Source organism: Helianthus annuus, chromosome 6 (genome assembly GCF_002127325.2).
Source record: "Helianthus annuus cultivar XRQ/B chromosome 6, HanXRQr2.0-SUNRISE, whole genome shotgun sequence".
NCBI classification, from domain to species: domain Eukaryota; kingdom Viridiplantae; phylum Streptophyta; class Magnoliopsida; order Asterales; family Asteraceae; genus Helianthus; species Helianthus annuus.
Genome location: NC_035438.2, coordinates 115097278 through 115169366, shown reverse-complemented (window position 1 = coordinate 115169366; position 72089 = coordinate 115097278). Strand labels below are relative to the sequence as shown.

At 38.6% G+C, this 72089-nt stretch overlaps 2 protein-coding genes across 2 annotated transcripts; both read left to right on the top strand.

Annotated features, from left to right (window-relative positions):
* Positions 1–11824: 11824 nt before the first annotated feature.
* LOC110865815 lies at positions 11825–14616 on the top strand. Its single transcript, XM_022115135.2, has 4 exons — positions 11825–12128; positions 12910–13138; positions 13318–13467; positions 13943–14616. Exons 1-4 carry the CDS (start codon positions 11919–11921, stop codon positions 14593–14595), a joined length of 1242 nt encoding a protein of 413 aa, XP_021970827.1. The 5' UTR covers positions 11825–11918; the 3' UTR covers positions 14596–14616.
* Positions 14617–20900: 6284 nt separating this feature from the next.
* LOC110944967 lies at positions 20901–23485 on the top strand. Its single transcript, XM_035974237.1, has 5 exons — positions 20901–20924; positions 21075–21791; positions 22410–22607; positions 23022–23159; positions 23381–23485. The coding sequence occupies exons 1-5, from the start codon at positions 20901–20903 to the stop codon at positions 23483–23485; spliced, it is 1182 nt and encodes a 393-aa protein (XP_035830130.1).
* The last annotated feature ends 48604 nt before the right edge of the window (positions 23486–72089 follow it).

The window sequence follows — 72089 nt, the reverse complement described above, 5'->3', positions numbered from 1 at the left end:
GATCCACTCATCATCCTCTTTCTTAATGTTCAATCTATCCATTTCCAATACCAGGTGACAATATCTATCAATTGTCTGCATTGTTGTTTCATCTTCAAAAGCCACAAACGTATCAAATGATTTCTTCAATAACGCAGCTGAAACTGTATCAACCGGTGTAGCAAGAGCATTGTAAAAGTTCTCTTCCATGTTTCAAAAATCAGATGATACTTCGGGAAATACTCGAACTGATGATTTTTCTGTACGGACAGAACGTTGACCAATTGTGTGGACTGAATGACTTTTTCAAGGACCGGCAGAACCACACAACCTTGTGAAACACCTCAAATTTAACGAAATCGAATTCAAACACCTTTTTAATTGACAAACATCATGTGATTTCCTTTAATGGTGGCAAAGTTGGACGGCACGGCAAAAGTCAACAACAACTTTTATTGGGCGGCAACATTGTGACTTGGGCCTTTGATAAGCAGAATGTAATTGGACCGCCAATTTACAACAATAAGGCTGTGACCTTTTTATTAAAAATTCTAAATGGGTTGTTAAAAAAGGTAGTGGGGCGGCAGTAGTGGGTTTCACATGGTACGGTGGAATGATGCTACTCGATGATTTGGCCTTTAAAATGGTTGTGAGCTAATGAGATTTGATTGGCCTTTCAGAATGATTGGATATCAATGACGGTTTGGGCTTAATAAACTTTGGTCCGTTTATAAAGTTTGGGCGGTGGGTGAACAAGTCTAATTGGGTGGTTCACTTTAGTGGGGCGGTGTTGTATATTAATGGGTGGTGTTTACTGATTCGATGTAGAACAACCCTCAGTTCAATAGACCTGCAATTTTACTGATTGATTGTAGAAGATGACAAAAAAACGATTCCACTTTGTCTTATCAGCGAGCCATATTTGTCCACAAGAGCGGTTCACGTGGTTCAATGTTCAATGTTCAGAAAAGCGAGTCATGTGGTCCTATGAGCGATTCAAGACTTGAAATATTACGAGCGGTTCCACATCAAATAATTTCGAGCGGTTCCAAACTGAAATTACGAGCGGTTCCACATCAAATAATTTCGAGCGGTTCCAGACCTGAAATACGAGCGGTTCCAGATGTTCACAAAGGCGGTTCCAAGCTGAAAGATGACGCAAATTCGGACCAAAAATTCGCGATTACTCCTAAACGGCTCGGAATTTCGAGCTGAAACTTGGTAGGGTTGTAGATCGGGTCTATACGCACAACATATCCAAAAATCAGACGAAACGGACCGTATTTACCTGTTCAATTTGACGTTTTTCAGAAAAGAACGAGTAGAATATGAAAAAAATCGACGAAATTGGATCTGAATCGGCTCTGAATCAGTACGAAAACAACGTGTTTGATCAAGCAATCGAGCTCCTAGCTCTGATACCACTTGTAGGACCGGTTTTGACACCGTTCGATTGCGTAACGAACGTTTCACGTGCGGAATCCGTGAACGAACGTGACCGAACACACGATAACGTACTACTAATGTGATTCCATTGCTAAATTTGACAAGAATGATACAAGAATCACGTATATACAACTTTCTCTCTCTACTTTCTCTCTCTAGAAAGTCTCCTCCAAGTCTTCTCCAACTATCTCTCTAAAACTCTTCCAAAAGTCTCTAAAAGTCTAACTAAAAATATGACATAACTCCTATATATATGGTCAAGGCAACTTAGTGAAAGTTCTCACTAATTACAAGTTTGCCACCTTGCCATTTCTAACTAGATATGACATAATACGCTTGATTCCTTCCGGCTTTTCACTACGACTCGGATTGACGAAGGCGATAGACAAAATATGCATCAACACTCAATAAACCATCGATAATAGCCCGCTAAGCCCAAAAATTGCCGAACTTCAGTTGGGGTTTTTCGGACTTCCCAATTCTTTATTGCTTCAATCTTGGATGGGTCTACATGAATGCCCTTCTCGTTCACAACGTGACCCATATATTGTACTTCGCGAATCCATAATTCGCACTTTGAGAACTTTGCGTATAGTTTTTCTTTCTTCAGTAGCTCTAGAATGGTTCTGAGGTGTTGCTCGTGCTCTTCTTTCATTCGCGAGTAAATCAGAATATCGTCGATAAATACAATCACGAATTTATCAAGATACGGTTTGCAGACGCGGTTCATCAAGTCCATAAAGACTGCTGGTGCGTTCATCAGTCCAAATGGCATCACAAGAAACTCGTAATGCCCATAGCGTGTTCTGAATGCAGTCTTTGGTACGCTTTCCTCTTGTATCCTTAACTGATGGTATCCAGATCGAGGATCGATCTTGGAATAGTAGCTTGATCCTTGCAACTGATCAAATAAGTCATCAATCCTCGGTAATGGATACCGATTCTTGATAGTGAGCTTATTCAATTCTCTGTAATTGATACACATCCGCAGAGTTCCATCATTTTTCTTCACGAACAATACTGGAGCTCCCCAAGGTGAGAAGCTTGGCCTTATGAATCCTTTATCTAATAACTCCTAGAGTTGTGTAGATAATTCTTGCATCTCAGATGGTGCAAGCCGATAGGGTGCCTTGGCTACAGGAGCGGCTCCTGGAACCAAGTCTATACGGAATTCGACTTGTCGTTGCAGAGGTAGTCCTGGCAGATCTTCGGGAAAGACATCAGGGAATTCTTCACCACAGGAATGTATTCGAGTTTCGGCTCCACCGCCTTCTTATCTACAATGTGCGCTAGGAAAGCAACACATCCTTTCCTTAAGCACTTCTGTGCCTTCATGCAACTGATGATTCGTAGAGGCGCGTCTCGTTTTTCTCCATGCATGATGAGGGTTTCGTCATTCGCCAGAGGGATGCGAATGATTTTCTCATGACAAACAACTTCAGCTTTGTTCTTGGACAACCAGTCCATTCCGACCACTACATCGAAGCTACCCAATTGAATAGGTAAGAGGTCGATGCTAAATCTTCGTTCACCAAGCTCTAATGTGCAGCCTCTAACAACTTCGCCCGATTCAACGAGTTTACCATTGGCTAGTTCTATAGAATAAGGAATATCTAATCTACTCGATTCTATTCGAAGCATACGTTTAAATTCCAGAGACATGAAGCTATAGTCGGCACCAGTGTCAAATAATATGGATGCAAAGTGATTGTTAATGAGAAACGTACCGGTGACCACGTTAGGTCCTCGCGTGCGTTCCTTGCTCCAATCACAAATGCTTGTGCTTGAGCATTGTTTCCTTTCGGGCAGTCCTTCATGAAATGTTCATTGCTTCCACAACTGAAGCATCCTTGGTTTCGCCCAGCTTCATTCCCAACCCGGTTACCATTGCCATTTCCATGTCCACCATTGTTTCTGTTACCAGCCCCGTTGCGATTTCCATTTCCGTTCTTTCCTATACCCCAACAGTCTTCAGTGCGGTGACCCAACTTACCACACTTGTCGCACTTTGGAATGCGACAAACACCTTCGTGATGACGCTTGCACTGATTGCATTTAGGCAGAGTGCCCAGGTATCCCTTAACTGGAGCGTCATTCATGGCTGCAAGAGATTTCGCACGAGAGCAATACTTCTCTCTCATACGTTCTTTTAGCTCATCCCACGTCATACTGTATGCAGCATCATCACCCATAGTTTGAACTTGCAAGTTCCACCAAGTCAGAGCTTCATCAACAAACAACCCAGTAGCAAAAGTGACTTGCTGATCCGCAGTACACTTGCTCATACGGATAGTGGCCTCTGTCTTCTCCGTCCAGCGTACAAACGCCACTGCACCTCCAGTGTCGTCGTAGTTCAGCGGTTTGCAATCGAGGAATTGCTTGAAAGTTCAACCTTGAGCTGCGTTTCCTCCAGATGAGTCTCCATTGCCATTTTGCCTAGCATTGCTTGGTCCTCCACTATGTTCAGTACGGTTCGCCTCGTACTAGGCGATAGCTGCGGAGATCCTTTCTTCCAGTAGAGCGTTCAGCTCTTCAGCAGTTCTTGGAAGTGGGGGAGGAGGAAGTTGATCACGAGCGTTCACAGCTTTTCTTGGTGCCATGTTCTGACAGAACATAACATAATAGGGTTAGACGTTTGTTTGATATCGTCTTACGAGACAGTAGTAGTATATATATACAAGCATATACCACATAAGTGACATCAAACAATTATTACTCCAGCAGAGTATTTACTTGGAAGGTATTTACGTTTGACCTTCTCTTGCACTGAGGGAATCCATACGTGACAAGACTTGCTGTGGTTTCTGTGCACTGAATTCCATAATTATGAATGCATCCATAATTACGTAACTCCTTGCACAGTCCGCACAGTTCGTTCCATCCTCGTATTTCTTCCTTCAGATAGGCCATTGCTTTCAGATAAAGTCACGTATACTTGTGACATTCTACTTCTAGTAAATGTATATATCAATTATCACACATAATTGCAAGTAATTCTCAATCACAGACAAGTGCTACCCCAGTGCACCCTAAGTCTCGTAGTGTCTTTTCTAGACTCTTCGTAAACAGTTTCAGGTAGTGGATGTCGCGGAGAGTTTTATGCAATGAAAACTTTTTGAAAAATTGTTTTCGTAATAGAATCCTAGAGATTGTAGACTAGACTCGAGAAGGAATCCTGGTTCACTACAATCGCAGATCTGATACCAAACTGTCACACCCCCTTCTTAGGCGGAAGCACGAGGTGTGATCATGAAAGGTTTTCATTGCATACGATTGGTAAACATACTACATGCTCAAAAATAACTTCAAACACCATTACCATTACATAACGAAAAACATAGTTTGAAGTGTTTACATCACGAAACAACATATTGTCTGAAAGTTTACAACTTATTTAAGACAAACATAGGCGACATCCAGAAGCATGAGTAAGGCCGCGCGCACATCCACTTTTAGTTACCTGAAATACATGTGAGTTTTGAAAAAAAAAAAACGTCAACATAATGTTGGTGTGAATTCATGCAGTTCTTGTATTGAACGTTTGTATACTTTGTATGAAAACATGGTATGTATCTTGTATAAATCACGTATTCTTGTATAAATCATGTATTCTCGTATAAATCAAGTATTTCTATATGTATCAAGTGTTAATGGGTTGCAAGGCCATTAACATGTGACACGACATAGGAAGCATCCAAACCATAGGCATTTTTCTAGTTGTCGATTCACGACGGAGACACAAAAACACTACTCGGTATTAGTTGTCACCAAGAGTGGGGCTGCCCTGAAACCCATTAGATCTAACCTTTTGTTCTGCGGTCTAAGTATGTACACGATTAATGGTGCTTATGGTACCCTATTCGTGACACGATTTCTCGTATTATTTCACGTATCATTTCTCAAAATGCATCATACTTGGTACTAGTTATCACCAAGAATGCTTCTTGTTTTTGTAACATACCATTTATTAACATTGTAATATTTGTAACATGTATTTCACCCCCGAAGTTATAAAACTGAAAATAGTTAAAAGAAAAGGGGGAGCATGAACTCACAACTTTGCGTTCCTTGCGTCGTAAACTTCACCGGGTTTCGCTTATAATGCGTCGTGACCTAAACGTGTTTTATTATCGTTAGTCACTAGACTTGTATCGCACAAGCACAAGTCACTATTTTTGTATATGTATTCTTGTGTTAAAAATAATTTTTATATATTTAACTAAGTGTCTTACTTATATTATTTTAACAACAATAAATATAACTATCTTGTATTTTGCACCCGAATTACGTATTTTGTCTAAATCTTTACTTCATGTTCATAACTTGTCCAAGTTATTTATTCTATCAAGTTAATATATTTTCACAAATATATTTTCACAAATATATTTTCTTGTATTTGTCTAAGTATATTGTATGTGTATTTTGTATCCTTACTTCTTAGAAGCACTTAGTGTATTTTCAAGCCCTAATACACTATCACGTATAATATATACTACATACACTTAGCACAAAATTTGGTGATCAATAAATATATATATTTTTCTCAAAAATATACATACTTAATATCACTTTTAACCTTGAAGAAATCATCGTTTCTTAACACAAAAATTAGGGAAACCTTGGTAAATGCCTTGATATACATTTTTAGGGATTAAGTTTCTTAGAAACTTATATTTTTCTAAGTGTCAAAATTTATAAAAATTTTGACAGAGTTTCCCCTAAAAATGGAGGTTTCCCATGTTTTCAAAACATGTGTTTATTTTCTTTTTAAAATCATCATCAACATCAACAACACAATCAAGTCTTACTACAAGCCAAAATCATGTAAATCACACTATATCATGAACTTGAAGTTTTTGTAAAAACTTGTAGTAACTTATCATGTTATTTAATAGGTTTAGTTACCCTTAAAAACATGGTTATTTGTTTGTAAATCACTTTATTAAGAAATCCAGTCATTTACAACTTATGACCATATTTTCTAAAAATGTTTCTTCATTGATTTTTCTTGTTACTTACATACTTCTATACTTTATTAACCACCAAAAATAAGGTTTATTTGTTTAAGAACCATGATTAAGTAAAACTTGTATTTTAACTTGGTTTCTTGAGAAATTATCCATAAATCTTTAGATCTACAAATGTTACTACTCACTTTGATCATTATTTTTCAAGAAATCCATGTATTCTTTCAAGTTCATGCTTCTCATGAGGATGATCCATTAACTTTCATCAAGTTCATCCTCTTATCTTGCTAGATTATGTTTTTAGTCATGATCTAGCAAGATCATATGATGATCAACATCATTTTCATAAACAATCAACAATCATTAATCATAACAACACATAACAACATAATTTCTTCATGGTTTAAGCTTATGTTCAAGTTTCATTCTTGTGATTCTTAGTGTTCTTCAAGATTAACATACCACATAACCTTTTACCCACTAAAATTAGATGAAATATGAAGTGTATGATGTTCTTACCACTAGCTCAAGGCTAGGGATGATCAAGAGGATGAATGAAGTGGGTAAAAGCAAATAAGAGAGGTCGTTGAACTTCCGAAAGCTCCTAGCTTCACTATGCACCTTCTAGCACCTTAATACAAGCTTGGAATGGATGATTGAATGTTGAATGATGGTGGTGTGTGGGAAGAAGGTCACGGCCGAGAATGGTGAAGAAGGAGGAGAAGAGTTGAAGTGGTTTGATGTTAGGATGTGAGAGAATGAAGGCCCTTTGTGTTTATATAACTATTCTTCCAACATGTGAAGAACTAGTGTGTAATGTGTCCCATATCAACACAACATATCAAATAAAATATTAAAAGAAATCAAGGGGTGTGGGGCCTCTTGATGAACCGTGTTTTAAGGGGGGGGGGTGTATGGTTGGTTTCCAATTGGAAGTTACAAGTTCTAGTTACCTTCCAAGTGTTAAATTTAGTGTTAAGTGTGTTTAGGTATTTTAGAAGGTAATATGATGTTTAGGGACCACAACTAGCTTGGTAATGTTAAAATAATGCCTCTAATAATATTTTGATGTTCCGGGTAATGTCCGGTTGTTCGGTTAAGTACCGGTTCGTTTAAGTGCTAAATCCCACCATTTAGTGTCCTTCATGTATTCTTTTGTGACCTTTTCAATTCCTGACACTTAGGAGGGTATCCTGGATAATAAAACATGAATTCTGCATAATATTTTGGGGTTAAAAAGCTGATTATAGCTGAATTTGGTAAAAATTTGCACTTGCACTTAAAGTGCGTTTCGGGTGCTTTTTAGTGCGTATTTTAGCTTTCGGAAAGTCTATATGTTAACCCTTGTATGCATTCTAGGGTTTTAATGTATTCTTGTCATTGGACCTACACCTAGGGCTGCAAACGAACCAAACGTTCGGCAAACAGTTCGTGAACCGTTCTGCGGGAAGTTCGTTTCTGTTCGTGCGTTTATTAAACAAACGAACACGAACAAGAAATTCCGTTCGTTTAGTTAAATGAACAAACATGAACAAAGACCGTGTTTGTCCGTTTATGTTCGTGAACGTTCGTTATCGTATTCGTTTGTGTTCAATAGTTCATTAGTGTTTTTAGTTTTTATATTTATTTAAATACTTCCAAATTCCGACAAATTTAATATCTAATAAGTGTTAGTGTATTATATATTTTTTTCATGAACGATTGTTTGTGTTCATTTGTTTCCATTTGTGTTCATGAACATTAATTTGTGCTCGTCTGTGTTCGTCAACGTTCATTTTTGTTCGTTGCCTAAAATTAACAAACAAACACAAACGAACACGAACAAGTTCATTTCCTTAACAAACGAACACGAACATAAAATCTCGTTTGATACGTGTTCGTGAACGGTTCGCGAACACAAATATTTCTTAACAAACGAACACGAACACGAACACGAAAACGGTCTTGTTCGTGTTCGTTCGGTTCGTTTGCAGCCCTACCTACACCTAGGCTCCAATTCTTTTGTCTGACTGCTTTCTGCAGAATTGTTGACACAATGTGTCTTACCGGTGAGTTTACTAGTATTTCTGACGCAACGCTTTTCATTAATGCATAAAGCAATATTTTGTAGTATAAAACGTGCATGAATTCACTTGTATTGTATGTAATCAGATAATGTTGACATTAAAGCACATAACTGTGATCATCAAGTAATAATTAAAGTGTACGGAAATTACCGGTTTGGTGCCAGCTGTCACACGCGGTGCGGTGTTCCGTGAGCGTTGTGCTGATGTGGTTGAGCCCCTCTTATGCACACACACTCATTACACATGGAATGTTTAACGATTAAGATGGGCTTATAGGAAATTAATAGTCAGTTAAATCGTTTAAATGGACATGGCCTGAACCAAAACCGTTTAAAAGTAAACTGAATTAAATATTTGCCTTTTGTCTCCAAAAAATCTAAATACGGTTCAAACTGAATAATAAATAATGGTAAGTTAAGCCCTAATTAATTACAATTGTAGCAAAGTCTTATTTTGTCCAACCCAACCCAATAACAATTAATGGTTATTCGTTTCTTTTGTCGAAACCGAGAAGCAATCTAATTAAATCAAACCAATGAACACCCCTACCCATATCATTAAACAAGATAGAAATTTGCAAGAACCAGTCAAGGACATGGGTGCACCCAATTACAAACTAAGGCAAAAATCAATATCAACACTCAAAAAAGTTTGGTTAAACTCCCTAATTACCCCCGTTAAAAAGTCATGGGTCTACAGCACTAGTCATGGAAGACCACAATAGTAGCCATAAACAGAATACATGGCGAGCTTTCTAAATACGGGAAGTTCTAAGAAGCGAGGCGTTACACTTGACTAAGACAGGAACCACAAGAACATGTCCAAGAACTAGACTATGGTAGGATAAATGTAATAAGGTAGTGCCAATATGTTAAATAGGAAGAGATATTTATTCCAAAGATAACTTTCTCAGAACCATTATGTGAAACTGAGTCGAAAACAAGAGAAGAAGTAGTGGTCATGTGTGCGGTGGTGCCAGAGTCGGGAATCCATGAATCAATACGCTCACAAGTACTAGAAAAATCTGCGAACAATCCAAAATATTTGGCCGTTTAGACCAAACGAGTCAAATGGTAATGTTAATACCATTTGACACATAACGACTAACAAGTACTTGTCGAGTCTAATGCTCACAGGGTAAGATGGCTTATGGAAATTGCATTGCTATGGATTAGCAACTTAATTGATGCGGTAATAAAACGGGTTTTAGCTTTGACCCGAGCCAGGTACGCCTAAATGAATTTATAGATATGCACATTTGTGGGTCTAATGCATAAAAATGGTCATTTGCATGAAATGACCGATCGAAGGGTAAATTTGGGTTAATAGGTTAGATATGCTAAATCCACCATAAAATTTTGTTGTGGTGGAATATAAGCAAACAGTTTGGATATGGAAATTATGAAAAGAAAAGAGCTAGTTTTAGACTAAAAATTTCTTAAATCGACTAAACGAGTCAAAACAGATTATGCGTATAGTTTGCGTACTAGTCGCATAATTCAATAAAAAAATTATTACGAACCCGAGCTAAGGATTTTGAGTTAAATACTTTAATGTATGTATTTTGATTGTTTAAGAAACAAGTTGGTGGTTTTAAATTCAAACGGGTCAAAAGTTGAATTTGAATAATAAGCCGAATGCTTGAGAAATTTAGAATTTTATTAGTTCGGACGCTGAATTTTAACTCCACACGATGGAGAATCAAACGGTCGCGCGTAGGAAAAAGAATCACGCGAATTGGATAAGTAGAATAAAAGTTATGGCTTTTGGAAGTTGAGTTTTGGTTAAAAACTCATAGCTGGGCATCTGCAGCATCAAGAAACGAAACGTGCTGTGAAAAATGGGCTGTCGCGCTGCGCGACAGCGAAAGGGAATTACTGTCGCGTCACGCGACCTCAGTCGCGGCCCGCGAGAGCTTCAAATGCTGGCGAATTATTTTTATTTTCTTTGTTTGACCCATATGACTTGTTTAAACTCATTATTTAACTATCAAAACTAACCTTTCAGTTGGTTTTGATCATAGGTGAAGGTCAAGAGTACCCGGATGGAGATCAAGCGACGAAAAGGACCGAACACTCGTCATTTGAAGCTTCCGCTAAGAGATCAATATGTTTTATTTTAAAATGATCTATGTAAACAATTGTTACTTTAATTTGGTATGAACGTTAACTTGTCAAAGTTTTTAAAAGGCCGCATTTTTACATAAAATGCGTATTTAATATCTTAATTATATTAAAAAGAGACGGGCGTTACACTAAAGTGTTTGAATCATACCCTCCACTCTTAGCGGTTGTTTAACTCTCGATCAATGAGCCCAACGACTAATTCTCATCACCCACACTCATTGCCTGAATCACAAAGGGTAGGCCCATGACTCTCTCACATAACCGCGGTGCGGTATTCCGTGAGCGTTGTGCTAATGTGGTTGAGCCCCTCTCATGCACACACACTCATTCCACATGGAGTGTTTAACGATTAAGATGGGCTTATAGGAAATTAATAGTCGGTTAAATCGCTTAAATGGACATGACCTGAACCAAAACCGTTTAAAAGTAAACTGAATTAAATATTTGCCTTTTGTCTCCAAAAAATCTAAATACGGTTCAAACCGAATAATAAATAATGGTAACTTAAGCCCAAATTAATTACAATTGTAGCAAAGTCTTATTTTGTCCAACCCAACCCAATAACAATTAATGGTTATTCGTTTCTTTTGTTGAAACCGAGAAGCAATCTAATTAAATCAAACCAATGAACACCCCTACCCATATCATTAAACAAGATAGAAATTTGCAAGAACCAGTCAAGGACATGGGTGCACCCAATTACAAACTAAGGCAAAAATCAATATCAACTCTCAAAAAAGTTTGGTTAAACCCTCTAATTACCCCCCGTTAAAAAGTCATGGGTCTACACCACTAGTCATGGAAGACTACAATAGTAGCCATAAACAGAATACAAGGCGAGCTTTCTAAATACGGGAAGTTTTAAAAAGCGAGGCGTTATCCTTGACTAAGGCAGGAACCACAAGAACATGTCCAAGAACTAGACTATGGTAGGATAAATGTAATAAGGTAGTGCCAATATGTGAAATAGTAAGAGATACTTATTCCAAAGATAACTTTCTCAAAACCAGTATATGGAACTGAGTCAAAAACGAGAGAAGAATTAGCGGTCATGTGTACGGTGGTGCCAGAGTCGAGAATCCATGAATCAATACGCTCACAAGTACTAGAAAAATCTGCCAACAATCCAAAATGTGGAACCCAAATCTAGGTTGCTTAGTACGGCCCAATAACATTGTTTGGGTCAGGCCCCAAAATTGAAGTTTAGGCCGAAGGCAAGACTTTTGTTGAGACCCATCCAAATCATCAAACAAAAGTAACACCTTCATAATGTTTATGAGGGTTTAGGGTTTATCATTTCCCCTGATCTCCACCAATTACCAGATCCATTAATAATGTTGATTTTGAATAGAAGCAGATTGAAACTCTCATCAATCAAACACCTTCGGAGGTTGACCACCTCGAATCCGCGTCGAATTGAAGACGAAGGCGACTGGTTTTACTCATCGGAATGGTGGGACGACAATGGTAACACGGTATTCCGTTCTGTTTCCGACAAGGGAAACGGCGTCGTTTCTGTCGTAGCTTCTCATTCTTCCAGACCGGTATGCTCTCGCTCTCTCTTTCATGTTAACTTATATATTCCTTGTGGTTTATAAAGTTTACCTGTTAAGATCACACTTGTTTGCTAGAAAGGAGTTAGGGTTTCAAATGGTAGAAAGGAGTTAGGGTTTATAAAGTTTACCTGTTAAGATCACACTTGTTTGAAGTTGTTTGAGAATTTCAACCGGTGAAATTTAAACGAACTAGTATTATAAAGGGGGTACCTGGTGCACTAGGCTCCCACGTTTGTGCAGGATCTCCGGAGGGGCCGGACCGCTTGCTTTGCAATCTGATGTATGCATGGCTGCAGCTTTACCCTACACTTTTTGTGCAAGAGGCTGTTTCCACGGCGTGGCCTCTAAGCAGCAACCTTACTAGTTGCTCTAAGGCCCGCCCTCATTATAGAGTTATGATGATGTCTATTTCTTTTTTCTTAAGGTAGCGTTCGTTTCATGGAATGGAATGGAATGGAATTAGGAAGTTTTTCTTTGTAAAATTGATCTTGGTTGGAGGAGGGAGGAATTTGAAATCCCATGAATTTCTTTAATCAATGAAATTTGTGACTATTTCAACATTCCTTAGAAATCCTTCACTCTAATCAAGGAATGGAATGGAATGTTGAAATAGTCACAAATTTCATTGATTAAAGAAATTCATGGGATTTCAAATTCCTCCCTCCCCCAACCAAGATCAATTTTACAAAGAAAAACTTCCTAATTTCATTCCATTCCATTCCATGAAACGAACGCTACCTAAGTGTTTTCTTTGTTCTGTTTGATACAGAATGAAAGTCAGTGGTACAAAACTGAGAATTGGCTTGGGCAACGGTATGCAGAGTTACGTCCAAGGAGCGAACAGAACGTGTCTTTCAGAATTCTCGGGTATCAGTGGCGTACACTTCGATTTAATGATGATACGCGCCAAAGCACAGCTAAAGTCATGACCGCTTATAATGAATCAGATCCTGGATCTATATTCCTAATGCAGCAGGCACATTGTTTGGCTGTTCCATGTAATTTCTTTAAACATTGTCATGTATAATTAATGTTTTTTTTTTATAACGAACTACTCACATACGTGATGTGGGCCCCTGGCGCATTGGCTTTTGTGATCAAAATGCATCGGAGCGCATCACGCCTTTTTTACTTACATTATTTTAAGTTTGCGTTTAATGTTATGCATCTACTGCAGATCTTAAAAGTATGATATCTGCTGGACTGACTTCCCTCTCATGTAATTGTGATATGTTAAGTTCTGTATATGGGAAGACTAGTATGAAAGTTTTGTGCATTGGTCATGGTGGTGGAAGCTTACCGTTGTTTTTGGCTTGCAAAATTCCAGGTTATATATTTAAATACTATATCAATTTTTGGAATGATAATATTTTACGTATTGTTGTATATCTTGCTTTCAGATGTACTTTGACTATTACAAATTTTCTGTGAATTTGTATTACATTTTTTGAAGATAGTAGCAGGCCCTTTTTTGAGTATGATACAACTATATATTTTCTAAGGTTGCAATATTATATATTTTCACACAATAAAGTCAGCTTAATCTTGAAATAATGAAGTTTTATTAGTCACATTTGACAAGCTAATAGTTTATAAAATTATTTACAAATTTGGACAAAAGGTGTTGGGGGGTCAATCTGTAGCGAGTAGCGACCCTTATTGATGGCTGCATTCCAAGAAGTTGATTGACCCGTCATCTAACATGCCGAAATTGCCACCTAGTGCTTTCATGTTTGTAGACATAATTTTATGGTTTTAAAGTTTACTTTGTCAAATCTAACTGGCATTGAACTTTTCTTCAGGTGCTATGATCGACATAGTAGAAATTGACCCGGTAGTTATTTCAGCTTCAACCCAAGCAATGGGTTTTCCTTCTTACTCTATCATGAAAAAACATGGGGAGCGTTCGCACTCGAAACCAAATCTTACAGACAAGGTTATATGGAATGGCATTCACGAGAGGCTATTCCTATATGAAGCTGATGCAGAGCAGTTCATCACAGAAAGCACCAACATTTACGACATGGTTTTTGTGGATGCCTATGACGGTGACGATATTTTTCCACGCAAGTTGTGGGACCCGGATTCTACTTTCCTCAAAGCCTTGGGGGAACGGGTTCATCCCGAACACGGAACCGTAGTGGTGAATCTTCATTCGGATATTGATATTGTGGGTGAATCTTTACTTCCAATGGGTAAGTATGTATCTCAAGTCTGCAAGGCATACAAGAAGGTGTTATTAGATGATTTTGAAAGTATTTCGGGTTTAGCGTTTACGGTTCACGCACCTTGGGTTTGTAACGCGTCTCTCGTGGTGTCTAGGGGTTTTAGGAATGGTACATGTGATACCGTTCTAAACACCCTTATATCAAAATCACTGGAAGTTGAGAACACTCTGAATTTGCCATTCTCTTGTTTACAATATATAAAGAGAGGCTTAATGTTTGTTGATTAGTTTTTATTGGTTCTTCATGCATATTTTGGATTTCATGTTGAAGGTCATAAATGGGGCTGAATCTTGATGGAAGGTCATGTTATGGGCCTTAGACCATGCGTACTAGGCGTGTTTGGCCAATATTTTTTTTGCCCAATCTCGCCCAAACACGCCAGGGAACCACCCCCTGGGCGTGTTTGGCCACTTTTTCTGTTTTGGCGTTGTTTTAATCACGCTTTCAGGGTATTGTGTTGGCCAATCACCCTTCAGCTTTATTGCTTTTGTCCAATAAGATTTTTTAATGTGTTTTTTTAATTTAATTTTATTACAAACATAATGCCCCACAATGTCCATATCCCCACTACACCCATATAGAAAACGCCCCATAATCCCCCATTATTGACTGGGCTGTCACATAGCGTAAAACGTCCAAGGGTGGGGTGTTAACCACTACACATGGTCTTATGGCTTTTTAACATAGGATTACAACCGTTGAGTTAAAGTAAATAACTTTTATAATAGTTTTTAAAATTTTAAGTTCTGTAGTTTAATTATTTCTGGCAACGTAGAATATTTTTAACAAGCAAATGGAATATTGTATAAAAAGCCCAAAGAAAAATATAAACAAACATACCTAGTTCAGGTTCATGTAGTATATTTAGCTTAGAAATTGATGTAAAAAAACCTACTCAAGGCTGTCAAGATTAAGAACACAAGTAAAAAAATAAAAGTAACGAAAAAAACTACCTCCAATCAATGTTTACAGAACTGGATCACACATCAAACCGGACGTCTTACTGGTTCACCGGTTGAACCGGTCGGACTGGATTGAAGAACCGGATGACATTATAAATATTTTTTAAAAATTAATAATATATTAATAAAAGAAATTTTAAGAAATTTATGGGAATAGAAAAATGTTTTAATAATTTAATTTTCTAATATAATTATTTTGGTAGTTATTACATATATATAAAATATGTTTTTTATACATGTAAACGTTAAATGGAATTAGTTTTTCTATTTTTTTTTTTTGAACGGCAAATTTTGGATCACTAACGGACCACTGGAGTGTCATCGTGCCACCAGTAGAACCACCCGATCATATCCATCTCCACTAGGCATAATGCCTATATACCAATTCAGGAGGAAACCCAATAAATATGGGAAAACCCCCTATTATGAGAATCGAACTCAGGACATATCGGTCCAAAGTTTTATCTCACCACCAAGATACCACTAGGCTATAAAGCTATGGGTTTTTCTATTTAATAATTAAATCTAAAAACAAATGCATTAAAGCTGGACTTTTGAAATATCACTTTTAATGTTCGCTTTCTCCAATTTAGGCTGGACCGTATGGGACGTCCTCAGCCCCGACGACGCCACGTCCCCGGCGTCCCTCCACGCCGCCCCCCTCCCGTCCCGTCCTCTTCGTCCTTTCTTCGCCCTTTGCGACGGACCAAACAGGTGGGCCCCCTTTCTTTCTTCTCGGCGCCGGATCCTTCACCCCATCCCGCCCCACCCGTCTTCATCCCCTCCCCGTCTTCATCCGTCACCATACCATACCCAACAACCTTATTTCATCTGCAACTTTGCGTCGACAAACAACCATTTCACTTTTCAAACATTTTAGTTCTTATCTCACCATCCATTACTCTTCTCTATTTCATCATATGTGTTGCGAATTGAAGCAATATTCAGCGAATCAAAAAAATATTCAACAGATGGGTGCATTTTAGGGCATAAAAAGGAAACATAAAAAAAAATCAAAGCAATATTCATCTGATATGTTGTGAATATAAGCAACTTACCGGTTGAACCGGCTGAATCTCCGAATCGTCGAACCGTCCAAAAAGACGAACCGACCGGTTTTTTCTAATTTTCTAAAACTGTCGTGATCGGACTGCCCACAAAGACGAATCCCGGTTGGACCAGTTGAAGTAGCCGGTCCGGTTCCAAAACCTTGCCTCCAATTAGGTCTATCTTGAGATTATGGGGTCTGGACTCTGGAGGGGGCTTGGGTTTGGTGCATTGTTTGACACGTGACAGGTGTGGGCTTCACCAGTCTACATCCAAAAAAAGTAGGGTGTGGAAGGGGCTTGGCCAGGCGGCGTTGGGTTGCCATGTGACACCTAATTTTTTTTTGTTTTTTTATATTAGTCATAAAATTTCGTAAAGTAATTTTAAAAACACATTTTATTTATATTAAATAACTACAATAAAAAAATACATTACATCACAAAAACAATTCAATTATCTTCATCTTCAACAATAGCTTGCATCACCATCGACATTGCTGATAATAATAAATCCGCACTATCGTCGGATGAGGATGATAAAACAAATTTATTATACGAATCGCTTGAACTTGAAGAATCAATTATATATATATATATATATATATATATATATATATATATATATATATATATTTTGGAGTTTGATAGTGGTTTTTCAATTTTTTGATGGTAAAAATGAGTAAGAAATGAAAGGTTTATATAGGAAATAATTAAAAGATATTTTTATAATAGTCATTGGCCAACGGCTAGCCAAACGGTCATTAAATACTAGCCAACATGGCCTGCCATGTCATCCAGCCCCCCACCTCATGCCAGACACAATCCCCACGCTATAGGGGCTACGCCATGTCTAACGCTTAGCCAGTGTGGTGTAGCTAGCGTTATAGGTTTATTGTTAAGTTAAAAAAAATGAACAAATTATGTTTCTTGTTATTTATGTATATTTAATTACACATTTATATCTAATTGGTATAAATAAAAAAACACATGCACAAATTTGTTTCCTGGTATTTAGTTATTTACGTACATAACATATCGATGTATATGTGAAACCATTAATTAAAAAAAAAAAGTTTTTAAAAATTAGTTAGTGTATGAGATGATGCCCTTTTGTGTGTAGCAGATTGTGGAACTGTTTTTTCTCGCAACCTTTTCTTTTAATGTCCTTCAAGTTTGATAAAAGACAAAGTTGTTTTAGATCATGAGATTCTAAACACCATGCAATGGATCTAATTTGTGCTGTTTTGATAAAGAAAAAATCAACCTAGTTACATTATCTTTGATTAAATTGAATATTGTTGTTACTAAAACAAATAGGGATGGTAATCAAACCCGAACCTGCTGGGTAAACCCGAAACCCGACATATTTGGGACGGGTTTGGGGTCGGTTAATCGGGTTTGGGACGGGTTTGGGAATAGTTTTTATTTTTTTCACGGGTTTGGGACGGGTTTGGGATTTAGTGATATACCCGTTTACCCGACCCAATTACCCGATAAAGTGTACCCGTTTACCCGATTGTATACCCAGTATAATTTCTTTTGTATTATTAAATATGTATATATATGATACATTCATTTTTTACACATTTAGGTATTCTATTCCATATACATTGTAGTTATTTGATATATATTTTTATAATGACAATACAAAATGTAACCTGTTAATAGTTACGCGATAGATACCCAATGGGTTTTGAGATGAGTATACCCAACGGGTAATATTTTTAAATTAACGGGTTTACCCGAAACCCGCGGGTATACCCGATACTCGATGGGTATTTACCCGCTAGAAACCCGACGGGTTTTGGGACAGGTTTGAGACAAGCATATCTAACCGGGTTTGGGTTTGGGATTACCTAAACCCGTCCAAAACCCGACTCATTGCCATCCTTAAAAAGAAAAGGATGAAATAGAATATGAAGAGTTTAGGGACAACTCTAGTCAACTTTTTAAACCAAATTTGAGGGAACTTTGAGCCTTGACACTGGAAAATATGATTAGGCTTTTTTTAGAGTTAACTGTTTTTGTCCTTGTAGTTTGTCAAAAATTACTATTACAGTCCATTAGTTTAAAAATTGCAATTTCAGTCCCTGTGGTTTCACTTTCATAACCATTTCAGTCCACGTGGTTTCACTTTCGTAACCATTTCAATCCATGTGGTTTCACTTTCGTAACCATTTCAATCCATTTATTCTGTTAGTACAGGTACTGAAATGGTTACGAGATGGACTGAAATGGTTAAGAAAGTGAAACTACAGGGACTGAAATCGTAATTTTTAAACTAATCGATTGAAATAGTGATTTTTGACAAACCATAAAGACGAAAAGAGTAATTAACCCTTTTTTTAACTGAAATTATGTGTCCAAAAGGCTTAAGGATGACTCTAGTTAATGACTTAAGTACTAATTAAAGAATTTCTCTTTTATCTAAAACTATACATTTTCTTTTATGTCACTCAAGTCATATATACCACAATTTTATGAGTGTAGACATGGTGAGAACGAGTTCGGCATTTAAACCATCTATATGTGTTGTTACGTCATCAAACAAAGCTTTTCAACACAATTTATCAAATTGTAAACCTCCAAGGCCTACAATTTGGAAATTCGAACTATATATCACGAAACATCAAAGCTATTCAACCTCCACTATGCAATGGACAACTCAAGATTCCAAAGCTAAAGACTTTCCAAAACTGCAAAGGGAAGATGTGCTAAAGGTTGATGATTGCTCGAGACGAAACAACCATCTTTGAGAAAAGCATGGACGTACCACTGATTCTTACTAGCTTCTATACGTATAATTGAAAGTGAGTTCAAGCACTTACCTAATGAAGATGGTCTTTTGGTTTGTTACAACTTAACCGATATCATTTTTGTAGGTCTAGCTAGCTATGCACTTGGAATCAAATGATATAGTGGTTATGCTAGTTCTTTTCACACTTTATTCTCCCATATCTTCTCATCATCCAATAAGGTGTGGTTTGGGACCTAAATTTCTATGCTTTATTGGCTACATATACGCCCGTGCCCGCCCATTTTGTCTCGCCCTGAATGGAATCCCTTAGTTACGCTGCGCTCCGACCCGAGTCATTTGGAAATTACTTCCTCACATATATATTTTTTTGATATTTAAAAATATTTTCAAACACATACCTATATTTATGAAGTTGATCCAAAATTTAGCAGAGTCCTATTTAAAGCACTTAAAGCACGTAAACAGTGGAAAACGAGGTAGAAAGGCTCCAATAGTAAGCTGTAGGCAAAAAGATTTTGACGAGCGAGAGGCGCTTTGGCCTATCTATCAGATCAGAATTCCATAAATCTGAGTTCTGAGATTTCATCACTAAGATTTTCTCTCAAATTTAGTTTTTTTTCTAATTGTTCCATTTTTAGTGTAAGAACAGATAAATCATCGACTGCCATAATTTTCACGTTTATTCATGTACTTAATTTTATCAATTAATTTTCTAATTTCATTTTCGAATTTCTGGCGATAACGCCAAATTTAAAATTACGTATGAAAACATTCTCATTTAATGTTTTTCTCATCTATGCTTAATAAATAAGTAACTGGTTGCACTACATATCACAATTTTGTGAGCTCAAGATACTTTTTCCTACTTCTCCTATCTCACCCTTTCATATTATATTTCTTAAATTAAAGAAAAGTCACAAAATATTGTTTTATAATTTCTAAGTTTTCATTACTAATTATTTAATATTTCTTTATTCAACATGTTAGATACACTGGTTTCTAACCTATTTCAGTAATACATCATTTCCTCTAAAAAATCATGCACATATTATGTTTTGTAGGACATGTCTATAGGTACAATCAAAATATTTATACATGGGTCAAACGAAATTCAATTAGGTGGTTGGTTGACTGATTAGGTGCCACATAAGCAAGACGATGCTAGATCGGACAAAACCACACATGACATTGTCAATGTGTGGCTAGGAGAAGTTGTAGGAGAATAAACACATTGTACGGACAATAATATTGTAACATTATATAACCAACCTTCGATTCCTTCACCAATATAATATAGTGCCTTTGTTCCATCTTATTTACTCGTCTGTATCTCTCTCTAGAAACAAATTCATGTTCATCCAATTTTCGTTTTTTGCTTTGTATAATTTGAAAATATTTCTCATGGAGTTTTGGATGGTTTCAGACGTTTACTTGGAGCCTACACGACAAGGTTTTTGGAAGTTGGATGTTTTGATTCTGGATCTTCGTTTCTCCAACAACTCTTTGTGTTTGCATATATCCGACCCGTTTTGATAAACTGGCTGGGAAAACGTGGCACGACGGCCTACATCCGCCTGACCAACCTCATATGGTAAATCATTTTCTATTCTACACGATACATGATATACTTATATTTTTAAGGTTAGCGGTACGTCAACGTCCGCTCGCATGCCTAATTCAATCATTTTACCAAACAAATTAATATTACGTCGTTTTCTATGTTGTAATTCTCTTCTTTTGGTACTCGTATCTTTGTCGCTATCACGATGATGTTAGGTCTATACGTTATGGTATTACAATGGATATATGATAAGTAAGCACACATGTATAAAACATAAAACATGAAGGCCTATGGTACAAAGTTTTAACATATGGTAAAATGTTTAGGCTAGTTGTATGTTAATGTTTCTAATAATGATTTTTGTTTGGTGTTAATATAGGAACAAGTATCTAGCCCTCCGAGTGCTCAAATCTTGGAGTTTTGTGAGTCAGATTTTTTCCAAGGGACCATGCAAAATTCAGATGTTACATCTGTATCAAATTGTTGTTATGAAGAACAATCATCCTATGCCAAAACTCTCACTTTCCCTCTTGATATGATAAAATACCCTATGCTCGCTAGCGCTATCTCCGTCGCAACCATTTCCGACAATGGTAACTGTTGCGGAGGGGACGACAAGTACACCACCATGTTTGATGAAAAAATAGTAGAAAATAACATTTCCACCCCTCTAGATCTCATAAACCTACATCAATATAATTCTTTTAGTCCTCAAGATGATCAATTTGACCTCCCTCTACTCCAAAACCAGATTTCGTTCGCCACGGATGGGCTTGTTCCGCTATATCCTCAACCGACTGATCAGACCGATGTCGTGTCCGTGATGGGACCAATAAACGAGTTCCAATCCATGCCGCCTTCCAAGTGCATGCGCAACAACAACTCTTCATCCCTTAGCCATTGTTTTCTTGATCAACCTTACCTTCCATTGAGAAACTCAAACCCTAGCTTGCCAGTCCAAAGTTGTGGATTTTTTTATGGGAATATGTTGTTGTCGAATGAGATTCGAGTTCATGAACTAGATTTCCAACACGAGAATAATGGCATTTTCTACTCGGATCCCCTCTCACACCCTTATAATTCTAATGAACTCAAGGTATATCACTACTAGGAAACTATGCAGTTTTGACCTAGAAAACCGTTGCAAATGTTGCGACAAAAGTTAAGTTGGCCACAAATTAGCGACTGCACCTATTCAGTCGCAAAACGATTGCAAAATTTGCATTCGCTTAAGTTGGTCACAAACCCGTTGCAAAATTTGTGACCGTTTTATTTTTCTCGCGTAGCAGAAAAATAGAAAAAGAATAAATTAAAGTTTAAATTCAAATATTCGTCTCAACATTGAAATTAATCAAAACTCAGCATTTGCAGCCAAGAAAAAACGTCACAAAATTAGCGACCAAAACTTAAGCGGTCATGAATTAGCGACTGGCATCTATTCAGTAGCTAGATCTACAACCGCTTAAGTTCTATCACATAATTTGTGACTAAATAGACAAGTTAATCAAAGAATTAATTAATATCACATAATTTGTGACTAAATAGACAAGTTAATCAAAGAATTACTTAATAAAAAAGTTTAAAGCATAGTAATGTTATCTATATTTGGTTAGGCCCCTCCTAATCCCAAAGTCCAAATTAAACATATCTTTTTCAATCCCCCCTAAATTTAAATGTTTAACCCTCACCACTATTGATCTGGTTTGAATGAAAGGTACTTAGTGATGAAAGCCAACATCTCGTTAACAATGGAGGTGGATGTTGTAATCCTCCATTAACCCCTCCCGAAATCACAACTTTTGATTCCGAAAGCTTGAGGATGGCCACCAAGCTAACTAGTGAAGAACGAAAAGAAAAGATTCATAGATACATGAAGAAAAGAAATGAGAGAAACTTCAGCAAGAAGATCAAGGTACAAAATCCCAATCATCTTTTACCATTTTAAAATAGGAAAGTGATCAAAAGTTTTATACAAAAAATACCATTTGGCATTTTTCGTGTTATTTAAGAAATTCATTCAGCCAACCAGAAGTTTCCACGCATTTACGGAGCAACAAATTCAATATGCTACGCTAGATTCTCTTGATACAACAGTTTATTTTATTGCAACCCGGTGGTTAGTTTAGAAATATGATAAAAAATCTAGTGCAAAAGAATGCATATGTTGCGCCATGATTGAAATCTTCTATGTCAAGGGACATGTGTCAAGCATTGATTGGTTGAAAATTTCACAAAGCCAATGCTATTTTGTCAAACTAATAGGTGAATATATATGGTCATTTTGATGATTTCCCTTTTAAATATTCTCACCACAATTTTCTTACAGTACGTATGTCGAAAAACACTAGCAGACAGCAGACCTCGAGTAAGAGGAAGGTTTGCCAGGAACGACGAATTCGGAGAGCACAACAGAAACATCAACACCCATGAAGAAGACATTTATGAAGATGTAAACTCTATGCATGTAAGAACAAGAAGACTAATTTATTAACACTAAAAGATTGAATGAGATAAAAAAATCAAAGGAAAAAAACCCATTGATTTGATGTTTTCAAAGGTGTGGTACGTGTTATGAAATTTTTAGGGGGGGGGGGGGGGCAGGAGGATAAGTTTAGCCAACCCAATAGAAATCATGTTTTTAACAATAAAACTTTTGCAACTTTTTGTGGTTTGATGATCATGTAGGTGATGGTGAAAGAAGAGGAGAAGCTAGATTCCTCGGATATATTTGCACACATAAGTGGCTTGAATTCGTTCAGATGCAACTACCCAATACAATCTTGGATATGATCAAATGTAGTACAGTTTTGCAGGAACTTGTACTTGTGTTGAATTATAGGATGTGTGTGTATATATATAGCTTAATATATATACTAATGATGTAAAATTTGTTAAAAAGTCGTAACCATCAGTCTAGATTGAGGAGTGGTAAATAGTTGCTGAAGCAATATATCTATAGGGTTGAGTTCTATACAGAACTTGCATTTTATGCAGAACTCTAAGAACTATTTATAGCCATAGATCTAAATTAATCAAGGATTGTAAATAGATAAGGGTATGAGTGTAATTAATGGGAAATTTGAATGTTAGTTTAATCGGAAAAGGGCATCATGTAAAAACGACCTCCATATATATAGGAAATATCCTATTATTTCTCCTTCTAGCATGTGATGATGATTAATAAATAAATAAAATGTGATGATGATTATTAATAAATAAATAAATAAAGGAGTTGGCTTTTAAAATCGCAAAGAATAAATCGTCCAAGATTTAGAGATTTTGTTCTTGCTGTTTAAACAATATCATATTACCAAAATTTAGAGATTTTGTTAAAATCATCAATTTCAAGTTCAATGTAAATTACACATGTTACATGTGTATATTATGTATTTTTCTAATTACATATATTCATATCAAGTATTGACATGTATTTAAATAGGTAGTTTACACATATAAACAAAATTTACATATATGTAAATATGAGATTTACACATATGTAATCAACAAATAAAATGTAATTATGATAAGTAGTTTACACATATAAAGTATTTTACATGTATGTAAATATGTGAAATACATATCTAAAGCATATTATTTATAACATATAATTTGCAATAGAATGTATATATTCACCAAACATATAAAATATTCACTTTTTACATTTACATATAAAAAAATACATTTCATATATTACATGTATATGCACATCGTATGCTTTACATATATATAAATAAATAATTTACACAAAGTATATTTACATATGTAAATATGTGGACTTACACATGCTTAATTTAAAGAATGTATATACATCTATCTATGAGCAACAAATCTTCAAACATAAAAAGTTCAAAAACATGAAATTACCAATAAACAAGTTATCGAATGTATATACATGAAATATTTGTCGATTTCGAGATAAATGCATGTTTGAAAATGAGAAATCATCTAGTTATTGCAAGTGGATAACTAATCATAATTAATTTGAGGAAACCAATCCAAAATCCTAAAATCAATATCCATTATATTATAAATGGAGATAATTAAAAAGTGGAATTGATTCAAACTTAAAGAATGATAAACTGGGATATATAAATCATAAGATAATTGAAGATGTGTAATGGATAATTCATGTATGTGATTGAATATACGTATTTCATTTTGTTTAGATTTGAATGTGAGAAAATAGTGGAATTCATTCAAAAGAAATATTTTGAAATTGAGATAAACCAGGTTAAATTAAAAATGTGATAATTTTCTAGGTGTAAATTTACTTTAATGCCCCTCATAAATAAAATAATGAAAAAATAACATTAAATAAAATGAGTGACTGTAAAAAGTTCTGCAGGTTCTGTAAATTTTTTTGGTTCTGAAATAATCTTGATCCTATATATATAGGGGAAGGTTCAAATGGAAACCACTATTTATTGTGAAAACTTGAAAACTAACTAAAAAAGCCAAAAAAACATACCAATTTTTTTTTTTTTGCATAATAATTTTCGCAGGTTTTTTAATTTAAAAAAAAATTTCGAATTTTTTTTTTTTTTGTGTAGTGCACATGTATAATACAACACATGTTTGTATGTGTACTACAAATTTTTTTTTTTGAAAAAACTTTTTTTTCATATATAAAAACCAGCGATTTTTATAAAAAAATTTGAAAAATTTTTTTTTTGTGTGTTTTTTAGGCTTTTTAGTTAGTTTTCGAGTTTTCACAATAAAAGTGGTTTTCATTTGAACCATCCGCATATATACATATATATATATATATAGGTAAAGAGTACTGTACAATATTGCTTATCGTACATTACGTACGCTTCAATCTCAGCCGTCAGATCATCTTCCCGCATTTTAAAATCGCATGTTGTTTTTTTTATAACAATTTCGCATGTGATAATTTTTGATGAATTCGCATGTTGTTTTTTTGTACCAATTTAGCATGTGATAATTTTGATGAAATAGCATGTTGTTTTTTTTTATAACAATTTCGCATGTGATAATTTTTGATGAATTCGCATGTTGTTTTTTGTACCAATTTCGCATGTGATAATTTTGATGAAATAGCATGTTGTTTTTTTGTAACAATTTCGCATGTGGTAATTTTGATGAAATCGCATGTTAAAAAACTAACATGCGAAATTGTTACAAAAAAACAACATGCGAATTCAATGCGGGAAGATGATCGGACGGCTGAGATTGTAGCGTACGTAATGTACGATAAGGGCATTTGTACGTTAACCTAGCCCTATATATATATATATATATATATACATATATATACATACATACATATATATATACATACATACATACATATATACATACATACATATATATATACATACATACATACATACATATATATATATATATGTATATATATATATATATATATATATATATATATATATACACGTATATATATATATACACGTATATATATATATACACGTATATATATATATATACGTATCTATATATATATATACGTATCTATATATATATATACGTATATATATATATATATACGTATATATATATACGTGTATATATATATATATATATTGTAGGATCGATTTCGCGACCTAAACGAGTTGTTCGGAAGAGCTCAACTCCGTTTCAGAGGCGGAAACAAGGAAACGGACATGTACACAGCTTGTATCACACTTTAATCCTCTTGTATATTGATTTTACAACGTTTTCGTTTACAAGGAAAACCGGCAATACCTCGGTATCAGATCTGAACCATGTTACAAATGAAATGAACAAACCACCTATATATACTATTCCAGGACCGCTCGTAATGACACAAGCCACAAAAGCGATCCAGACAAAAACCGTAAAAGCGATCCATCATGTTTCCGTATAAGCGATCCATCATAATTTCATAAAAGCGATCCCACATGCTGACCATAAAAGCGATCCTATTCATTGACCATCAAGCCACCTTTTGTCTTCATATGAATTGATCTCATTGGACCTTTGAATGCAAGAACCTCATTGGACCTCCTAATGGTCCAATCAAAACCACACATGAATTTTACTTTTGTGGACATGTAAATTATTATGTAATGCATATCATAAACGGCCAACATTGAATTCTTGTATCATGACATCACTTGTGATGTCACCTAGGTGATGTCACTCGTGATGTCATGCCCGATCGGATCCGCAACGAGACCGAGACTCGAAACTAAGACGAAGCCGACAGATGACTGCACCAACAGACTCCCCCTCAGATGTTGACGAGTCTTAAGTGTCGAGTCTTCAACGACTTTAGTCTTTCTCACATTGCAAGCATCCTCAACTCTTACTCTTCTCTTCTCATCATCATCAACAGACTCTCCACGCACAATCTCTACTCAGATGTCTTTAGACTCCCCCTTTCGATATGCTGGGATCGCAGTCTGGCATGTTGTAATCACAAAGTCTTCAGGTATCGGAACCTGGTTCTTTATCTCTTTGAAACCTGCACATCCTCTACCCAAAAATAAATCTCCCGATGATAATATGAAAATATCTAATGAATCATTCACAGAAATTATACAATCACAGAATGATTTTACAATTTGAAGAACCACTTGGAGATATATATCATTTTTGTTTTCAAAAACCAACACACTCTCCCAAATCATTTGTTCGTCATGTTTGGCACTCGGAATTTTGAACATCAACTTTTCAATATCAGTTGTCGAAAATCTTTTTGACTTTATCAAAAAAATTTATGCTAAAACACACTGAAAATCTTTTTGGATTTTTGACACAAGAGAATTAAAATGCAGTAAAGAAATATTTACAAACATTATTTTTGTGAGTTTGTGTAAGAGGATCATATCAGCTTATGAGACAAATCACCAACACCGTTAAGCTTCATTTCATTTTAAGTTTTAAATAATTTATCTAGATTGTCAGTATACTGGTCCTCTTAAATTTTCACACAACGTTCAACTTGTGACAACCCTCACCAAACCAGGTATCCGTACGAATTAATTAATATTTAATTACCGCTTAATTACTGTGCTTGCTTACAAATGTGATTAAACTGCTTACTGATTTCTGATACATACATGCTCAAGCATCACATTTTATATTGTCACTCTATTATTTATGCACAAACACTAGTGACAACCTTGATGCACAAAAAGCACAGTGAGCACACTACGGGATACCCAGCAAACATGCTGACATAGCCAGCATCAGACAGTTACTGTCTCTGAGGCCATTATGAGCCGGGAATAGATTACTACACTAGCAGTGAGTGTAGGGAGGTGAGGATTGTAGAACTGCGTCACTAGGTGAAGTTTATAGTGACCGGATGTGCCTAAAACGTACTTTAAGTACAACATTCTGCACTTAAATACAAAACTCAGCATTCTTACATTACTAATAAAGTGCAAAAACAGGGCAGAACGGTCCCGTATATTTTCCTAAGTGACGGGAATAATTTATGTTACAAAATATATACATAAAGGACTTCTTCGACATAATTAAACATTTTAACGGAACGGTATTTAACCGTATAACCGGACATTACCCGGGGCACTAAATTTTTGTCAAGTACTTTATTTTATTATTTATGGCTAGTCATGATCCCCGTATGCCATAACACCCGCTAAAAATAAACCAACTAACTTATGTCACCACATTACTTATTTATAACAATCACTTACATTCTAGTCACAACTTTTGCAATTAGAAACCCCCACCCCCCAACGATGTTAGTCTCCATGTGGACCCCCATATGATCTTCACCATACCATTTTTGATTTATTGAATATTAAATTAGATAGTTTACTTGTAAGATCTTCCATATTATGTGAAGTATGATTATAAAGAGCATGACACTTAGATCTTCACCATTCCTTCAAAAATCCACATCTCACCCCACTCTCCTCTCTCTATTTCGGCAGCCCCATAACAGCCACCCCCTTATCACCTTCAACTTCCATTCTTCCATTTTTTTTTAGTGAAATTCAAGACTAGAAGATGATCTCTTGAAGCTTGTGGTAGTGGAGCTACAAAGAAGCATTGTTCTAGCCGTTTACACCATCTTTTCTTCACATTTTCTCATTAGATCCTTCCCTAGCTAGAAGCTAGTAGTAAGTTTCATCTTAACTTGTTTCATCTTGTTCGAAAATTATGGCCTATAACATGTTGTATTGTTGTTTAAACTACAAGATTACAAGAACACTAGAAAAATATGAAGCATGAGTTATGAATACAAAATCTGCATGAAAGTTTACTTATAACCGAATCATGAAGCGGAATCTTGTGGGTTTGAGGGTTGGTTAAATCATACTTGATGTTTAAAAGTTGTTTTCTTGCTAAATCCATTGTTCGGACACTCGTTGATGCGATTTAGTAATGTTTAAACCGTAAATTAACATGCTGATGTACTTTTCCAGCCGTCTTCATCAGGCTGTAAACGGACTTTAAAAACTCGAAAAACAGAATTTCAAAAGCCAAAATCATGTCATTTCGATAAACGAAGAAAATGGCGCTGGAATCGTATTTTTCTGATGTCGGTTACTATTTTAAAAATCTGTTTTCGTGACAGCAGCTAAGGCTGTTTGTTACTGCAGTAAAATGGGTCTTATGTTTTCAGTCACAACTTAAAACCTGAACCAAAACAGCCCCTGAAACTTTTATCAAAGATGATCACGGATGTATTTGTGACCCTCGAACTGGATTTTCGATAAACGGACTTACCAGGAATTTTTGGCGAATAATTCCGTAAACTATGATCAGAATGTAACAAATCTGATCACAGTTCGGTAAACGATTTTTTATAAATTTTTGGTAATGAACTAGACCCCGAAATTTTTACACAATAATTTGTGGGTCGTTTATAACGTTCCACAAAAATTTGGGAATTTTTGGAATAAGTTAAGTAATTTATTTACACATCCGAAAACAGTCCAGTTTTTTTTCACATATTGAAACTAAAGCGACAAGGGTAGTATTTCGCGTGTTAAAACGTAAGGGTTGATTGTTGATGATCATGGGTTGATTTCAAAAAGAAAATGATGTGCGTATTAGCACGGACACTCTCGTTTTAGGGGAAGTTCTGGCGAATTTTTTTTTTCTAAAAATACCGAGACTTAGAAAAATTATTTTTCTAACAAGTATGTTTAACTTTATTTTGGAATTTAACCTCACCTTGAGTTTTGACATAAATCTTTAAAGTGTTGGTTATGAGACTTGTAAATATATTTTGTCAATACTTTAAGTCACCGAATACATAATGCTTGTACGAATACCCCATCCTTGGGAAGGAATCTATTTATACGTTAACCAAGAAATTTAAACACGAAATAGATGTCTAACTATTTCCCCAAGAACATTAAAACTCTAAGCTAAGGCACGACCGTTCGTCTAATAGATATAGCACGTTGTAGGTTGTCGTGCTGCAGACTGAGTTGATTTGCTGTTATCGAGGACGCATTACTGTGAGTTCATGTCCCCCTTTTCTCTTAACTGTTTTCAGTTTTCTAAACTGCGGGGGTGAAATACATGTTACTATGATTACGAGTACTTTTTACATGGTATGGTTAGCGTAAGGAGGGTTACTACTTAGATCATGTGAGTGGGTAGGCGGGAACTGGAGGCCATTAATCCTCATTGTAGGACCGAGGGACGTAAGCGGTAGATCTATCTGGGTGTAGCGAGCCCAACCTCAGGCCCAGCAGAACGGACCTTGGGGTGACTTTGTGCCCAACGCAAAATCCGCTAGGTTTGAGTCTTCCTACTTGCACTTCACACATACCAATGGCCTTGCAAACCATTGGTGATCTCTTTTTCCTTATTTGCTACATACCAGGGTTTTTATACTTATAAGGTTTTTACATACTCACTTACACATGAACTCGCTCAACATTATGTTGATTTTTCCAACTTACATGTATTTCAGGAAACTAAAGATCTGGCACGGTATGCTCCATTTTCACGCTACGTTAAAGTTATGAGGTCATCCAAGTTTAAGGGATGTGACTTTTTCCTGGACGGGTCACAGTTCTTAAACTGCGTCTGTTTCATGTTGGTGTTGGTGTCTTTTGAACAATATTTTATTTTGTAGTACTGTAATTTCCGTTGCTTGTGTCAACACATTTAGACAATGTTGTGGTGGTATTACTTTTCAAACATAAATCAATGGATGATCTGCATGGTTTTATATTCATATAGCTTTGTTATGATTAAGCTATGGTATTAAGAAGTCATACCAAATTAACCACGCTTCCGCAAAGCCAGGGTGTGACAGCTTGGTATCAGAGCTCTGATCATAGCGAACTAAGATTCCTTCTCGAGTCTAGACTATGATCACTAGGGCTCTCACGAAAACATTTTTACACTGCATACCACTTAAGTCCAGATTCAAAATGTTTTTACAAACAAATGTTGAGCACATTTTAATGGTTAGTATAGGCTCAGTCTGGGAGGCTGGGGCTCGGTCTGGGAGGCTGAGGTAGTTGTCTAGTGGGACTAGGAGAGCAGTCTGAGAGGCTGGGAGGCTAGTGGGACTAGGGAGTCAGTCTGGGAGGCTGGGAGGCTAGTGGGACTAGGTAGAGCAGCCTGGGAGGTTGGGAGGCTAGTGGGACTAGGAGAGATATTTAATTGCTTATTGATGACTAATGTGTTTACTTGATTATATGATTGATATATGTGCATGTCTGTGGTTTTATTACAGACACTATGTCTTCATCGAGCGGGGTTTCAGACCCAGTGGCAGTAGACTCAGACGACCCGATGTACACTGATTCAGAGGTTCATACATCAGATACAGACAGCACTGACGAGGATGCATTCCAGCCTTTTGCTATACCCGATTTTGGGGATGATATACCTCATGCTGATGGTGTTCCTACCGGGGATCTACCTCTTGTGGAGATCCCTGCTCCCGTTCCACACGTTGCTTTTGCTGCTGAGGATTTGCCTCACGATTTCGAGTTCGAGGACGACCTCGATCTATTCGCGGGTCCCCCGGAGGGTCACCATGAGGGTGGGGCCCCGATAGCAGACGAGGTAGCTCTCCCATTAGTTGAGATTCCTGATGAGCAGGCCCATTCTGATTCGTCGATTCCTGATTCTCATGAGTCGGTTTCTTCCTCTGTTCCACCACCTATCCATGCTGATATACAGGTTGAGCCTGATGTTGTTGCTCCCCTTCCTGACCCGGTACCTCTAGAGCCCGACCATGCACTCTTCGCGGCTCATGTCGACCCCCAGTATGCTGACACCCAAAATGGGTGGATTGAGGCCGATGATGATATTCCACCTTTTGTAGTACCAGATGCACCAGCTTTAGCTCCCTTTGATGCACCCTTATTCCCCACACACACGGCTGATGCGCATCACGCGGATCTGCCCGTCACGTTTCTTCATGAGATCCCTCCACCGCGTCCTGGAGAGGGCCCATCTCATCAGCCTTTTGGCCATGCACCTTTTCTGACCGGAGGGGATCAGTTTGCACCGCAGGTCCCTCACCATACTGCTGTTCCCCCTGTTCCACCGTTCACTGTACCACCTTTTACTCCGTCCAGCGAGCCTTTTCTCTGGACATCATCATCCGTCATGCCGCCGACAGATCCATATCATCCCTATTTTGTCGGACCGTCTACGGAGGATGTCCTCGTCTCATTCATGCTACAGCATGACGCGCTGACGCGTCGTGTCCAGGTCCTGGAGCAGCAGTTAGAGCAGCTGTCACGCTCTCACCACGCCATGGAGGCGGACTGGCTCCTCATGCGCAGTTTGTTCTACTTTCATTTTCCCCCTCCCCCTCCACCACCAGCAGCATGAGGGCACTTTTGGTTTGATGCAGGTACCACCACTTTTAATGAGAAGATAGCGATTAAGTCGGCTGCACAGCTTTTTTTTGAAGACCACCTGACGATGATGACTTTTGATGTTTGGTATTTGTATATATTTAGACGTTTCGGACAAGGGCGTTGTGACCCTTGGTCCCTTTTTGGATGTATGTTACATTATGAAACTCGTAAACATTGTAATCGTGGTCTTGGTTATATGAAAGCTTAATCGCAATATTCTCATTACATGCATGGCTGATTTATTGATTATTTATATTTATATCATGGGATGTAGTGTAATTGGTTGTTTATGTTCTATAACATGAGATGTTATGTGTTCGGTTTATTTTAACATGAGATGTTATGTATTACTACTATCGTTATATACGCACACATTACTACTATGACCTGACCAACGTTAACACATCTTTTAGAAGATGCCGCCGAGACGTCAGACACGCATGCCTACCAACGACGCAGAACTTCAGCAGGTCATCGCTGCCGCCATCGCGCAATACGCCGCCTCTCAAGGAGGAGCTAGCGGAAATAATTCTGGCAATACCGGCAACAACAATCCGCCTCATGGTAATACTAAGTTATTAAGGCCTACCATGATACATTGGATATCTATAGCAAGTTGCTAATGCCATTCATATGTTGTAACGTATGTGCAGGGTGCACCTACAAGCAGTTCTTAGACTGCAAACCTGTAAACTTTGATGGCACCGGAGGTGCTGTTGCTTTTGTTCGTTGGGCAGAAAAGACAGAATCAGTTCTCCGCATGAGCAAATGCGCTCCAGATCAGCAGGTTACTTACATCTCTGGGCTATTCTTGAACGGAGCCCTGTCATGGTGGAATTTACAAGTCCAAACACTTGGTGAAGCTGCAGCCTACGCATTGACGTGGAACGAGCTGAAAGAGCTCATGCGTAAAAAGTATTGCTCTCGCGCTGAAATTCAAAAGTTGGAAACCGAGTTTTGGCATCTGAAGATGGAAGGACCAAAAATTGCGGAATATGTTCAGAGGTTTCACGACCTGTCACAGGTGGTACCTTATATGGTCACGCCAGAATTCAAGCGGATTGAGCGCTTCATTTGGGGTTTAGCTCCTCAAATCATTAGTATGGTGACCACCTCAAAACCGGCAACAATCACCGAGGCGATCGATCTAAGCGTAGCTCTCACTGAGGAGGCCATCCGCCTAAACAAGTTTTCTGATGTTGAGCAAAAGAAGAAGGAGACTCATGTAGAGTCGTCCGGGAACAACAAAAGAAAATTCTCGAATTTCAAACAAGGCACAAGCAGTGATGGCAGGAAAGGAGAACCAAGCGCACCGGTTCAAGCTATGACTGGTACTGGAAGGAGAGGAAAGGGATATATGGGTACTCATCCCAAGTGTGACTCTTGCCAGCGTCACCATTCTGGCCGATGCGGGCCAAAAGTATGTGAAGCTTGTGGAAGGCTAGGCCACTTGAAGGATTCTTGCTGGGCTAGTACTGGCCGGGGAGGCCAAGGAGGATTTGGAAATAGAAACAATAATCGTGGTGGTATTGGGAATCGCACTCAGGGGAGCAATGGAGGAAACGGGAATCGAGGCAGCAATGCGAATCAAGCTGGTAATGTGAATCGTAACCAAAACAACAATCAAGCTGGGAATGGAGTAGGAAATGGTCAAAGAATGGGTTGTTTTAACTGTGGTGACATGGGGCATTTTAAAAGGAACTGCCCGGAATTGAACCAAGCACGGGGAAGGGTTTTCAATATCGAAGCGAGGGAAGCGCGCCAGGATCCCAATGTTGTTACTGGTACGTTCCCTATAAACCAACGCTTTGCATCCGTTTTATTTGATACTGGTGCCGATTATAGCTTCGTATCGTTAGAGTTTAAGAATATGCTTGGATTAGCCGCTAGTAAATTAGATATTCCTTACTCAATCGAATTAGCAAACGGAAGGTTGGTAGAAGCCAATGAAGTGGTCAGAGGTTGTGTAATCGAGCTGGGAGAGCGTGAGTTTACTTTGGATTTACTACCAGTCCAGCTGGGAAGCTTCGACGTGGTAGTAGGAATGGATTGGTTATCAAGAAACAAGGCTGAAATTGTTTGTCACGAAAAGGTCATCCGTATTCCAACCAAAGATGGTGAGACAATTGTGGTTCATGGAGAGAAGCGTGATACGCCTTTGAGAATTATTAGTTGCCTGAAAGCTCGTAAGTGTTCACAAAAGGGATGTGCTGCCTTCCTGGCACACATCGTGGATAAGAAAGCTGCTGAGCCGAAAATCGAAGACATCCCTGTCGTGAGGGAATATCCTGAAGTCTTTCCAGAGGACTTGCCAGGATTGCCACCTCAAAGGCAAGTGGAATTTCACATTGACTTAGTTCCAGGCGCCGCGCCTGTGGCTAAGGCACCTTATAGACTTGCACCTTCAGAGATGCAAGAATTGTCGACACAACTCCAGGAGTTACTTGACAAAGGTTTTATCCGACCAAGCTTCTCACCTTGGGGAGCTCCGGTCCTGTTTGTCAAGAAGAAGGACGGTAGTTTTCGTATGTGTATCGACTACCGGGAGTTGAATAAGCTGACGATCAAGAATAGATACCCTCTGCCAAGGATAGATGATTTATTCGACCAACTGCAAGGTTCAAGCTTTTACTCTAAGATCGATCTTCGATCTGGATACCATCAGTTAAGGATACAAGAGGAAAGTATCCCAAAGACAGCCTTCAGAACTCGTTATGGACACTACGAGTTCCTAGTTATGCCGTTTGGGTTGACAAACGCGCCTGCTGTTTTTATGGACCTAATGAATCGAGTCTGCAAGCCGTATCTCGATAAGTTCGTGATTGTATTCATCGACGATATTTTGATTTATTCAAAGACAAAGGCTGAGCACGAACAGCATCTAAGAGCAATTCTGGAACTGCTGAAAAAGGAACAGTTGTATGCCAAGTTCTCCAAGTGCGAGTTTTGGCTACGTGAAGTCCAATTCCTTGGACATGTGGTGAATGGGGATGGGATACATGTGGACCCCACCAAGATTGAAGCAATCAAAAATTGGGAAACTCCAAAGACGCCAACCGAGATTCGACAATTCTTAGGCTTGGCTGGTTACTATCGAAGGTTCATTGAGGATTTTTCAAAAATCGCTCAATCACTGACACTCCTCACGCAAAAGGAAAAGAAGTTTGACTGGGGAATCAAACAGGAGGAAGCATTTCGGTTGTTGAAGGATAAGCTCTGCAATGCGCCGATCTTAGCACTACCGGAAGGTACAGATGATTTCGTGGTATACTGTGACGCCTCACGTCAAGGATTGGGTTGCGTGTTGATGCAACGCCAGAAAGTTATAGCTTACGCGTCACGCCAATTGAAAGTACATGAAAGGAACTATACCACGCATGATTTGGAACTAGGCGCAGTGATATTCGCATTAAAGATCTGGAGACACTACCTATATGGTACGAAGTGTACAATCTTCACAGACCACAAGAGCTTACAACACATATTCAACCAGAAAGAGCTGAACATGAGACAAAGACGTTGGGTCGAATTGTTGAACGATTACGACTGCGAGATAAAGTACCATCCAGGGAAGGCAAATGTGGTCGCCGATGCCCTAAGTCGTAAAGAAAGGATCAAGCCCATAAGGGTTAGGGCTTTGGAGATGATCATCCAGACAGATCTTTCCCTGCGCATTCGTGCCGCGCAGAAGGAAGCTCTTAAGGAAAGAAACTTTGAAGAAGAATATCTCCGTGGGATGGAGAAGCAATTAGTACCAAACAAGGAAGGAACGTTATGTTTTATGAAAAGGATTTGGGTTCCTCTGTTTGGTGGGTTGAGAAAAGTTATTTTTGATGAGGCACATAAATCACGGTACTCTATTCATCCCGGTGCGGATAAGATGTACCAGGATCTTAAGGATTATTATTGGTGGCCCAGGATGAAGGGCGACGTTGCTGTTTATGTTAGCAAGTGCTTGACGTGTGCCAAGGTGAAAGCTGAATACCAGAAGCCTTCGGGACTTCTGCAACAACCTGAAATTCCCAAGTGGAAATGGGAACAGATTTCAATGGATTTTATAACGAAACTGCCCAAGACGCCCAGGGGCCATGATACCATTTGGGTGATAGTTGACCGCCTAACAAAGTCCGCACATTTCTTGCCAATCAAGGAGAAAGACAGTACGAGTAAGCTTGCGGAAATTTACATGAGAGAAATAGTTGCACGTCATGGAGTGCTACTCTCAATCATCTCTGATAGAGATGGGAGATTTGTATCAAGGATTTGGAAATCCTTCCAAGAAGCTTTTGGCTCACAATTGAATTTGAGTACTGCATTCCATCCGCAAACTGATGGCCAAAGTGAAAGAACTATTCAGACACTGGAGGATATGCTGAGAGCATGTGTAATGGATCTTGGTGATAGCTGGGATAAGCATTTACCATTGGCCGAATTCTCATACAACAACAGCTACCACACTAGTATTGGAGCCGCGCCATTTGAAGCTCTTTACGGACGCAAGTGTCGATCACCACTATGCTGGGCTGACGCAGGTGATAGACAGCTTGTTGGTCCCGAAATCGTCCAAGAGACGACAGATAAAATTTCGCAAATTCGAAAACGTATCGAAGCGGCTCGCGAAAGACAGAAAGCCTATGCGGATCCAAACCGGAAACACTTGGAATTCCAAGTTAGAGATATGGTTTTATTGAAAGTTTCACCCTGGAAGGGTGTGGCACGCTTCGGAAAGCGTGGGAAGTTGAATCCGCGTTACATTGGCCCTTTCAGAATTCTGCAAAGGATTGGGCTTGTAGCCTACAAGTTGGACCTACCTGCTGAACTCCATGGTGTTCACGATACATTCCATGTATCCAATTTGAGAAAAAGTCCAACACAAGATACAGTGATCATTCCTGCTGATGAAGTTCATATCGACAACACGCTCCACTTTACTGAAGAACCTGTTGAGGATACAGATTGGAAAGTTAATAAAACTCGCAGGAGCAGTGTCAAACTCGTCAAAGTTCGTTGGAATGCTAGGCATGGACCTGAATTCACGTGGGAACGTGAGGATCGAATGAAAGAGAAATACCCCCATTTATTTCCTAAGAACCCTGCATCTAGTAGCAGAACTTAAATTTCGGGACGAAATTTCTTTAACGGGGGGAGAATGTGACAACCCTCACCAAACCAGGTATCCGTACGAATTAATTAATATTTAATTACCGCTTAATTACTGTGCTTGCTTACAAATGTGATTAAACTGCTTACTGATTTCTGATACATACATGCTCAAGCATCACATTTTATATTGTCACTCTATTATTTATGCACAAACACTAGTGACAACCTTGATGCACAAAAAGCACAGTGAGCACACTACGGGATACCCAGCAAACATGCTGACATAGCCAGCATCAGACAGTTACTGTCTCTGAGGCCATTATGAGCCGGGAATAGATTACTACACTAGCAGTGAGTGTAGGGAGGTGAGGATTGTAGAACTGCGTCACTAGGTGAAGTTTATAGTGACCGGATGTGCCTAAAACGTACTTTAAGTACAACATTCTGCACTTAAATACAAAACTCAGCATTCTTACATTACTAATAAAGTGCAAAAACAGGGCAGAACGGTCCCGTATATTTTCCTAAGTGACGGGAATAATTTATGTTACAAAATATATACATAAAGGACTTCTTCGACATAATTAAACATTTTAACGGAACGGTATTTAACCGTATAACCGGACATTACCCGGGGCACTAAATTTTTGTCAAGTACTTTATTTTATTATTTATGGCTAGTCATGATCCCCGTATGCCATAACACCCGCTAAAAATAAACCAACTAACTTATGTCACCACATTACTTATTTATAACAATCACTTACATTCTAGTCACAACTTTTGCAATTAGAAACCCCCACCCCCCAACGATGTTAGTCTCCATGTGGACCCCCATATGATCTTCACCATACCATTTTTGATTTATTGAATATTAAATTAGATAGTTTACTTGTAAGATCTTCCATATTATGTGAAGTATGATTATAAAGAGCATGACACTTAGATCTTCACCATTCCTTCAAAAATCCACATCTCACCCCACTCTCCTCTCTCTATTTCGGCAGCCCCATAACAGCCACCCCCTTATCACCTTCAACTTCCATTCTTCCATTTTTTTTTAGTGAAATTCAAGACTAGAAGATGATCTCTTGAAGCTTGTGGTAGTGGAGCTACAAAGAAGCATTGTTCTAGCCGTTTACACCATCTTTTCTTCACATTTTCTCATTAGATCCTTCCCTAGCTAGAAGCTAGTAGTAAGTTTCATCTTAACTTGTTTCATCTTGTTCGAAAATTATGGCCTATAACATGTTGTATTGTTGTTTAAACTACAAGATTACAAGAACACTAGAAAAATATGAAGCATGAGTTATGAATACAAAATCTGCATGAAAGTTTACTTATAACCGAATCATGAAGCGGAATCTTGTGGGTTTGAGGGTTGGTTAAATCATACTTGATGTTTAAAAGTTGTTTTCTTGCTAAATCCATTGTTCGGACACTCGTTGATGCGATTTAGTAATGTTTAAACCGTAAATTAACATGCTGATGTACTTTTCCAGCCGTCTTCATCAGGCTGTAAACGGACTTTAAAAACTCGAAAAACAGAATTTCAAAAGCCAAAATCATGTCATTTCGATAAACGAAGAAAATGGCGCTGGAATCGTATTTTTCTGATGTCGGTTACTATTTTAAAAATCTGTTTTCGTGACAGCAGCTAAGGCTGTTTGTTACTGCAGTAAAATGGGTCTTATGTTTTCAGTCACAACTTAAAACCTGAACCAAAACAGCCCCTGAAACTTTTATCAAAGATGATCACGGATGTATTTGTGACCCTCGAACTGGATTTTCGATAAACGGACTTACCAGGAATTTTTGGCGAATAATTCCGTAAACTATGATCAGAATGTAACAAATCTGATCACAGTTCGGTAAACGATTTTTTATAAATTTTTGGTAATGAACTAGACCCCGAAATTTTTACACAATAATTTGTGGGTCGTTTATAACGTTCCACAAAAATTTGGGAATTTTTGGAATAAGTTAAGTAATTTATTTACACATCCGAAAACAGTCCAGTTTTTTTTCACATATTGAAACTAAAGCGACAAGGGTAGTATTTCGCGTGTTAAAACGTAAGGGTTGATTGTTGATGATCATGGGTTGATTTCAAAAAGAAAATGATGTGCGTATTAGCACGGACACTCTCGTTTTAGGGGAAGTTCTGGCGAATTTTTTTTTTCTAAAAATACCGAGACTTAGAAAAATTATTTTTCTAACAAGTATGTTTAACTTTATTTTGGAATTTAACCTCACCTTGAGTTTTGACATAAATCTTTAAAGTGTTGGTTATGAGACTTGTAAATATATTTTGTCAATACTTTAAGTCACCGAATACATAATGCTTGTACGAATACCCCATCCTTGGGAAGGAATCTATTTATACGTTAACCAAGAAATTTAAACACGAAATAGATGTCTAACTATTTCCCCAAGAACATTAAAACTCTAAGCTAAGGCACGACCGTTCGTCTAATAGATATAGCACGTTGTAGGTTGTCGTGCTGCAGACTGAGTTGATTTGCTGTTATCGAGGACGCATTACTGTGAGTTCATGTCCCCCTTTTCTCTTAACTGTTTTCAGTTTTCTAAACTGCGGGGGTGAAATACATGTTACTATGATTACGAGTACTTTTTACATGGTATGGTTAGCGTAAGGAGGGTTACTACTTAGATCATGTGAGTGGGTAGGCGGGAACTGGAGGCCATTAATCCTCATTGTAGGACCGAGGGACGTAAGCGGTAGATCTATCTGGGTGTAGCGAGCCCAACCTCAGGCCCAGCAGAACGGACCTTGGGGTGACTTTGTGCCCAACGCAAAATCCGCTAGGTTTGAGTCTTCCTACTTGCACTTCACACATACCAATGGCCTTGCAAACCATTGGTGATCTCTTTTTCCTTATTTGCTACATACCAGGGTTTTTATACTTATAAGGTTTTTACATACTCACTTACACATGAACTCGCTCAACATTATGTTGATTTTTCCAACTTACATGTATTTCAGGAAACTAAAGATCTGGCACGGTATGCTCCATTTTCACGCTACGTTAAAGTTATGAGGTCATCCAAGTTTAAGGGATGTGACTTTTTCCTGGACGGGTCACAGTTCTTAAACTGCGTCTGTTTCATGTTGGTGTTGGTGTCTTTTGAACAATATTTTATTTTGTAGTACTGTAATTTCCGTTGCTTGTGTCAACACATTTAGACAATGTTGTGGTGGTATTACTTTTCAAACATAAATCAATGGATGATCTGCATGGTTTTATATTCATATAGCTTTGTTATGATTAAGCTATGGTATTAAGAAGTCACACCAAATTAACCACGCTTCCGCAAAGCCAGGGTGTGACACAACTGATCTGAGATACGATATTAACGTTTTAAGCACTTAAACTTATCCGTGTGTCCCACTACTTGAATATACTCCCGTATCCAGATCCCAATATTCAGTCTTACAGGTGAATATACCACAGATGATATCTGTAAGGGGTTAGGTGCGAAACCGTGAGAGCTCAGGTCAGAACTTCCGTTCAGCAGAGAGATGACGGCTCGACTTTTGGTGGGTCCCCTTTAGAGGATCTTTTTTACAACATCAATGACTATCAATTTTATTGTTTCATCGATTTGCTGAGGGCGGCGCTTTTTCAAGCATTTGCAGAAAGTATTATCCGGGGACTAGGTCAGTACTTCCATACAGCAGAAGTCCCGGGATCATACCCCAGATATCACTGAGCATAAAGACCTAGTATCTCAGAATAAGGGACCTTTCAAACAAGATTTCAGGGGTTACCTATATATCCAAGTTTGTGTTAACCCACAGAACAAGCAAGTTTGAAATTTAGGTTTATATCTCGTCACAGTTTATTAAATGTGCAAAAATCTACTGACATATCCACAGTAAGATTGTTTAACACTTTTAAACTTTTCAAATCTTTAGCATGTTGTGATAGTCCGCTGATGTACTATCATTTCCTCTTTTTCACAACAAACTCACTTTTGGTTTTTATCATGTTTTTGTCTTTTTCAAATTTTCTAATGTTTTTGGATTTTCTGAAATTTCTACTCCCCCTAAAATGCAAACACATTAACGAAAATTGAAAACAAACTGTACAGAAACATGACAACCGATATCAAATCGCATCAATTCGCCATTCACTTTGGCATAAACAATCAGAACTCCCCCTATCAACAAACTATTTTCTCATTTAGATTTCAGAACACTTAAGTTTGTTTTAATCAAAATGATTTTTCCGGAAAATAAGTTTGGTTGATTTTACCACTTGTAAGTATATCAATACTAAGTTCGGGGATGTGGTTCATCATCTTATCTCTCAATCACTTGTAGGAAAATTCAAGTACAAATTAATGTCCTTGATTTACCATATGCACAAGTTATGCACAATCAAATTCTCTAACCACTTGTAAACAAACATAAACAAACCTTTTTTACCGTTTGCATAATTGACATTACCGTAGTAAATTCCTCAAGAAAGATGCCGATACCTGCTCCTCGCTTACCTACCTGGAAGCTCCGGCATAGTCCTTCAATCCTGTAAAATTTTAACAAATTTAAACACTTTCAAATCATACTAATTAAACATGAAAGATGCCGATTCCTGATCCACGATTACCAACTTGGGATCTCTGGCAAGTCCTGTGTTTTACTCAAACATAATGTCCACCCAAGCCTCACCAGCCTTGGGTGACTTTGGAACACATCTGTCCCACCAACATTTTGATTTATAAAACTCTTTAGCACCTTTTACCTTCTTATCAACCATCTTCCCAAAAATATGTTTGACTTTCCCATTGAAAGCCTTCTCAACATCAAATTCTCCTTTATCAGCGAAGAATTGATTTGAAATCTCAACCTTTCCAACTTTCTTCATCAAATTTTCCTTTGACAGTAACGGAAAATTCTCATCGTTCATCACAGGAACGGAATTCACAATCCTTTTATCAACCAATGACTCCTCTGATTTTATGGAATCAGATTCATTGTCAGAATTACCCTCAGATTTAACAACCCATTTTTGTTTACTTAAATCACCTCTTCTTTTGTAAAACCTTTTTGAACTTTCTCCTTCCTCAGAAGTAGAATTTTCAAACTTTTTAACAATTTTTACAGATTGTTCTTTCTTATCAACACAAGTTTTTCTCAAAATAGAATTAGAAGAAACTCCCTGTTTTTGGTAGTTGGGCTTGGGGCAATTCCATGCTATGTGTCCAACTTCTTGACATTTGAAACAGGTTCTTCTGTCAACTCTTTGAGCAGATTTTCTCACATTTTTCTTCACTTCAGCAAGAAACTCTTGATTCGACTGCTTCCAGAATGGTTTCTTCTGTTCATCCTCTGAACTTCCTCCTGAAACAAATTTTGTTTTTGGTTTATAAGTTTTCTGATTTTTATAATTTTCTGAAGAATTGAAACCAAGACCTTTCTTTTTGAGATTACCATTATGGTTTGGTTTCTTTCGATAACCTGAACCATAATCATAACCCTTTTTCTTGTTCAATCTCTGTTGAACTCTTGAAGTGTACTTTTTAGGTTTTTCAGTAAGATTTACATCTTTTATTTCAGAAATATTAATTTCTGTTAATTTGAAAACCTGTTTGATCATTTCAGTTTTGACACTTCTTATTGGGAATTCCTCATCAGAATATAATTTGTCTGAATCATTCAATGTATATGCTACTTTGATTGATTCGTCATTCAAATTAGATTTTGATAACAAGAATTCTTTATTGTAAACCCTCTTAACCGGCGAACTCTGACTTTTCTCAGACGAACTCGAACTATCTGACTTAGACTCCGACTTTGACTCTTCATCCATATCCAACACCTGATCGACAACTTTTTTAACTAACTCGGACTCGTGATCAGTGTCAGACGCTGTGAATGTAACATCAATATTGTCTGGTAATTCATCAGTGATTTCAGACTTTAATTTGATGTTTAGAGCCTTGTCTACTTGTTCCTCGTTTGGTTTCCTGGGGGAATAACTCTCAAAGATAGGAGGCGGACATCTGTTGTACTTGACACTTGGTTTCTTACCAGTATCCTCTTCTTTTCCTTTCTTCTTGAAAGCTTCAAGACCTGCGACAGTAGGATAAACCCAATCAATCAGATAATCACAAGTAGTATAACTCAAAAGTAATCGGTTGATCCTTTTACTCTCGATCTTCTCAAGTTCCAACTCCTTCTTCAAGTTAGCACAATCTTCGATATAATCATTAATGACACTTTGCTTTGTCATCAAAGTTGCACTCATCTTGTCATTTGCTTTTTCAAATTCTGCATTTGCTCTTTTCAAACTGTCAACTGTCCTGTTTAGTACATCGTATGACTCTTTCACATACTTCACATCAAACAGTAGATCTTCCTTAATCTTTTCTAAGTCGACAATCTTTTTGTCTTTCTCATCACACTCTTTGCAAGATTTTGAACATTTCTCACAAGGCTTAGTAACTTCAACCACCTTTTCAACTATCTTTTTGACTTCGACAGTCTTTTCAACTTCTACAATTTTCTCGACTTCGACAATCTTTTCTATTTCAACAATCTTTTCAACAATTTTCTCAACTTCCACGAGTTTTTAGACTTCGACAATTTTCTCGACCACTTTCTCTATTTCAACAATCTTCTCTATTGCAATCTCAGCAGTTGCTTCATCTTTTGTTTCTACAGCTTCAGTCTTCGCCTTTTCATCAGCGAGTAACTTTGCTGCTTCTAGCTCTTTCTGCAATCGAGCAATCTTCTTTTGATTCAGCATCTCAACTTTATCTGCATAGAAAAAATTAAAACTATCAGGATCAATGCTTTTTCTACATTTGTTAAGATACTCTTCCTCATCATCCGTATCAACATTACTTCCAAGATCTGGAAATATTGGAATCCTTTTCTGACAATCCTCATTTTGATCCAGAATCCTGGTAACAAGTGCCACATTAGATTTAGTTTCACTAGGTATATACTTGTCCCAGCTAAATCCCTGTGTAACAACCTCATCACTCTGATCTATTATCCCATAATAAGCTTTCCTATTGGCTTCTTCAATCATTCTCCCATGAGCAGTTTGCGGTTCCTTTTGTTGAGGTTTTTGATCGATTTGATGAAAGATTGATTTCTGATAATAATTGCTCTTTTCTTGACTACCAGTTGACTCTTGGTTTTTACATTCCCGTTTAAAGTGACCATTTCCTTTACATCGGAAACAGGTAACCTTTGACTTGTCAAAACCAAGTGGAGAAGTAGCCATTCCTCGAAACTCGTCTCTACCCGTAATCTGTTGAAATTTTTCAGCTCTCCTACATGCACTGGCCAAGCACCACTTCACATCCATCAACTCAAGCTCTTCTGCATCGATTTGGTCGTAGTCTTCTTTTGTGAGCATCGGATTGCCAATTTTACCTGCAATCAAACTTTCATACGATTCTAACATAGCGACAAGACATGCCATGTGTTGCTTTGCCACTTCAGGAGAAAGACTTTGACCATTCTGGATGTTCAGTGTCACATTGCATTGCAAATTTGTAGAATTTTGCTTTTGAGGACTAGGTGTGTTGATGTTAGGATCAAAGCTTGAGAATGATGAAGTAGATCCACCACTCTGAGTTGTAGTACTTGCATGAGGACTGGCAGAATCATCAGCACTGAATGCAGTACTAATCTTTGGACTAAGATTGGGAGTGGTCTCAAACTTGTTTCCCCGATAATATAAACTGACATCTTGCTTTGCATTTGGATTTGTCATGATGGCTGTCTTTTGAATATCCAGCTCCTGCTCTTCGATTTTCTGAATAAACTGAGCCAAATTCATGTTCTCGGATTTTCTCATAAGTTTCACAACCATCAAATATGTTCCCCACTTATGCTGTGGTAACGCCTCTGCTAATTTATCAACCCACTCATCGTCCTCTTTCTTTATATCCAACCTACCCATTTCCAATACCAAATGACAATACCTATCAATGGTTTGTTTCGTAGTTTCATGATCGAAAGCGGTAAACATGTCAAATGATTTCTTCAATAATGCCTTCTTGTTCTTGATCATATCAGCACTCCCTCTGAATTTTTGAATCAACGCTTCCCAGATGGATCTAGCAGTTCCGTTATGTTGAAGTAAGACAAAGATGTCTTCTTTAACTGCTTGCTGAAGGATGCTGATCATCATCTTTTCACTTGTGTATTTCAATTTGTCAGCTTCTGTAAAATCATTGAAACCTTTTTCCAAACCACGTTCATTCTTTGGCTTCTCGTAGTCTTTTAGTAAAGAACACCATGCTTCAAATCTGTAAGCTTGAACCCAGTTCTCGAATCGGTTCTTCCAACCCTGAAAATCTTCAATATACATGAGCTTCGGTGGTTTTTGATGAGTGCCCGTCTCATTCTCATTATACAATGCTTCAGCAGGAGTTACAGGGGCAACAGGTGTCACGAACGCATTGTAGAACTCTTCAGCCATGTCTCAAAACGCAGATAATACTTTGGGAAATACCTGAAAACACACAAGCCAAAACACAATCAGTTTAAAGATTTATCAATTAACAGAACTGAACTGGTACTTGAATTGGTGAATTTTCTGTGCGGACTGAAAGTTGACACACTGAGCGGACATATATGACTTGGATCAAATACGAATGGCGTGACCCTTTTTCGTGTAAACTGACTGACTTTCAAATGACCTTGCCTGACTCCCAATCGATCTGACGGACTCTTGAACACTTTGAATCTCAAACTGTGAGATCAGGACCTTTGACAAATTTGATGTACTGACTTTGACACACACTAAACGAACTCGTGAATATTATTCTTTTTGAATTTTGAACTTGGGCCGTAACTGGGCTTGAACTAACACAACCAAAACTTTTACCCAAGTGCCGACAACTGTTTGATTATGATAGGGCCGATGTATGACTAAACAGAATACCTTAAAGCACCTTACAAACTCAAAGAAGGCATCAACATAGACATGATCACATGAGTATTGAATATATAACACATGCAATCTGACAACACCACCAACTTCCAACAATTTTTAAAACTTGATTATTTATATATAAATGGGTTGCTATATATTTTTAACAAAATCTGATTGGGCCGCTGACTTGGGCCAATAATATTCAAGAGGGCGGCAATTTTTTAGTGGGGCGGCAATTAATATGTATTCACATGATCACATATTCCAACCAACTTCCCAACAATTTTTAAATGCAACACACAATTCAATGAACTTTCACATGAAATACTGAAATATTTTAGATCTTGAATTAGAGTATGATGGTCATAAAAGCGAATCAGATGGATGACTTATAAGCGGTCCATATGATGTCTCATAAGCGAGCCACGACTGTCTCAAAAAGCGGTCCTAAAATGTCACAAAGAGCAAACCAAAATTCTACCAAATAAGCGAACCAGAAGAAATTATTTGGAGCGGACCTGACTCTTTTTTGAGCGAACCTAAGCAAATTTTTGAGCGAACCTTGATGACATCAGCAACGAACGAACCGAGTGTAAGCGAAAGACTAATTTGAACTAGAAATAAGTCGATTTTAGTTCTGAAAATCTCAAAGTTTTGTTAAATCATGATTCCGCACACACTGTGTAAATTTGAAGCGATTCTGACCGTAAAAAGTTACGTTTTTTCGAAAAAGAAAGGTGTAGAAGCAGAAAAAGTGATGAAAACGAGCTGTATATGCGAGATCTCCTCCTCCTTGGCTCTGATACCAATTGTAGGATCGATTTCGCGACCTAAACGAGTCGTTCGGAAGAGCTCAACTCCGTTTCAGAGGCGGAAACAAGGAAACGGACATGTACACAGCTTGTATCACACTTTAATCCTCTTGTATATTGATTTTACAACGTTTTCGTTTACAAGGAAAACCGGCAATACCTCGGTATCAGATCTGAACCATGTTACAAATGAAATGAACAAACCACCTATATATACTATTCCAGGACCGCTCGTAATGACACAAGCCACAAAAGCGATCCAGACAAAAACCGTAAAAGCGATCCATCATGTTTCCGTATAAGCGATCCATCATAATTTCATAAAAGCGATCCCACATGCTGACCATAAAAGCGATCCTATTCATTGACCATCAAGCCACCTTTTGTCTTCATATGAATTGATCTCATTGGACCTTTGAATGCAAGAACCTCATTGGACCTCCTAATGGTCCAATCAAAACCACACATGAATTTTACTTTTGTGGACATGTAAATTATTATGTAATGCATATCATAAACGGCCAACATTGAATTCTTGTATCATGACATCACTTGTGATGTCACCTAGGTGATGTCACTCGTGATGTCATGCCCGATCGGATCCGCAACGAGACCGAGACTCGAAACTAAGACGAAGCCGACAGATGACTGCACCAACATATATATATATATATATATACATATATATAGGGGAAGGTTTAAATGAGAACACCCATCTTTTGTGAGAACCTTGAGAACAAATCTCAGCCACTCATTTATTTCCCTTGTGTTTTAATTAAAAGGGTAAAGTGGTAATTGAACAAATTCCCTGCAACTCTCATGTTTCCATTATTACCTAAATTCCATTGCTCTGTTTTTCAATTTACGTACATCATCTTAAGTCTATGCACATGATCTTCAATCAAGAATCTTATTCAATAGATTATGATTGGATTGATTAATCTTAAACTATTTTGTTCCTAATTTGCAGGTACGTTCTTCATTCTTTAATTATTATTTTTGGATTCATTGATTTTTGCTTGAATCAATTGATTCAGTGATTAACTGTTCAATCTATTTTGGATTTACAAATGTATTTTTATTTGAATAATCCAACATGACCTTTAGGATCTTATTCCATTTCTATTAGTAATTAAACAAGTGCAATCATACAACTAAAAATACAAAACTCCTTTCTTACATAAACAAAAGTACAATCAAAACAAAAGTACAGTCAAATCTAAATAACTTTGCAAAATGAAAGCAACTCCTTGTCATTCTCGAATATCTCCATGCGTTCTTTATCCAACAACACCCACACCTCAATACCATCGCCATCCGGTGTGTCTATCAAGAAAAAACCATTTTTATGTAACGATCTAAGTGTTGGTGTCGTACCCACCGACTTTCCCCATCCGAGGTCGACTTTGTTTATAAGAAACCCGCATAAGCTCGAACACCAATGTAACCCGTCCGCAACGTTGATGTAGTGAGTAGTACGATAATGAAGATCAAACACGTTGATTCTGTGAATGCCCGTGTCGTTCTTCCCCAACCCCAAAATTCAATCCAAAGGGCTCGGAATTTGAAGTGAAAAACTGTTTTTCTCAAAATTCAATTCTGATTCATCAAATGATTAGGGCAATACATAAATAGAGACAGAAATTCGAAACGGGCCTAAAAAAGACAACGGGCCAAACACAAGCCCAAAAACAAAATGCCCAAAATACTTGAAAAAACATAAAAATGGAAAAACTAATAGAAATAAGCGTTTTTTCGGCCCAGACGATGACCCAACCCGCCGTAGGCGGTTTGCAGCAAGATAGAGCTCGTTCTCCCGTTCGTTTTGACTGGTCACACGCCCCAAACGGACTCCCGTAGCCCAAGTTAGAGCCATTTCAATGAAGCCCCTTTTGTGACGCGATCCTGGGCCTCCAAGTACCGGATGGCCCGCTCTTCCACGCTTGGGCCCGCATCATTCCATCCTGGGTAGACAAAATTCGACCTCGAATCCGCAGCAACCTCATCATCAGACGAATCCCCATGAAAAGGCAGCAAATGTTTGACATTGAAAACATCAGAGCAACGAATATGGCTTGGTAACTTCAGACGATAGGCATTAGAATTTATCTTCTGCACAATCTCTACTGGCCCAATCTTCTTGGCTGACAAATAGTGACGCCAATGTTTCACAGCTTGGACCACTGCATAAAATTCAAGATCATAAGTGCTATAACGTAACTTTGGCCCAGTCAACTTCTCACTGAAATAAGAAACTGGTCGCCCCCCTTGACTTAGGACTGCCCCAATACCACCCTGCGAGGCATCTGTGTGCAACTCAAAAACCCGAGAAAAATCTGGCAAAATAAGAATTGGTGCTGATGTAAGCTTTTCTTTGATTAACTGAAAAGCTGATTCTGCCTCTCTCACCCCACCATCACCGGTCACAACCTCCTCTTCATATTCAGTTTCCTCATCGTAGACTGGGTTATTCTCATACTCTTCATACTGTTCATCTTCAGACTCAGCAAATAAGTGTCTTTTACCAGCCTTTTTGCACTCAGCTTGATGATGGCCTGTTTCACCACAATTGAAACATCTGGGACCACTACTGCTAGCCCCCTTAGAAGTAGGCCCAGTATTACTACCCCCCGGCTTCCCCTGACTAGGCCCGCCACGAGGTGCCCCACTGCCTGACCCAACGTTTCCCCCAGCGGGGGTAAATGAACCGCCCACCCGACGGTTTTGCTTCTCAAAGGCCAACGCCCGTTGGTGTGCCTCAGGAATGGTTAACGGATCAAAAAGATTCACAGCCTCCATGATCTGAACCCTTAGACCCCCAATATACCGGGAGACAAGTTGCTCCTCCGGTTCTTGAATATCATTCCTTGCAATCAACTGGTAAAACTCAGTTGTATAATCATCAACCGATTTAGCCCCCTGTTTTAAATTCTGCAGACGCTGGTACATCAACCTTTGAAAGTTATGAGGCAAAAAGTTGGACCGCAAGCATTTTTTCATCTTGGTCCATGTCACGATCCTTGACTTCCCGAGCCTGTTTCGTGTTAACTTCAATTGTTGCCACCACGCAGAGGCCCTACCACGTAACCTGGTAGCGATCAAGGCCACCCGCTTATTTTCAGGCACCTCCTTGTATTCAAACACCTCCTCCACGGTAGCCAACCAATCGATGAACCCCTCTGGATTCAAACTAGACCCATCAAATTCTGGAATATCAACTCTAATCCCAGAATCCCAACGCCTGTTACCCCCTCCACGTTCACCCCTTGGTCGCCCTTCCTGTTCGTCTTCGGAAGCCGAACCGTCACCAAATGGGTTACTAAAATCAGAACCATACCCGTCATTGGGTCCCTGCCTCCTACGATTGATCAAATCGGCCATCCGATCAGTCAACTGATTGACCACTTGATCCAACCGCTCATCCACTCTCGCCATGAGTCGCTGCTCCAACTCTCGTTCATACACTTCATCGAGAGGCCTGTTGTTGTTTCTCCTCGGAGGCATTTTGAGCCAGGAATTCGGCTCTGATACCAACTGATGTAGTGAGTAGTACGATAATGAAGATCAAACACGTTGATTCTGTGAATGCCCGTGTCGTTCTTCCCCAACCCCAAAATTCAATCCAAAGGGCTCGGAATTTGAAGTGAAAAACTGTTTTTTCTCAAAATTCAATTCTGATTCATCAAATGATTAGGGCAATACATAAATAGAGACAGAAATTCGAAACGGGCCTAAAAAAGACAACGGGCCAAACACAAGCCCAAAAACAAAATGCCCAAAATACTTGAAAAAACATAAAAATGGAAAAACTAATAGAAATAAGCGTTTTTTCGGCCCGGACAGGCGGTCTGCAGCAAGATAGAGCTCGTTCTCCCGTTCGTTTTGACTGGTCACACGCCCCAAACGGACTCCCGTAGCCCAAGTTAGAGCCATTTCAATGAAGCCCCTTTTGTGACGCGATCATGGGCCTCCAAGTACCGGATGGCCCGCTCTTCCACGCTTGGGCCCGCATCAAACGTTCTCCAAATTTCGACTGCTCAATTTCGATCGTATCGAATTTAAATTTTCAGCCATGCATAATGACTCACACATGCATAAGCCTTCATATTTATGTTTATTTTTTTTAACTATATGAGTACCACTCGTGTAAACCATTATATCTATGATTTACAAATGTGTAAAACATATGTAGGTTTGTTATAAAGTTCATTATTTTTTTTAAACTGTTATGATTTACACATGTGTAAACCTTTCTATCTATACTTATTTTTTTTAACTATTAGGATTTACACATGTGTAAACCTTGATGTCTATGCTTATTTTTTTTAATTATTATAATCTACACATTGTAAACCTTCATGTCTACGCTTATTTTTGTTAACTATATAATTTACACATATGTAAACCTTCATATCCATGGTTATGTTTTTAAACTATTATAATTTACACTTGTGTAAACCTTCATATCTATTCACTTTTTAAACTATTATGATTTAAACAAGTATAAACCTTCATATCTATGCCTATTTCTTTTACACTATATGATTTACACACATGTATACTTTCATATTATGCTTATTTTTATTAAACCAGTATGATTTACACATGTGTAAACCTTCATATCTATGCTTCTTTTTCAAACTATTATAATTTACACTTTATGTAAACCTTCATATCTGTTCATTTCTTAAACTAATCTGATTTACATATGTGTAAACCTAGATATGCATGTACTTTTTTAAACTATATGATTTACACATGTGTAAACCTTAATATTTATGCTTATTTTTTAAAACTTTTATGATTTACACATGTGTAAACCTTCATATCTATGCTTGTTTTTTTTTTTTTTTTTAAATCATTAAGATTTACACATGTGTAAACCTTCATATATATGACTTACACATGTGTAAAAACATACAGAGATTTGTTATAACTTTTTATTACATACCTTTACACGTTTGATCCATTCATGTAGTTTGTATGACTGAAATTCTGTAGCTATCTTTAGCGTCTCTTGTTTCCTTTCCAATTTTTCACTCCTAGATGATTCTGTAAAAACATTAGAATTACTTATCCTCGATAAATAAATGAAAAACACAATTTGGTTTGAGCATAATGTTTAAGGTTTTAAACTCTCTGTTTTAGAGTTCAAATTTTCAAAGATTGAACTGATTTGATAAGTATTAACTACAAACTTGCAACTTAGAATCATAAATTTATAATGCACCATTGATATAAGCAATTAATTCAATCAATGTCAAAATAGCATATACATCAGTTTAGCTAGTATAATAATTAAAAAACACAACAAAAAATAATCTTCAATTGGTGAACATGTATCAATTACCAATCATGCTAAATAACCAGCATATCTTAATTCTGCATCTTAGCAACACGTGAAATTCCAACTAATTAATTGGCTCTATGCATTAACAAACCCCTGTTTTAGCAACCGAATAACTAGTCTGAATAAGATCCATTTTTTTGCAAGTTAATCAAATAAACAACTGTATACATTAACCTATTGTAAAGAAACAATTAATAAGAATAAGAAATGTTGAATTAAGGCTTTAATTTTACAGGATGGTTAGCTTGCGTGACCATCATCACCTGATTAAAGTCAGATGTAAGACTCCGGTAGTGGCCATCATCGCCCGACAACTACTTGGTGAATAAAGATACCACAGTGGAGTCTGAGGCTACCGAGGCACGCCGCCGTTTGAGGTGGTGGCGGTGGCCGGTGGATGGCGCCGGCGCCGGAGGTGGTGGCGGTGGCCGGGGATGGGGTTTATCAGGATACGATCTAATGTGAATGGGTTTCATAAAACTCAGTTTTTGACAGAATTGCCCTTTCAAATCATATTAAGGTGTAATTATAACCTTCCTTAATCTCAGCCTTTGATTCGATTTGATCAATGGATGAAATTGGTTCCTAATGTTCTCACAAAAATAGGCGTTCTCAAGATAACCCTCCCTTATATATATATATATATATATATATATATATATATATATATATATATATATATAGAGAGAGAGAGAGAGAGAGAGAGAAACAGGATCAGGAGAAAACGCTCAAAAGTGTGAGAACGGTGAGAACGCATCCTGGCCCAACACGTGTCACGCGGCTTAGAGAAGGGCGGAGAGGCTTTTTTGTCCTTTTATCTTCTATTTTTCTAGTTCCGCTTTCCCAATATTGTTTTATTTTTTGTGATTTAAGATTTTTGGCGTTAAACAAATTCAATAATTAATGGCGTTTAATGGTTTCATCGTATTAACATTTTGGCGTTTATGGCGTTTTTCAAATCGTATGCCATTGGAACCCCAGGGTGGTCAGGAATCTATATGAATGGCGTTTTTTCAAGGCGTTTTAAACAAGATGGCCCATTGTTCTATTATTTTTTATATACATTTTGGCGTTTGTGGTAACTTGGAGTTTTACAATTGTAAGATTATATCACAACCACAGGGAAAAAAATAGAAGCGAAGAAAATAAATTAAAAGTCATAATCGAATCTCTCTTCACAATCTTCACTGTCATCAGTCTCTCTCTTCTTTAATAGTACAAGAACTTTCACCAAATATATGGCGTTTTATGTAAAACTTAACAAAACCATCGGTTTGATTATTTTGCCTGCTCGTCTGTTGAAGTGGCTTTTTGTGGATGTTTGCGTACATAGATCTATGACGTGTGGGTGGGTTTTTCGCTTTTTCTTCATCGTCATCTTCATCTTTATAATCATGGCACTCTTCAGTGTCATTGATCTCTTTTCCTCATCCAAGCCTTATTCAAGAACAAAGAACACAAAATGACATTCGATTGTCATCAATATCTTTTTCTTGTAGAATTGTCCATCTCATGCAGCAAAATCTTTCTGAGTTACTCCTCTCAGCTAACAATCCATTCAGTGAAACTTCACAAAGAACAATACTGAATATCCAAGATAGCATATTAGCCATCTTTGATTTTTTGGCGTTTTGCAGTGCGTGGTATTTAGTAGTATTTTGGCGTTTGTTTGTTTTGTTTGATTAAATGGAAGTTGCTGAGAGTTATTATTTTATAGGATTTCTTTTGGCGGCGTAGGTTAGGCGGTGTATTATTATAATAAAGTATTCGTCGTTTCAATTACTGTTTGTATTATTGTTTTTGATAAACTTTTTTCTCTGAAGTCTGTAACACATCCCGTCTTTCAAGTTTGGCGTTTTAGATTCTAATATAATAAATTTTCCGTCTCTTCATTTTTACTATTTTGTAATTACTGTTTCTAGTTACATTTTCAAGTTTGCTTTTTATTTTTTTTTTATTTTTTGGGTTTTTTATAATACTTTTTCAAAGTAATTTTATTATAGTTTTGGAGTTTTTGGGGGCGTTTTACGGGATGATAGCGTTTAAACAAGCATTTTGGCTATTTTGGCGTTTTTATTATATATGACGTTTTTATTATATAACAATCAACTGAAAAAGAAAATAAAAAAAGAATATATAAACAATTGATCTTCCAAATCTTTACTGTCACCAGTCTCTTTCTTCTTTTTTGAATCATCTTAACTGGCTGGTTCGATTTTCGTTTGATTCATTTTGGCTTTTTTTTTCAAGTAGTTTTTTTGTGGCTGTTCGGAAGCACAAAGTCTGACATCAGCATCTTTTTCTTGAAGATTTGTCCATCTCATGCAGCAAAATGTTATTAAGTTTAGACCCTTCAGCCAACAATCTTGAATTTTCCAATGAATGATGTTTGATTTTTTTTAACTTTTTTGGCGTTTTACCGATAAAAAGAACGCCACCAAATAAAAGCACCTTAAACCTCAACATTTGATCATGCTAAAATCAATAATGTTTTGCTGTATGAGATGGACAACATTGTTAATCCTCGGATAAGAAAGATAACTAACAATGTTGTCCACCTCATACAGCTAAACTTTATTGACAACAAACGTCAATAATGTTTTTGTATGTTTTGGCGTGATAAATTGGATGGAAGTTGAGGATAAGTCAATAAGATTTTACTCAATGAAATGGACAATATCCTCATTTAAGGATTTTGTCCATTTTATTGAACGAAATCTTACAGACAACCAAACTGAATTTCAAAAAACGTTTTGGGTTAGAAGATATTTGATGTTTGGATTTTTTTGGCGTTTCTAAGGCGAATGGGATATATTAAATATGGCGTTTGTTTTTTTTTGTGTGTTTTTAATTGAAGGTATGAGATGTTGTATATATAGGATTTTTTGGCGGTTTTTTAGGCGGGATTTTACTATAATTAAGTTTGGCGTTTTATATCTAATGGCGTTTTTACTTAGAATGGTGTGTGATTTTTGTTTTTGGCGTTTTATTTCATGAGATGGCGTTTTGTGTGGAGAAGTCAAAAGACCCTTTTACCCTTAATGAAGCCCGTCCATGTAATAAAATTGATGTTATTTACGAAAACGCCACCGCGCCAATCTAGTTCGTAGATTGTTTTGATCGGGCGATCCATAAGCGTTCTCACCGTTCTCACACTTTCTACCGTTTTCTCTAAATCCCGACCATATATATATATATATATATATATATATATATATATATATATATATATATATATATAGGGGAAGGTTCAAATGAAAACCACTAGTTATTGTGAAAACTCGAAAACTAATTAAAAATGCCAAAAAAACATACCAATTCTTTTTTGCATAATAATTTTCGTTACTTTTAGTATATAAAAAATTTTTTCAAAAAAAAAAAATTCTTTTTTGTAGTGCACATGTGTAATACACATGTGTAATACAATTTTTTTTTTGAAATTTTTTTTATATACAAAAACCTGCGATTTTTTATAAAAAATTGAAAAAAAAATTTGGTGTGTTTTTTAGGCTTTTTTTTAGTTAGTTTTTGAGTTTTCACAATAAAAGTGGTTTTCATTTGAACCATCCCCTATATATATATATATATATATATATAGGGATAGGATCATGAGAAAACTAAATATAAATGAGAAAACCAAAAAACTAGTAAACATAGGGGTATTTTTCTCAACAAACACAATTACACGCTTTATGTTTTGCCCAATTCATAACCCACCCACACAGTCTTGATTTTGTTTTCTGGAGGTTTCGTGTTCAACAATTCTTGAATATTATATCAATCAATTCCATAATTGTATCAATTACTCATACATATAACGAATCTCATACCGAATTGAAGCTGTTTCGCATCCAAATTCGTGTTTAACAATCGTAGGTAATCGAATTTCATGTTTATTTTATCACATATTGTTCATAATCGGAATTCTGATATGTTTGATTGTTGTTTAATCGATATTGTTGCTAAATCGTTCCGGTATGGCTTCATTTAGCAGTTCTACAAACACTGGTGCCATTATTGATGACGCATTAATCGGTTCTAGGTCAGGTGATAACGATGATGACGGACACGAACATATCGATGATTTGACTGATGTTAACAATTCAAGTTATGGCAGTCATGATGTCCGTCCATTACGTTTGTATGACGTCGATCAATTAGGTAAATTATTTATTCATTAAAAAAATGTGTATTACACATGTGTACACGTGTTTGTATTACGATGTGAACTGTATATATCATTAATCATTAATTGTTAACATGTTTGTATTTTCAATATAATATGTTGTTTTTTTATTGTACGTATGTATGTATGTTTACATGTTGTGTGTGTGTGTGTGTTGTATGTACGTATATGTACATATTTTAAATATATTAATATAATGCATACGTGCAATGTTTTTTCTTTATTAGACTGTAATTTTTGTGTTCATATTGAAGGAGATATAACCAGCCATGTATACATAACAACTGATGGAACAAAGTTATGGAAACCTTTGGTGTCTCCTGAACATACACCTACTATCGGAGTGGTTTTTGACACATGGAGCGATGTTGAGAATATGTACAAGTATTATGCTGCGTGGTCTAGGTTTTCTGTACGTTTGGGTGCCATGAAGAAAAATGGAACTGTTGTTACACATAGGTATATGCAATGTACCAGATCCAGTAAACCTAAGCAAACACAACTTGAATCGATGGACCCTAGTGCTTTTAAAGTATCTCGAAGTAGCAGCTACAAAGTTACTGATTGTAGGGCGCGGCTAAAGCTTAAAGCTATCCCAGGCACTACAAAATTCTTCATATATGGTTTTATTGAAGCTCATAATCATGGATTGGTTGACAAGGACAATTTAGACTTTACCAGAAAAAGGAGGAAACTTAGTTATGACGACCAGAGGTTCATTCACAAACTAAGCTTGAACAAAATTGGTCCTCATGTCGCGCATAAGATTCGAGCTTCGTTAAAGGGTGGGCACCATAACGTACAAGGAACTGTAGTAGAATTCAAAAATTTCACTAGAGATCTACGGTCTTTTATCGGCAAGAGGGATGCACAAATGGTGGTTGATACGTTAAAAGCCCGTATGATAAATCTGTCAAATTTCTTTTTTGAATGTGTGGTGGTTGACGGTGAGTTAAGATCATTGTTCTGGGCTGATGACGTATCCAAATGCAATTACGAAGCCTTCAGAGATGTGTTAGGTTTTGATGCAACATATCATACGAATCAGTAAGTGTCACACCCCCAAAATCCACTCGCGGATTACCACCGCTTGGAGGAGTGACATGACCAGGACCAAGCCACCAATCATATCGAACACAGCATTTAATAATAAAAATAGATAATGTAATTCATCACGACATGATTGATGTTCAAAACCAAACTTCGTTTAAGTAGCGGAAGCATGTAAATAAACCCAACATAGTTAACAGCTTAAAATGTCATAAATGTTTAGCAAGCATTCACTAATCCTTGTCCACAACGACCTGCTCCTCCTTGTGCAAGCTCCAGAAGTACCTAAGGTCCTGCAAGGCATGCAGCAGAGAGTCAACAACTAGTTGAGCGAGTTCACAGTTAATAGTTCAGTAATAGTATAATGTGAGTAGTAGCAAGTTTGTTCGTTATATCATATATCATATTTCCATCGCGGCCTCCCAGGCAGGTATGCGAAGATGTTAGGGGATGTTCCTACCAAGTATTCTAGACTAGGTTTATTAGTATCGCGGCCTACCAGGCAGGTGTGCGAAGATTAGTAAGTTTAGTTCGCGGCCTTCCTAAGGCAGGTGTGCGAAGTCAGTCATAATATCGCGGCCAACCCTTGGCAGGTGTGCGAAGATCAGTTCAGTAAGTGTTACTAGTCTAGTCGTATCGTATCGTTAGGTTCTATCAGCTGAGTATGTACAGTAATTCAACAAAACCCATTCCTACCCGGGAACCCCATGCCTTGGCTGTGTGAACTCACCTTGGGTTGCTCGGCATATACACAAAAGAAAAGGGTTCTTGAACTAGGGTTGGTCAACCACGTCCTAACAGGGTTACCATACGAGTCAGGTCTTGACTTAAATAATACACGTTTGTTTCATACAAGTTAACACGTTACTAACACGTATTGATCATGGCAAACCACGTAGCAATCATAACATAACATTCTCAACTTGTGCGACTCGGATGGTTGGGCCATTGAGCTTGTGCGAGCCCAACCATCTTGTGCGATCTAAGTGTCTAAGCCCAAACTATACCCGGCCCAACATATAAGTGAACAGTCTAACATATCCGGCCCAAACAAATAACATAAGTGGTTAACTAAGTAACCGGCCCAACTATCATACAGACACGTAACACATTTCGGCCCAAATAAAAACACATAAGTGACTTGTGCGGTCTGAATTGGGTTGTGCGATCCGACAACCTTGTGCGACTGGGAACTCCTTGTGCGGTCAAGTCATCTTGTGCGACCGGATGACTTGTGTGATCCGGAGTCTTGTGCGAATGGTCTCTTGTGCGATCAAGAGGCCTTGTGCGGCTGTTTAAACATTCCGGATTTCTTGCCAATTCGGTTACAATCAATTTAATCAGTTTCCTTTTTACACTTATCAATTAACAAGTTTCCAACTAATCAGTTAGCATAATATCGATCAAACAGTGTAATCAAACATCTAATCCATATGAACCCTAGTACCATGCCTATGAACAATATCTATCAATTCTATGAACATGTAGCCGAGACTATCAACATACCTCGATTCACTTAGCACATAAACAAGTTACAATCCGAATCTTATAACATAACAACGGATTACATCTAGCTTCAACCGATTCATATGAACACGTATGGCCGATTCAAATCATTCAGATTACATACATCAAGAACAATCCGATTAGCATGAACATGAGCAATAATACATATGAATCATAACATTAATCAAGCATGAACACAACCATAAACACACTAAACGATTGAGAGGGTGATCCGATTCAAGATATGATCTTCGAGAGGGAGGAATTCTTGGCTGCCTTCGGTTTGCGAAACAGAGAGGGAAAGGAGAGCTAGGGTTTTGTGACTTGTGTGTGTTATGTTTTGCAACAAATGAGAAAACAAGTCCCTAGAGAGTGTTTGTTTGCGTAAGGGGAGTGGGCCGAGCCCAACTCGGCTGCCCTATGGTGTCCGATTACAAGGTGTGGCCCAAATGGGCTTGTGCGATCAATTCGTGTTGTGCGGTTCGGGCCGTTAAATATACACACACATTACATAACACAATGCACATAGTCATAACAATCATTAAATAATATATTTCACATAAGCACGTAGCGTTACAAGATAGGTCTAAAGTACGAGTTGTCACAGTAAGTTTTTCTCTCTTTATTATGTTGCATAAATGATACGAACACTGTGGTTACAATCAGTTACATTGTTTTGTTGTATTACATATATGTAATAACGATTTCATTTTACTAATGAATGTATTACTGATGTTATGTTTGTCATATCACACTAAATTCATTGTTTTATGTTGTTTTGAAGGTATATGTCACACCCCGACCTCGTAGAACATACAAAACGTGGCGGAAACGTCGGGGAGTGTTGTAACAGAATCAATTGTTTCAAATCCATGGTGATTGAAGTTTCGTTTTATTAATCAAACATGAATGTTTACATTGTTTAAACAAGAATCAAAGAGTACATAACATAAATTAACTAGTTCTTGTCTCGTTTTAAGGCACTAAGGCACAGGTCCGCCTAAGTATGTCTTGATAAGTCCTATGCATCATCTCCTGAAAACACATGTGAAAATAGGTACGTCAGCATAAAAATGCCTGTGAGATACATTGGTTTTGTGAAAACGGAATTCATGACTTATGTTTGAGAAAATGTTTAGTCATGAACCTTGTAATTTGCTTTGTCTTGTAAATCGTTTGAAAAACGATAAGATCAGATGATACGTATAAATAAGAGAACACTGTATGGTTAAACGGATAACCATGTAAAATGTGTTTGTATAAGATAGGTCGTTTGTAAATCAATGTCTCGTGAAAAGAGTGTTATTTGTATAAAATGTTATATGTCTCAAATTGAAATGATTCAAATAACGCTGCGATATGTAATACCATACAAACACTTATATATAGGAAGTACCAGCGGCGTATCCACCATGCTTGTATCATATTACACACGCCTCGTTACTTAGATCACTTGCTCAAACCAAACCATCAAGATGAAGTGTTTAACAATTTGTAGAAATGTTCATGTATAGTCAAATGTCTGTTGTCAAATGTAAATCATGTCAACAGATACAACTGGTTCACACGGTTCAATGGTTGCGAACGGTTCATATAATCAAACGGGTTTAGACGGTTCACATAGTCAAATGGTTACAACGCTTCAAAATGTAGTATAATGTGTTCATATGCTGGATGAGCATATGCAACAGAAATGCAATGTATAATAATGTACTACGTATGCACCCAATGGGCGTACGTAGCATGAAATGTATTGTAAAGTGATGTACTAAGTACGCACACAATGGGCATACATAGCATGAGATGTAATGAAATCATGTACTATAATGTACTAACGAATATAGCAGGTACATGATGTGAAAACATGGAAAGCATGAAAGTAACAAGTAGGCACATGCGTTTCACCCCAAAACAGTTTGGAAAACAGTAAAAGATGGGGTTCAATGTACTCACCTGAGATTGCTTTGAAGTTCTAGTATAATAACCAAATAATGCTAGAGATCACGGAATATCAAACGGCACCTAATAGGTAGCTATGTTAATATACCGGACCTAAATCGGAGGATCGGATAGTATGCGAGTTCGTAAACCAAACGAGTATGGAGGCTCGTGTAATATGGTTTAACAAAGCCTACATACTAAAATGAAACCTAACCTAAGTGCTTGCGACCCATTACGACCCGTTTAGGTAGCTTATGCTACCTTAACGTGTCGTTCGCGTATAACGCGTTTGGAACGCCTAACATCGTGACCACAAGGTATAACCTCGGAAGGTTACAGCTATGGTCATCTAATGTGTTTGGTCAGATCCTAATGATCGACCAAATGGGCCGGGTTCGAAAGTATAAGCGATGGTTTAGATCGCTTACCTTACGACCCTATATAACACTAAACTAAAAGTGACGAGCTAAGCATGTTAGAACATGCTTAACTAAGTTTAGAAAACAGGGTTGGCATCAAAACAAACGGCTTTGATGCTCACGAGTAGTTTGGTTACAAAATACGCAAGAATGCGCATTTTGGCCGAAACTACGACTCGTCACTGAGCCTAGATAACGTGGTAATCAGTAGGTATAGTCACTACGGACTATAACCATCGTGATCACGCTCACGTTATGAAGTTCCAACGAACTTCGTGTTGACCATCGGCTGGTCAACGCAGAAAGTTAAACAAAACTTTGACTTTCGGACTCGAAAAACGAATAAAAGAACGAAAGAACACTTACGAAGGGTCCCCGAAAGCTAATCTCGATCTAGGATCTCAGGTATGAAGCAAAGGCCTCAACTTAGAGCTTTAGATCAGATTTTGTGGGTTTTTAGCCAAGGGGGGGGGGTATTCATAGGAAAAGCAAGACCGTTAGGATCGTTTCTTGAATATCGTGTCACGATCCAAGCCGTACACTTGTCGCAAAGTTGTGGTGGCTCATAATGACCCTTAACTCCTGAGATTGTGACAAGGGCATTGCCCTTTGGAGTGTTTGAAAGGCCAACTTCAGCCAAAAAGCAAGTTTCTGCATCAGCAGGGGCCACGTGGCCCACGTCAGCATATGCACAAAACTCAGGCGGGCCGCCTGGGCATGTCTGATCTGCACAAACTTTCAGAAATGGCAGTTTTGGTCCCTGTTGCATATTTAAGCCATTTCCGACACTTCTAAGGCCCGTAAAGCCAACTTTAAGGCCCTAAAATGATGCCTAAACATTGTGGACATGAAACATGCTCAAAATATGCCGGATGCTGGTTCGTTTGGCCGTACGAACACGATGTTCGCTTAATTACGACGGAATGCGCATAAGCGCGAAAGACGATCCAAATGACGCGACGAATGGATTTTTCTCATGCCAAACACTAAGGCATAATATAAGGATGCTTACATAAATTTTTGGATGTCCCGATGTATTCAGAACGTAAGTTATGCGCGAAAGTGCAAACTTGTGCACTTTTTGACACTTTTAGTCCCTGAATGGTCCAAAAGTTTATTTTAGCATACCGAACCCCTCAAAGCCTATTTATAAGCTATGTAAAGGACATTTGTGGTATATTTTTAAGCAGAGAGTCAACAACTAGTTGAGCGAGTTCACAGTTAATAGTTCAGTAATAGTATAGTGTGAGTAGTAACAAGTTCGTTCGTTATATCATATATCATATTTCCATCGCGGCCTCCCAGGCAGGTATGCGAAGATGTTAGGGGATGTTCCTCCCAAGTATTCTAGACTAGGTTTATTAGTATCGCGGCCTACCAGGCAGGTGTGCGAAGATTAGTAAGTTTAGTTCGCGGCCTTCCTAAGGCAGGTGTGCGAAGTCAGTCATAATATCGCGGCCAACCCTTGGCAGGTGTGCGAAGATCAGTTCAGTAAGTGTTACTAGTCTAGTCGTATCGTATCGTTAGGTTCTATCAGCTGAGTATGTACAGTAATTCAAAAAAACCCATTCCCACCCGGGAACCCCATGCCTTGGCTGTGTGAACTCACCTTGGGTTGCTCGGCAGATACACAAAAGAAAAGGGTTCTTGAACTAGGGTTGGTCAACCACGTCCTAACAGGGTTACCATACGAGTCAGGTCTTGACTTAAATAATACACGTTTGTTTCATACAAGTTAACACGTTACTAACACGTATTGATCATGGCAAACCACGTAGCAATCATAACATAACATTCTCAACTTGTGCGACTCGGATGGTTGGGCCATTGAGCTTGTGCGAGCCCAACCATCTTGTGCGATCTAAGTGTCTAAGCCCAAACTATACCCGGCCCAACATATAAGTGAACAGTCTAACATATCCGGCCCAAACAAATAACATAAGTGGTTAACTAAGTAACCGGCCCAACTATCATACAGACACGTAACACATTTCGGCCCAAATAAAAACACATAAGTGACTTGTGCGGTCTGAATTGGGTTGTGCGATCCGACAACCTTGTGCGACTGGGAACTCCTTGTGCGGTCAAGTCATCTTGTGCGACCGGATGACTTGTGTGATCCGGAGTCTTGTGCGAATGGTCTCTTGTGCGATCAAGAGGCCTTGTGCGGCTGTTTAAACATTCCGGATTTCTTGCCAATTCGGTTACAATCAATTTAATCAGTTTCCTTTTTACACTTATCAATTAACAAGTTTCCAACTAATCAGTTAGCATAATATCGATCAAACAGTGTAATCAAACATCTAATCCATATGAACCCTAGTACCATGCCTATGAACAATATCTATCAATTCTATGAACATGTAGCCGAGACTATCAACATACCTCGATTCACTTAGCACATAAACAAGTTACAATCCGAATCTTATAACATAACAACGGATTACATCTAGCTTCAACCGATTCATATGAACACGTATGGCCGATTCAAATCATTCAGATTACATACATCAAGAACAATCCGATTAGCATGAACATGAGCAATAATACATATGAATCATAACATTAATCAAGCATGAACACAACCATAAACACACTAACCGATTGAGAGGGTGATCCGATTCAAGATATGATCTTCGAGAGGGAGGAATTCTTGGCTGCCTTCGGTTTGCGAAAGAGAGAGGGAAAGGAGAGCTAGGGTTTTGTGACTTGTGTGTGTTATGTTTTGCAACAAATGAGAAAACAAGTCCCTAGAGAGTGTTTGTTTGCGTAAGGGGAGTGGGCCGAGCCCAACTCGGCTGCCCTATGGTGTCCGATTACAAGGTGTGGCCCAAATGGGCTTGTGCGATCAATTCGTGTTGTGCGGTTCGGGCCGTTAAATATACACACACATTACATAACACAATGCACATAGTCATAACAATCATTAAATAATATATTTCACATAAGCACGTAGCGTTACAAGATAGGTCTAAAGTACGAGTTGTCACATTATCCCCAACTAAAAAGAAATTTTGTCCCGAAATTTGGTACGCGCTCACTGAGGAAGCTAGGTAAGTTGTATTGTTCACTGGTTTTCCTGGGGTGTCACATCCTCCCCCCGTTGATCTGGAATTTCGTCCCAAAATTCCGCAGTAGTAGCTTCAGCCTCAGTAGTGGTTGCATTGGTTCCGAATAACTGGGGGTACTTTTCTGTCATCTGGTCTTCGCGTTCCCAGGTGTACTCTGGGCCACGACGGGAGTTCCAACGAACTCGAACAAGAGGGATTCTCTTGTTTTTGAGGACCTTAACATCCCGGTCCGTGATTTCAACTGGCTCCTCGACGAACTGCAACCGCTCGTCGTTAGTGAGTTCCTTAAAAGGAACGATAAGGGTCTCATCTGACAGGCACTTCTTCAGATTCGACACGTGAAAGACATTATGAACTGCACCGAGTTCAGCTGGTAGGTTCAATCGGTAGGCTACTTTGCCTATTTTCTCAGTGATTTCAAATGGTCCGACGTACCGTGGATTTAGTTTGCCCCGTTTGCCAAAACGTACCACACCCTTCCAGGGTGAGACTTTAAGTAATACTCGGTCCCCGACCTGAAATTCCAATGGCTTTCTACGCTTATCCGCGTAGGCTTTCTGACGGTCGCGTGCTGCCGCCATGCGTTGTCGTATCTGTGCAATCTTTTCTGTGGCGTCCACTACAATCTCTGGACCCGTAATCTGACTATCCCCCACCTCTGCCCAACAGAGAGGTGACCGGCATTTACGTCTGTACAATGCCTCGAATGGAGCGGCTTGTATGCTGGTGTGATAACTGTTATTGTATGAGAACTCCACCAAAGGGAGGTGCTTTTCCCAGCCGTTGCCAAAATCAATAACGCATGCCCGAAGCATGTCTTCAAGAGTTTGGATCGTTCGCTCAGACTGCCCATCCGTCTGAGGATGATATGCTGTGCTCATGTCTAACCGTGAGCCGAAAGATTTGTGCATCGCTTGCCATAGCTCTGACGTGAATCGTGCATCGCGATCCGAAATGATGGAGATGGGCACCCCGTGCCTTGAAACAACTTCTTTAAGATAGACGTCTGCGAGAGTGGAGAACTTATCCGTTTCCTTTATAGCCAGGAAGTGTGCAGACTTTGTGAGTCGATCCACGATCACCCATATGGTATCATTCCCACGCTGGGACCTAGGTAAGCCTGTAACAAAATCCATGGAAATTTCTTCCCATTTCCACTGCGGTATCTTGGGTTGCTGAAGTAGACCCGCCGGTTTCTGATACTCCACTTTGACTTTTGCACAAGTCAAACACTTGCCGACATAAGTAGCGATGTGGGCCTTCATGCTAGGCCACCAATACGTGGTTCTGATGTCATGGTACATTTTATCCGAACCTGGATGTACCGAGTAGCGAGACTTGTGTGCTTCATCCATCACAAGCTCTCGTAAGCCGCCATAAAGTGGGACCCAAATACGCCCCGTTACATAGTAGGCACCGTCTTCCTTTTGTTCCATTCGTTGCCTTGAGCCGCGTAAGGCTTCAGCTTTGACGTTTTCGGGTTTTAATGCTTCTATCTGAGCAGTTCGTATCTGTGCAGGAAGACTGGACTGTATAGTGAGCTGCAAAGCTCGTACGCGCCTAGGTAGAGTGTCTTTCCGACTGAGAGCGTCAGCCACTACATTGGCTTTGCCTGGATGATACTTGATGGCGCATTCGTAATCGTTCAGAAGTTCAACCCATCGTCGTTGACGCATGTTCAAATCCTTTTGCTTAAGGATATGCTCGAGACTCCTGTGATCGGTGTAAATCGTGCACCTGGTACTGTACAGGTAGTGTCGCCATATCTTAAGCGCAAAAACAACAGCTCCCAGCTCTAAATCATGCGTCGTGTAGTTCCGTTCGTGAACCTTGAGTTGACGAGAAGCGTAGGCAATAACCTTATCCCGCTGCATCAATACACACCCAAGACCCTGTATCGACGCGTCACAATAAACCACAAAGTCATCCGTGCCCTCTGGCAATGAGAGAATAGGCGCGCTGCAAAGCCTATCCTTTAGGTACTGAAAGGCGGTTTCCTGGGGACCTCCCCAACGGTAGGTGACACCCTTCTGTGTCAGTAGTGTAAGCGGCTGTGCGATCTTGGGGAAGTCTTTGATGAATCGTCTGTAATAACCTGCCAAACCCAAGAATTGGCGTATTTCCGTTGGTATACGCGGTGCAGGCCAGTTCCTGATCGAATCTACTTTGGATGGATCGACATGAATCCCATCCCTGTTCACCACATGGCCTAAGAAGTGGACTTCACGAAGCCAGAAGTCGCATTTGGAAAACTTGGCGTACAATTGCTCCTTCCGTAGCAGTTCCAAAATCAATCGTAGATGCTGCTCGTGCTCCTCCTGACTCTTGGAGTAGATCAGAATGTCGTCGATGAAAACTATCACGAACTTGTCTAAGTAGGGTTTGCACACCCTGTTCATCAGATCCATGAATACGGCAGGCGCGTTCGTTAATCCAAATGGCATAACAAGAAATTCGTAGTGACCGTAACGAGTTCTGAAAGCGGTTTTGGAGACGTCCTCCTCGCGGACTCTCAGCTGATGGTACCCAGACCTTAGGTCTATCTTGGAGTAGTAACTCGACCCCTGCAACTGATCGAATATGTCGTCTATACGCGGAAGAGGATAACGGTTCTTCACCGTCACCGTGTTCAGTTCACGGTAGTCGATGCACATCCTGAAGGTGCCATCCTTCTTTTTCATGAAAAGTACTGGAGCTCCCCAAGGCGATGAGCTTGGACGAATAAAGCCCTTTTCCAAGAGCTCTTGCAACTGCTTTGACAGCTCTTCCAGTTCGGTTGGAGCTAAACGATACGGTGTGCGGGCTATTGGTGCTGCTCCAGGAGCTAACTCAATCTGGAATTCGACTTGGCGGTGAGGCGGTAAACCGGGTAAATCTTCAGGAAACACCTGAGGAAAGTCACGTACAACTGGAATATCCTCCAGCTTCTTTTCCTTTGCTGATGCATCGGTGACAAGTGCCAGAATTGCAGTGTGCCCCTTTCGTAAACATTTCTGAGCCTTCAAGAAAGAGATGATGCCGACCACAGCGCCACTCTTGTCGCCTTGAACTTCAAGAGGTTCTTGACTAGAGCGAGGAATACGAATGACCTTTTCCTTGCATAAGATCTCTGCGTGATGTTGGGATAACCAATCCATACCGATGACGACGTCGAAACTACCCAAAACTATGGGTATAAGATCTATCGAGAAGATCTGACCAGCTAAAACGATACTACAACCCTTGATTACATGTGCCGCTTCTAAACTCTTACCATTTGCTAACTCTACGACATGTTTGGTGTTTAGGGGTGTTGGGGTACGTTTTAACAATTTACTCATTTTCATGGATATATAACTTGTATCAGCACCCGAATCAAATAAGACAGTAACATAAATATCGTCGAGAAGAAACTTACCCATAACCACATTGGGATCATTCACTGCGTCACCCCGACCTAGCACAAAAGCACGACCCCGAGCTTCGTGGCCATTGTTGTTGTTGTTTCCCCCGTTGTTGTTATTGTTCCCGTTGCCCTGATTGTTGTTGTTGCGATTCTGGTTCTGGTTCAGTTGAGGGCAATCACGTTTGTAGTGACCTTCAGCCCCACACTGGAAACATCCCCGGTTTCCACGCTGTGGCTGCTGCTGTTGATTTTGTGGAGCTGGCGGTGGGAGTTGCTGGTTCTGATTCGCTGGCCGTGAGCTCCTACAATCCTTAGCCTCATGACCCAGCTTGAGGCATCTTTGACAACGCTCCCTGCGACACCTTCCACTGTGGTGTTTGTTGCACCTGTTACACCACGGGTGAATTCCCCGATATCCACTCTGCCCCTGACTACCTGATGATTGCTGATTCGGACTCTGGTAGTCGTTGGTGCGACGCTGCTGTGCTTGAGACTGAACAGAAACTGATCCCTTGCTGGAATCCCCATCCCACTTTCTTTTGTTGTCACTGGGAGTAGCAGAAGTAGTGACAGCAGTAGTGGTAGCACTGATGCGTTTTGGCAGCTTGTTCTGATCCACTGCCTGATCGGTGAGTCGATGAGCAAGACGCTGAATGTCTTGGATGTTGTTGAGGTTAGCCGACGTCACGTGGCTCTGAATCTCTGGCGCAAGCCCCTTGAGATACAACTCAATGCGCTTAACTGGAGGGTCCACCATCGTTGGACATAAGATGGCCAGTTCATTTGACCGTTTCGTGTAAGCCTCAATCTCTGACCCCGTCATCTTCAAGTGGTATAGTTCATTCTCCAACTTGTGAATGTCGTCTCGTGTGCAGTACTCACGCTTAATCAATTCCTTGAAATCCTCCCAAGGTGTGGCGTTAGCAGCTGCCAACCCTAGGATCTGTACTTGCGCGTTCCACCAGGTGAGCGCAATCCCTTCCAACGTGCCAGTGGCATACTTGACCCTGCGAGCCTCAGGGCATTCGCACATTTCAAATACTGACTCTAGCTTCTCAAACCAATGGAGGAGTCCCACTGCCCCCTCGGTGCCACTGAATGAGCTTGGACGACAGTCCATGAAGTTCTTGAAGGTGCAGACAGGTTGCTCCGCGTGTTGACCTATTGTGTATGAATAGGACGAAGTTAAATACGAGAGTTAATGCAGGATCTAAGGATCCTAGTGTGAGTCTATACTGCAGGGTATACTACCTGCTTGAGCAGCTGCAAGTGCCGCAACAACTTGAGCTTGAACGAGAGCCTCTAACTGGGCTTGAGTCATGTTAATTCGTCCAGACATGATCTTCATTGCAAAAGTAGAGTAAGTGAGAAAGGTTCGCGAGCAGTGCGATGACAGAAAAGTGTAAGCACGTAAGTGTTCTCAGGCAATAGTGTCATGTGTATCTAAGCGTAATACGAGCAAAGTTCTATATAGTTCTAGCATGCAGGTAATGAACATAAACCATATTACCTAGGATGTCGAGTCTTGCACGTGGAGCGAAGCTTCGTTGTGGATCGTTGAGAGCACTGTACTGGTTATAGTCTGGTTTTAATAAAAACGTTTTCCCATATTAAAACCAAGTTCTCTATAACCAATGGCTCTGATACCAATCTGTCACACCCCCAAAATCCACTCGCGGATTACCACTGCTTGGAGGAGTGACATGACCAGGACCAAGCCACCATTCATATCGAACACAACATTTAATAATAAAAATAGATAATGTAATTCATCACGACATGATTGATGTTCAAAACCAAACTTTGTTTAAGTAGCGGAAGCATGTAAATAAACCCAACATAGTTAACAGCTTAAAATGTCATAAATGTTTAGCAAGCATTCACTAATCCTTGTCCACAACGACCTGCTCCTCCTTGTGCAAGCTCCAGAAGTACCTAAGGTCCTGCAAGGCATGCAGCAGAGAGTCAACAACAAGTTGAGCGAGTTCACAGTTAATAGTTCAGTAATAGTATAGTGTGAGTAGTAGCAAGTTCGTTCGTTATATCATATATCATATTTCCATCGCGGCCTCCCAGGCAGGTATGCGAAGATGTTAGGGGATGTTCCTCCCAAGTATTCTAGACTAGGTTTATTAGTATCGCGGCCTACCAGGCAGGTGTGCGAAGATTAGTAAGTTTAGTTCGCGGCCTTCCTAAGGCAGGTGTGCGAAGTCAGTCATAATATCGCGGCCAACCCTTGGCAGGTGTGCGAAGATCAGTTCAGTAAGTGTTACTAGTCTAGTCGTATCGTATCGTTAAGTTCTATCAGCTGAGTATGTACAGTAATTCAACAAAACCCATTCCCACCTGGGAACCCCATGCCTTGGCTGTGTGAACTCACCTTGGGTTGCTCGGCAGATACACAAAAGAAAAGGGTTCTTGAACTAGGGTTGGTCAACCACGTCCTAACAGGGTTACCATACGAGTCAGGTCTTGACTTAAATAATACACGTTTGTTTCATACAAGTTAACACGTTACTAACACGTATTGATCATGGCAAACCACGTCGCAATCATAACATAACATTCTCAACTTGTGCGACTCGGATGGTTGGGCCATTGAGCTTGTGCGAGCCCAACCATCTTGTGCGATCTAAGTGTCTAAGCCCAAACTATACCCGGCCCAACATATAAGTGAACAGTCTAACATATCCGGCCCAAACAAATAACATAAGTGGTTAACTAAGTAACCGGCCCAACTATCATACAGACACGTAACACATTTCGGCCCAAATAAAAACACATAAGTGACTTGTGCGGTCTGAATTGGGTTGTGCGATCCGACAACCTTGTGCGACTGGGAACTCCTTGTGCGGTCAAGTCATCTTGTGCGACCGGATGACTTGTGTGATCCGGAGTCTTGTGCGAATGGTCTCTTGTGCGATCAAGAGGCCTTGTGCGGCTGTTTAAACATTCCGGATTTCTTGCCAATTCGGTTACAATCAATTTAATCAGTTTCCTTTTTACACTTATCAATTAACAAGTTTCCAACTAATCAGTTAGCATAATATCGATCAAACAGTGTAATCAAACATCTAATCCATATGAACCCTAGTACCATGCCTATGAACAATATCTATCAATTCTATGAACATGTAGCCGAGACTATCAACATACCTCGATTCACTTAGCACATAAACAAGTTACAATCCGAATCTTATAACATAACAACGGATTACATCTAGCTTCAACCGATTCATATGAACACGTATGGCCGATTCAAATCATTCAGATTACATACATCAAGAACAATCCGATTAGCATGAACATGAGCAATAATACATATGAATCATAACATTAATCAAGCATGAACACAACCATAAACACACTAAACGATTGAGAGGGTGATCCGATTCAAGATATGATCTTCGAGAGGGAGGAATTCTTGGCTGCCTTCGGTTTGCGAAAGAGAGAGGGAAAGGAGAGCTAGGGTTTTGTGACTTGTATGTGTTATGTTTTGCAACAAATGAGAAAACAAGTCCCTAGAGAGTGTTTGTTTGCGTAAGGGGAGTGGGCCGAGCCCAACTCGGCTGCCCTATGGTGTCCGATTACAAGGTGTGGCCCAAATGGGCTTGTGCGATCAATTCGTGTTGTGCGGTTCGGGCCGTTAAATATACACACACATTACATAACACAATGCACATAGTCATAACAATCATTAAATAATATATTTCACATAAGCACGTAGCGTTACAAGATAGGTCTAAAGTACGAGTTGTCACAGTAAGTTTTTCTCTCTTTATTATGTTGCATAAATGATACGAACACTGTGGTTACAATCAGTTA

Bases quoted from the DNA above. Each gene is read 5' to 3' on its own strand.
- LOC110865815 (XM_022115135.2), top strand. From the start codon at position 11,919: ATGTTGATTTTGAATAGAAGCAGATTGAAACTCTCATCAATCAAACAC. The intron at 13,139-13,317 runs GTAATTTCTTTA...CATCTACTGCAG, and splicing joins ACATTGTTTGGCTGTTCCAT to ATCTTAAAAGTATGATATCT. The intron at 13,468-13,942 runs GTTATATATTTA...ACTTTTCTTCAG, and splicing joins TTTGGCTTGCAAAATTCCAG to GTGCTATGATCGACATAGTA.
- LOC110944967 (XM_035974237.1), top strand. From the start codon at position 20,901: ATGATGTTAGGTCTATACGTTATG. The intron at 22,608-23,021 runs GTACAAAATCCC...ATTTTCTTACAG, and splicing joins ACTTCAGCAAGAAGATCAAG to TACGTATGTCGAAAAACACT. The intron at 23,160-23,380 runs GTAAGAACAAGA...ATGATCATGTAG, and splicing joins AAGATGTAAACTCTATGCAT to GTGATGGTGAAAGAAGAGGA.